The 72,089-nt window shown below is 42.5% G+C and overlaps 1 protein-coding gene across 1 annotated transcript; it reads left to right on the top strand.

The window, feature by feature from the left end:
• The first annotated feature begins 29,960 nt into the window (after positions 1 to 29,960).
• Positions 29,961 to 56,251, top strand: LOC123763684 (NFX1-type zinc finger-containing protein 1-like). Its single transcript, XM_069304365.1, has 3 exons — positions 29,961 to 29,985; positions 30,224 to 30,457; positions 49,667 to 56,251. The coding sequence occupies exons 1-3, from the start codon at positions 29,961 to 29,963 to the stop codon at positions 50,392 to 50,394; spliced, it is 987 nt and encodes a 328-aa protein (XP_069160466.1). The 3' UTR covers positions 50,395 to 56,251.
• Positions 56,252 to 72,089: the final 15,838 nt, after the last annotated feature.

Below are 72,089 nucleotides of genomic sequence, written 5' to 3'. Positions count from 1 at the left end.
GAGAAACGTTGTGTCAGTGAACATCAGGTGGTGTCAGTGGTTGTTAGGGGAGGCAAGTAGTGTCAGTGGTTGTCATTGGAAGCAGGTGGTGCCAGTGGTTGTCATGGGAAGCAGGTGGTGCCAGTGGTTGTTAGGGGACAAAAGTGGTGTCAGTTATTGTCAGGGAAAGGCAAGTGGTGTCAGTGGTTATCAGAGGAGACACGTGATGTCAGTGGTTGTCAGGGGGGAAAACAAGTGGTGTCAGTGTTTGTCATGGGAGGCAGGTTGTGTCAGTGCTTGTCAGTGATGGCTTGTGGTGTTATTAGTGGAAGTTGTCAGGGGAGTAGGTAGTGTTAGTTGTTAGGGCTGGTGTTGTGAAGGTAGGTAGTGTAAGTTGCTAGGGAAGGCAAGTGGTGTCAGTTGTTGTTGGGAGAGACAAGTGGTATTTGTGGTTGTCATGGGAGGCATGCAAGGGGGTGTCAGTATTTGTTACGGATGGTTGCTGGTGTTAGTAGTGTTAGTTGTCAGGGGAGCAGGTGGTGTCGGTTGTGAGGATTGTTGTTGGGGAGGCAGGTGGTGAGTGAAGATACATGTCCAGAACAGGGTTCATCAGGCCTAGCGCAGTAGCCTCGACCCGGTCAACCTTTGTACCTATTGTACTCACACTTGGCCCACTCATAGACTCTTTCATCTGTATGCAACATTTTGAGAGGTGCAGTGTGTGTGCAAATACTCTCATGATGACTGTAAGATTTGTGATGTAGGCAGTCAAGCCACGAGTGTCCATGTTAGTGGTTAGGTAGGGCTTAAATTTTTTTTATTTATATATACAAGAGTTCTTACATTCTTATACAGCCACTAGTACGCGTAGCGTTTCAAGCAAGTCCTTAATCCTATGTTCCCTGGAATACGACCCCGCCAAATCGTTTAATAACCAGGTACCTATTTTACTGTTGGGTTGACCGAGGCTACAGTTAAGATACGAGCCCACTACAAAGCGCTCGCGAGACGCCAGGCGAGCGTCTTACCACTACTCAACAGTGACTTACAACCATCTTTGAAGAGTTTCTTAGAGTTAAGATTTAGTGTGAGCACTTGGCAGACAGTGGTAGTGCGTTTTATGATATGTACAGGGTGCACAATATAATACAGCTGATACTCAAGAATTTCGATGAAAATATACTGAATTAACTTCTCAGGATTGTAGGCGATACGGTTTCTCCAATACTTTAATTGACAGAAAATGTTGGAATGCATCCAACGTAAAAAGTATAACACTTTAGAGATTTGATGAATAGCAGAGCTATGGGTAGTGCAAGAGCAGGGACAGCCCTCTTATATGTAATAGATGGTATTTCATTAATGTTCCAAGCTCTGGTTTTAAGTGATTGAATTATGGATATAATATCTGTCGGGCTGTCTAGTAAAAGGAGTTGAGAGTTTGGATGTAGTATAGATATGTCTGACAGATATGTAGTAACATGTGTTTGGGTCTCTAGGATTTTTCTGGCAAGGTTAGCACCAATTGATGAAAAGAGGCTAATTGAATTCAGTTGCAATATCTAAGTCTGTTGTAAATGGGTAACCATCTTTGGAGAGTTTTATCTGCTTGTTTTGTGATTTTTGTTTAGACCCTAGGATGTTAGACATGTTTTTCCATGTACTGTTCATATTTCCTTTGGTTTCTTTAAGTCTATTATAATAAAAGGAAGCTTTGGCTCTTCATATTATATTGGTAAGAATGGATGAGTATCTTTTAACTTCGTCTAGAACAATACAGAATCATTACTCTAGAAACACAGTTACAAATCTTTTAAAAGTACTTCATCTATAATTTAGTGAATAACTATATTTTCTCACAGCATTTTGAATTATGTAAATAAATCATAAACATTAAAAAATTTTCATGTGCAGGAAAAGTGTGTGAGGAAGTGCAAACACCGGAAGTGCAAGAATCTTTGTGGTGAGAAATGTTCAGTGAGCCCATGCCAGGAAAATTGTCCTGAGAAGCTAGGATGCGGTCACCCATGTGTTGGGTTCTGCGGGGAGCCTTGTCCACCACTGTGCCGTACCTGCAACACTGAACAACTTACTGAGATTTTGTTTGGCACTGAAGAAGATGAAAATGCAAGGTAAAAACAAAATGTTTTTTAGTGGTATCTGTCCTGTTAAAGTATTACCAATAAAGTGTGTTCATTTTAATCTCCTAATATGAACTCTTATAACCGCCCAAACTCTTATAATGGGCGACTTTAACCAACAGACAATAGATTGGGTAAATCTAACATTGTAAGCAGAAGGAGATCAACTTCTTGACCTAGTGCAGGACTCTTTTCTCATAAAGCATGTGATAGAGCCCGCTTGAGGAAACAACAACTTGTGATGTTTCTGGGAGGGTGAGCGGAGGGAGCTAATAGGTGATCATGACATGTAGGCAGCATGGAAAATTTTCGAAACGTTCATTACTGAACTCGTTCAAAGAAATGTGCCAAAAAGGAGAAAGAAAAGAAAGGAAACTAGATGGATGATAAATAGTAAAAAGAGATTTATTAACTAAACGGAATCTCTGGAGACGGTATAAATCCACAGTGAACATGCTTGATTGTGAGATGCATAGAATTGCATTAATTTCATCCACCCCCAGGATATCAGAATAGCCTAAAGATAAGAAAGAAAAGTAGACCAATACATAAAGGAAGATCCAAAGTCATTCTATGCCTGTATACAAAGTAAAATCAAAACAAAGGACTGTCGGACCCTTAAAAGATGAGACTAACCAAGTATATTGGATGATAAAAGAACAGCAAACACTCTGAATGAATACTGTACATCAGTGTTCACACTAGAAAGATTGGATGACATTCCATCACCCACACAAATGTTTGAAGGAAGTGAAGAACATGAATTAAGGGATATAACAGCAGAACACCACCATCCGATCAGCTTGACATCACGCATTTGCAAGCTCATGGAGAGAATCTTAAGGGAGGAAAGCATCCAACATCTCACAGAGAACAATTTTGTAAAATCAACGCGATATGGGTTTGTTAAAAATTTGATCCTGCCTTACAAACCTGTTCACATTTCTGGAAACGGTAACCGGCTACTCAGACAAAGGACTGCCGGAAGATGTTGTTTACATGGACTTTGCTAAAGCTTTAGAGGAGACTTAATGAAAGACTAACAAGGAAACTACAGGGACTGTCGGGAAAAAAACTGACATCCTTTACCAACTTTTAATACAATATGCAGTTATTATTGCTGCTGGTCTTGTACTAACAAATTATTGTACTAACAAATGTTTTGTTAGTACAAGTTCTTGTACTAACAAACATCTACCAACTTCACACTCCATAGTAAATTTTATATAGGTGACTTGATCAGTAAGTTTACCTACAAATTCGTCTGTATTTACATCAGTAGGCCATAAACACAAAATATCATCAACATATCTAAACCATGGAATGATTCCAGCGGTAATTTTTGAAACAAATTTCTTTTCGAAGAATTCCATGTACAAATTTGAAAGCAAGGACGATAAAGAATTCCCCATTGTCATTCCAAAATTCTGTAAATAATACTCATTATTAAAGGTAAATTTACCTTCTTTTATACACAGCTTAAGGAGATTGACAACAATATCAGCAGAAAGAAGTAAAACATGATTCATTAATTCATGAGTAAGGTAATCAAGAATATCATCAACCTTTGTAAACCAAGAACAGATGTCAAAACTGATTAACTTGACATCAGGAGTGACAGGAACACTATTCAATTTGTTTACTAATTCAAAAGAATTGGTCAAACCAGAAGAGGAAATTGTTCCTAATAATGGGGACAAGATTTTTGTGAGCCATTTAAAAGTTTGTGAGAAATGGATCCCACAAAATTAGCCCTGGAATTATTCCATGCTTTAGAAATGTTGATGATATCTTGTGTATAAGGCCTACTGATATAAAAATAGACGAATTTGTAGCTAAACTTAATGATCAAGTCACCTCTATAAAATTTACTATGGAGACTGAAATTGATAAATGTTTGCTTAGATATACTTATTCATAGGGAAGATTGTTCACTAAAGTTAAGAGTTTACAGAAAGCCTACGAATAATTTATCTTATGTTCATTATTTCTCAGGGTATAGATCCAATGTAAAACAATCTATTTTTCCTCTATGTATCTAAGAGCTCTTCGGGTTGTTAATCCAGAACTCTTAGCTGAAGGGTTTAGGAATATTGATTCTATTTGTCTCAAGCTTTGTTATCCGCTAAGTTTTTTGGAAGTTTGCCGTAGCAAAGCACGTTGTACATATTATAATAATATTTGCAGTGAGAAAATTCCCCCAAAGAATGTCTTATGTTTATCATATTATTCTGGGTTTGAAAATATTGTCAAGGCCTTGAAACTTTTTGATATACATGTATTGTTTAGTTACAAAAATACTGCTGGAAAACAATTAGTTAGAAACAGTCCTTGTAGTGATAATTGTGTCATTTATAAAATACCTTGTAAAGACTGTAATAGGTTCTATGTTTGGCAAACATCTAATGATTTCAAATGTAGAATTTCGCAACATAAATTCTCTGTGAGACATTTCAATTGTCTAATGCTTTGTTTGTTCATTTGTAGGAAAATTCTCACCAAATTGTGGGTGAGATATCTTCTTCTGTAACGAATACTAAAATTACTTTCAATAGAAACATAATTGAATCTGCTTTAATACAGATTTCAAAATCATGTAATTTGAACATTAGCAGAGTCCTGTATAATTTAGATTCATTTTTGATTGATCAGTTAAAGGGCAATTTGAGTAGGATCATTGATAAACATTTGTCTCACTAATACCGTGATAATATCCACTATCTTATGTTATTAATATCTACGTATGGGCCTATTGGCCTATACGATGCACCACCTATTTATACAAACCCAATCCAATTCATATATTTATCATTGTATCTCACTTAACTTCCTCTCTCCTGCCTATATATGTCCATATCTACTGACTTGTAACTCATCCTTCTGAAGATGTATTAAATACGAAAGTACTTAAGGAAATTCCAGTCTTAATCCTTCCTTTCCTTTATGGTCTGACAATGTCATATATATATATATATATATATATATATATATATATATATATATATATATATATATATATATATATATATATATATATGCAGAACAACCACATGTACTGGAAGGTAGTTGTGCTTTCTGGGTTTGAGGCCCACTGGTGGGTGTTGTCCAAAGATTGTTAATCTTCACTTGTGGTTTATGCAAGTATAGGCTTATAGCATGGACACGAGTTCTCTCACATTAACAGTGGCTTGAGGAAAAACGTATAGTAACCTCTCACTTGTCTAGTGCCCTCGGGAAGTGGAGATATTTGAGGTGTATATATATCTCGAAGTCTCTACTTCTTTTGTAGGGTCTGATGGTGTAGTGGGTTAAGGCGTACTAGTTATGGCAGCTACTGGAAGGTAGTTGTGCTTTCTGGGTTCGAGGCCCACTGGTGGGTGTTGTCCAAAGATTATATATATATATATATATATATATATATATATATATATATATATATATATATATATATATATATATGGTATGTTGACGACATTTTTACACAGGTACCTGATGTTAGACATCTGCAGGAGCTGTAGGAGGCATTTGAGCAGAATTCTGTGTTGCGTTTCACTTACGAGATGGAGAAGGATGGGAAGCTGCCCTTTCTAGATGTAACAGTCATGTAAAGGAGCGGAGTTTTCCACACTGCAGTCTACACTAAGGAAACAAACATAGGAATGTGCCTGAATGCCAACAGTGACTGACCGGACAGGTAAAAGAGGAGTGGCGGGAAACGCCAGGCGGGTGGTACCGGCTCCGACACTGCTGCTGAAAATTCGTGGTATTTCGTCTCCACTCAACGTTGCATGGCCTAACTGCTGCCTAGCACGAGTTAAGTGCATGGAGACTTAATATGCCATAACTCACAGTGAACCTCAACAGTAATCAACCAAAATTAACCATTTTTCGCCTGCCTTTCTACGACCCTGCAGCCAAGTGTTCCCTATATGCTAGGCATCCCTACTACAATTCACCAAGTATCTACCTTTAGAAACGCTACCAAGAATCTATTCGTCGAAAACATGCCCAAACATAACACCAAGCAAGGTAGGGGTGCCTCTCGCTCTGGTTCCATTACTCCTAGAGTTCTGAATGAAACACTGGCAACGTTGCAATCCCCGCCGATGTTGGTAAACACAGCATCCGCTCCCCCTCCTCACTCCCCCCCTTCAACTCACTCACTCGAATCTCTAGCTGTAGAATTCACTCAATCTATGGCTCCCTGTCCAAACTTCAAACCTCTCCGAAGTAATCCATGGCTCCAGAAACTGCACAACCTTGTGAAAATGCAATCAGAAGCTATTTCGGCCCTCCAAGCCACAGTCATCCGACAACAACATACCATAGACCGCCTCCTTGAATCGTCGACGAACAACAACCAAGAAATTCACAACATACAAACTGTTGCAAATGGTGCAATGGAACAAATGCGTAAGATTCAGGCCGAAGAAACCCACTCAGCTCAAAGTGACCTCCTTCAAAAGCTGGAAAAACAGATCAATCTCCTTCAGATTCACCAGGCGGCTTCTGAAGATGACCAAGAGCAACAACAACTTCATGACTCCCTGATAATTAGCTCTACTGATCTACCTGATGAACAACAAGGTGAGGATTGCTGTAACATAGCCAACACCCTAATTAATTCAAAGATCAGTGTCAATGTTCAAATCAAATCGGCTATTAGGTTAGATAAAAACAATCCCCGTACCATTAGGAGAATGCTCATCAAACTTGCAAATCCCTCTGTGAAGTCTGACCTCATACAATCAGCTGCTAAGCAAAAAACCAACCTCTATATAAATGAGTGTCTTACAAAGCAGCGTGGATCCCTCCTCTACAGGCTGTGCCAAATTCGCAAACAAAACCTTGGTCTTATCAAGCAGTGCTACACAAGGAATGGTACGATTTTTGCGAAGAAGGAAATTACAGGAAAAAGATATGAAATAAAATGTGACCAACAACTCCTGGCCTTCTTAAGTGATTGTGGTATATCTGAAAACCTGAACCCAACCAATGCCAGTACTTAAAATAACTCTTTCAGTGCCTGAGCCTAACCTAACTTAATCTAACTTTGTCTAAGGTGCTGTCTCTGCCTTACCTTTTACCTAATGTTCTCTCATTCATATAATTTCCTAAATAATTCATCAAGTCTCCATGCACTTATGCAAGCATCTACCTCAGTTTCATTGTAAAATTTTACTCTTAAATCTAATCTTACCCTATTCCAATTATATTTTAAATTTATTTGTATTGATCTATATCATTTATTGAAATCAATTATTGATCTCATTTTTGTTCTTTTAATTAAATTCATACTAATTATAAGTTAAAACTAAGCTTAATAAAAATTTTTATCTTTAAGATTATTTTACTTTACAATTATCATTTGTCAAATTTTTTTATACATTCATCTTGTCAGTCTCTACTGATTTTTTGTTCTCTCCACCAAACTTGTGTATCCTCCATGGCTATCTAGTGACCTTAATTCTACCTCTAATTGTTTCAATTCTTTTGTTTACTTGCATTTATTGTTGTGTTTTGCCATAATTATTCTCTAATTTAGCAGACTCAATACTTTGTAAGCTCTTATTGTATTGTTATATTATTATATTGTTGTGTTTTGCTATAATTACTTTCTATTTTACAGCAGATTTGCTTTCATCTGTTCCTGTAACTGCTCATCTTATTGTATCGTGACATTCTTATCTATATTCATATATATTATCTATCTATTGTTACTTACAGTGTACCTGAGAGCACTTGTAAGCAATCTACCTCATTTTTCATTTTTGATCAATTTGTTTTTGTATTGCTTAGTCTTGTTTATATTTTTGTTTTGTATATCTATATCTTGTGTTTTGTATAGTCCATGTTTATATGTTTTTTCTTTAATCTCATTTATTACCTAGGTTGCCTAGCCTAGCCATACTCCCTTACTCCAGTGTACCCCTGTAAGCCCCTTTTGTGGTTGTTTTGCACAGTATTGTGTACATTTTTTTTTTTCCCCCTATTTTATAGCTTATTTCTACCTTGTAATCTGCCTTTCTTTCCTTGTTTTTCCTGCATTCAGCTTTTTTTAATGCAGTCAAGTATAGACCCAGAACTTAATCTCTTATCCACTATCTATGACAATAATCACTTTAATGATCTAAATTGCAGATATTTTGCAGCACATGATGTAAACAATGTAGTAACTCATAATCACAATATCTCTGTAATCAATTTGAATGTTAGATCCCTAGGTAAACACTTCGATGATGTTAGTGCCTTGATTGAAGCTATTGACAACAAATTCTCTTTTATTATACTTACTGAAACATGGTTGAAAGAGGATACCACTCAACTCTTTAACATGCCTAACTACTCAGCAATTCACAACTGTCGTCAACTTCAGAGAGGTGGTGGCACTGCTCTTTACTACCACCAAGAACTAACATGCTTAAAAGAAATTAGAACTAGAGACTGCTATGGGGAGTATATCTTCGCCAGCTTCAGAGTCAAGTGTGCCGAGTCTGTCCTGTCTGTGGGTGCAGTTTATAGAATTCCTAACACTGATGTGTCCGAATTCAACTCAAACCTTAGAAATCTAATACTTGATAACAGACTGAACAAAAACCACCTAATTATTGCAGGGGACTTTAATATTGACCTCTGCGAGCCAGAACACCCTACTGCTGTTAGCTTCCTCAACTGTATGAACTCCTGCTTCCTCATACCCTTAATCACTAGACCTACTAGAATCACTGATAGCACTGCCATGACTCTAGATCACATCTGGACAAACATAACCTCTCCGCTTACTTCAGGTATAATCACCGATAGCACTACAGACCATTACCCCACATTTCTCTTAACTAACATTAGCAAACCACCTCTTGAGTCAAGAGAGATACGTTTTAGACTACACAATGAAACTGCTATAGACAATTTTATAACTGCTACTGATAATGTCAACTGGGAGTCCGAGTTAGGTAACATAGAGGACATCAACCTAGCAGTTCAATCTTTTCTTCAAAAAACTCTTAGCCTTTATAATACCCACTGTCATATGCTTACAAAACGAGTCACAACCAAAAGGCTTAACAATCCCTGGCTTACAAAGGGAATACTTAAATCTATTAATAAAAAACATGACCTTGAGAAGAAGTATAGGTTAGGAATTGTCTCCAAAGAATTCTCAAAGAATTACTCATTATTGCTATCTAAGATAATTAGACGAGCCAAAACTAAATACTACGAAGATAAATTTACCCAAATAAAGAGCAACATTAAACAAACTTGGAGAACAATTTCACAAATATTGGGATCAAAGAAGTCTATAATTAACAAACCAACACTCCTGTCTAATAACGATGGTCAGCTTTCAGCCTCGGATTCTGCTATTGAGTTCAATAGGTTCTTCTCTTCCATTGGTTCATCCCTTGCTAATGATATTCCATCTTCCAGTACTGACATTAAGGACTATCTTACAGGTAACTATCCACAGTCTCTGTACCTAAAGCCTATTAATTCCACTGACGTCAATGAGATAATCCTTTCCCTTAAAACCAAGTCTGGTGCCCTTGAGGAGATACCAACTTTAATCTACAAAAAAGCCTCCAGATCTTTAGCCCCTGCTATTGCTTTGCTCTTCAACAATTCACTTGAACTCCAAACCTTTCCAGATATTCTAAAAAAAGCGAGAGTAACGCCTGTCCACAAATGTGGTGATCTCACAGATGTTAACAACTACAGACCTATATCAATCCTGCCAAACTTGTCAAAAATTTTTGAAAAACTAATCTATAAGCAGCTTTACTCATATCTAGCCAAACTCAATATACTTAGCCCTTGCCAATATGGCTTCAGGCCCAAAAAAAGCACTAACGATGCACTTATTAGTATGCTTAACTCGATTCATACAGCTCTTGATCAAAATGAGTTCCCTGTTGGGTTATTTGTGGACCTGCGTAAAGCTTTCGATACTGTCAACCACCAAAACCTTCTTCTTAAATTACATCATTATGGTGTCAGAGGACACTCCCTACAATACCTCAAATCCTACCTTACTGACAGGCTCCAATGTGTTTCTGTGAATAATACAATTTCTCCCACACTACCCATTAACATTGGTGTTCCCCAGGGCAGCATACTTGGCCCTCTCCTCTTTCTCATCTACATTAATGACCTTCCAAATGCCTCCCAACACCTCAAACCAATTCTATTTGCTGATGACACAACCTTCATTTACTCCAGTCCTGATCCCCTTGCTCTAAATGCCACAGTAAATGCTGAGCTTAATAAAGTCCATCTGTGGCTAACTGCCAACAAACTCACCCTTAACATTGACAAAACTTTCTATATTCTGTTTGGCAATAAATCCTCTAATCAAATAAATCTCAAAATAAACAATACCCAAATTTGTAACAAATTAGATGGCAAATTCCTTGGCATTCTCATTGACCACAAGCTGAATTTCCAGGGACACATTCTAAACATATCAAAAAAAGTTTCAAAAACTGTGGGCATTCTTTCTAAGATCAGATATTATGTACCACGCCCTGCCCTGGTGACTCTCTATTACTCCCTTATCTATCCATATCTCAACTATGGTATTTGTGCTTGGGGCTCTACTACCCAAAATCACTTACGTCCTCTAATTACTCAACACAAAGCTGCTATTAGGACAATATCCAATTCTGGCCCCAGACATCACTCGGTACCCCTACTCAAATCTCTGAATATGTTAGACATTAAGTCACTGCACATTCTCTCATGTGTATTATACATATATAAAACGCTAAACTATAATGCCAATCCTGATCTCAAAAGCTTCATAGAAGGTTGAAACAGAACCCATGAGCACCACACCAGAAATAAATACAGTTTTGATATTCCTAGAGTACGACTAAATCAAACCAGAAATGCTCTACAAATCAAGGGGCCCAGAATGTGGAATGACCTTCCCAACCATGTTAAAGACTGTACCTCTCTCAACCAGTTTAAGTTAAAAACGAAGCTATACCTAATAAATTCCATGTAACCCACCTTACCCCCCTGTTGTCAACCCATGTATATTTTTTGTTTTTTTTTTGTTTTTCAAATCAACGCTGTTTGAATGTAATTTTCTGTAATAATTTGTAATTGTATTTGTGCTGCTTTTTCAACAATGTTCCCCCCTCTTTTACCTCTATTTTTTATATGTGCTTGTCATATTCACAGAAAATGGTACCATCCGTTTTCTATGTGCGGCGGCTGAGACGCCAGAAGGAGGAGGTAAACAAGAGAGCGTACAGGACGCCCGCCAAGCTTGGTAGCTACTAGTCATGTAATCATATTAAGTATTAAAGTCAGTAACCAAGTCATGACTTTACATCAACCCTACAACCAAGACTTCCTCAGTAACACACAAACACCACATTGGCGACGAGGATGAACTGTGAACGCAGGTATTTGTTCAGTTTCAAACACAAGGGTGAAGCATGCTGCCTGGAGGAGGAAGAGAAGCTGTGAGCGCCATACCCGATGCTGTATGCTAACCGATGCTGTGTGCTAACTAATGCTGTGTGCTAAACGATGCTGTGTGCTAACCAATGCTGTGTGCTACCCAAGCTGTGTGCTACCCAAGCTGTGCTGAAGAAACTGTGTACTGAGGAATCTGCCGACGTTGTGTACGAAACGACGATTTGATGTGTACAAAATCTGATGTTTTGGTTACGAAACGACGCTTCGTGCTACAAAATTCATCACACTGAACTGACTGCTGTACCGACTGCTGTACCGACTGCTGTACCAACTGCTGCACCAACTGCTGTACCAACTGCTGTACCAACTGCTGTACCAACTGCTGCTGTGCCAACTGCTGTGCTGCTGCTGTGAGTAGGAACAACACATGTACACAAGGGCTAGGTAAGAAGTCAGTTGCTGCTATATTGTGCACTGTTGTGAACTTTTGCATTAAAATGCTTGTGTGCTTTGCAAAATTAAAGTAATTACAGTGAATTCTTGACTAACATATTCAGTGCAGTAAGTGTTTAATATTCTGAGGAACATTTAAGTGATAAGTTACATTTATTCAGTAAAAATGGCAAATATACCTCAGTTTCCTGCATTTGATCCTGACTGTGACCAGACAAACCTGTCACAGAGGTGGGTCAAATGGCTTAAAAGGTTTGAAAATTTGTTGATAGTTTCTGACATCAAAAGTGCTGAAAGAAAGCGTGCCTTTCTACTTCATTATGCAGGTGATAGAGTTTGTGACATCTTTGACACACTGAAAGACACTGGTGGTGCCAAAGATTATGACACTGCCAAAGCCAAACTAACAGAGCATTTCAAACCAAGGCAAAATACTGCTATGGAAATTATGCATTTCAGGAGAGCAAAACAACTCTCTAATGAAACTGTGGATCAATACCACACACGTCTGCAGGGTTTAGCAGCCCATTGTGAGTTTGCTGATGTTGACAAAGAAATCAAACAGCAAATAATTGAATCATGCACATCTACACGTCTTCGTCGAAGAGCTCTAGAACTTGTTGATGATGACAGTTCTCTTACCAAGATACTGGATATGGCTCATCGAATGGAAGATGCTGCACGTGATGCTCGTGTCATGGAGTGCAGTGCCAATAACGGTTCTGCCACTGTTACTAACAGTGATGAGGTACGTAAGGTTCAGGGAGGACACCGTGATCAAAGAAGATATCATGGCAAACCTAACAGTAAATTGAGCCGAGAACCACATCACAACTGGAGTCAAGGAACAAGACTCAAACAGTCACGACGACCCACATCAGAGGGTGTCAACAATAAATGTTACAATTGTGGAGGAGACTACCCACACCAAGATAATGTTTGTCCTGCTCAAGGTAAGAAGTGCTATGAGTGTGGAAAACTAGGTCATTTTGATGCTATGTGTCGTTCCGCACTAAAGAAACTACAGTTAGTGAATAAAAGCACTGTACGAGGATCAGGTCATAGGGGTCGAGGTGGTAAACACAATATTGCACCTCATATCCAGAATGTTAATAATGTACAAGACAACATTTCATTACAACCAGTCTCAGATGACAGTGAATGTGATTATACTTATGGAGTACAAGCAATCACAGAATGGAATGATCTTCCAAACAACCCAGAGACATGTGTATACATTGCTGGTATTTGTCTCAAAGTTCTCATTGACACTGGATCAAACATTGACACCATGGCTGAGTGCCACTATGAAAAATTTAGAAAACAGTTCCCAAAGCTAGAAAAATACAATGGTAAAGCCACTGCCTATGCTTCGAAGTTAGCCTTGCCAGTGATTGGAACTTTCACTGCAGAGATTAAGTCAAAGAATGCAATGCTCATTACTACATTCCATGTTGTTAGGAATGCAAAGGAGTCTTTACTCAGTTACAAGACTTCAACCAAATTGGGGCTACTTCAGCTTTCTAATGCTGTAGCAGTGGAATCTGCAAACAATGTTGATGGTATTGTTGCTGAATTTTCTGATCGATTTAAATCCATAGGTTGTTATACTGATAGCAAAGTACATCTGCATATCAACCCAGATGTAATTCCAGTTACCCAACCACATCGCCGACAACCATTCCATACTCGCAAGAAAGTCGATGCTGAACTGGATAGGCTGATAGAACTAGATATCATTGAACCAGTAACAGGCCCAACACCATGGGTAAGCCCAATTGTCACTCCACCAAAGCCGAAGAATCCAGATGAGATACGCATTTGTGTGGACATGCGTGTTCCCAACAAGGCAATAATGCGTGAACGCCATCCTACACCCACTGTAGATGATATGATCTACCGCTTGAATGGTGCAACTGTATTTAGCAAGTTAGATTTAAACAAGGGCTATCATCAGCTTGAACTTGATGATGAGAGTCGCTTCATCACAACGTTTACGACACATCGAGGTCTGTATAGGTACAAGCGCCTGAGTTTTGGTATTAACAGTGCTGCCGAGGTATTCCAGCACATCATCAGCCAGGTATTGCAAGATATACCTAATGCTGACAACATGTCTGATGACATCATTGTTTATGGCCGTACCCAAGCTGAACACGACAAAGCTCTTCGTGCAACATTGCAACGCTTACGAGAAAAGAATTTGACGCTAAGCCGAGCAAAGTGTGAGTTCAATCAACATAAAATTGAATTCTTTGGACATGTACTTAGTGACAAAGGTCTGTCTCCAGATCCTAAGAAAGTTGCAGATATCAAGAATGCTGCACCTCCTTCAACGTCCACTGAAGTACATAGTTTTCTGGGAATGGCAAACTACTGTTCTCGCTTCATTCCAGATTTTGCTACCATTACGAAGCCTCTACGTGAGCTCCTGAAGAAAAACGCATCATGGTACTGGAGCGATATCGAGCAAAATGCATTTGATGCTGTGAAAGATGCACTAGTAGAGAATGCGACTGCTGCATACTTTGATCCATCAATGGACACTGAATTAACGGTGGATGCTAGTCCTGTTGGATTAGGTGCTGTTTTAGCCCAACACAAACCTGGTCAACCAGATTCCAGAGTAGTAATTGCCTACGCCAGCCGTTCTCTCACAGATGTTGAGCAACGATACAGTCAGACAGAGAAGGAAGCTCTTGCTCTTGTATGGGGCTGTGAACACTTCAATGTGTATCTGCTTGGTGCACCCTTCACCACGATAGTCACTGACAACAAACCGTTGGAGACCATCTTCAATAATCCAAAGTCCAAACCACCAGCTCGCATTGAGAGATGGGCTCTTCGTCTGCAACCATACAACTTTACGGTGAAATACAAGCCGGGTGCAGGCAATCCCGCTGATTACATCAGTCGACATCCTGCCAACAGTTTCACCATCACCAAGCATCAGCAAGTTGCCGAGGAATATGTACACTCTGTAACCTGTGATGCAGTCCCTAAGGCTCTTCCCAGCAAACAATTTTAGGTTGCCACAACATATCTGGAAAGTATTTGAAAGTATTGGAAACGTTTGTTTTATCGTATCAGATACGATATTGTGTGTGGACTTAAATAGGTTTCCAAAACTTATAACCAAGACATATGTATCTAACACTAATTTGAGATGTTGTGGCAACTTACACTCCTAACATGAGTCATTCATAATCCATTCATACACCAATATGAATCTCTTGTGAAAGGTTTGAGCCTTATCTGAACCCTTTTCACATCTTTGTGTTTAAAGTTAAATTTCTTGAAATTAAATTATATTATTTTATATTATATTATATTTTTATTATATTTTATTTTATAATTTATTATTATTTTTCTTATATTTTTTTATATTATATTATTGTTTTCAATTTAAATATTAAAACCAATTTAAGGGTAAAAAAATCAAATAATTTATATTTCTTTTATTATTTACTAACAAATCAGCAAAAATACAAAAACATATGACCTATATAATTATATATATAATATATATATATAAATATATAAATATATATATATATATATATAAATATATATATATATATATATATATATATATATATATATATATATATATATATATATATATATATATATATATATATATATATATATCCTAGTTCTGCATTTGTAAATGCAGAACTAGGAAAAGGGGTTTGTTCAACAGAAATTGCGAGAGGGCCTGAGACCCAAACACACACAAATGGAATCAATATATAGCAAGAGGCCAAACCCCCAAACATACAAGCGATGCAAAGATGCGAGAAACAGCAGCAGCAGTAAGGAGAGGGACTTAAGGACCATAAATAAAGTGTGAAAATAAACTCGAGTAAATTTTTTTAACTACTCTCGACAGTGAAGAAAAACAAATATTCAGACGATTTGTGTTAGAATCATTAATCTTACACTTTCGGTCATATTCAACAACACAAATACATACACACACATTCCTGTTGCTGTAGCAAGTGAAGAATTACACACACAGATCACAATAACGTGATGCATCAAATGAACAAATCCACAAGGGCCGTGACGAGGATTCGAACCTGCGTCCGGGAGCATCCCAGACACTGCCTTAATCGACTGAGCTACGACAGGGTAAAAGGGTTGAAACCAAACTTCTACTGAACTTCCTGGATCCTTTTACCCTGTTGTAGCTCAGTCGATTTAGGCAGTGTCTGGGATGCTCCCGGACGCAGGTTCAAATCCTCAAATTTCACTTTTGACAATTAAGCACCTGCTACATCCAGATTCTAGGGAGGAAAGGAAGGACGATCTTACTGGATCCCATAGCCTCTCCGAGGCACAAACCAGGCTTTTACACAACCCCCCCCCCCCCCTGCACCCGAGCTTTTTAAAATAGTAAATGCCACTATTTTTGCAAAATTATTACGAGATCTATTATTCTATAGAATAATGCATATAAATGCATATATGCATATAAATACAAAAGTAAATGTAAATAATTTTACCTTGCACCTAGATCCACCAAGCCTGTATGGCGCGCGTTTCAGTACTTCGGAAATGTAGAACTATCTTGAATCTCTAATCTGCAATGAAACAATACATATTATTGCACTTACCAAAACATGGATGAATGTAGAAAATACAGAACTATTAGCTGAATATCAAATAAATGGATTTAATCTATTTCACACAGATAGATATATTAGATATTATATTATATTCCTTTCCTCCCTAGAATCTGGATGTAGCAGGTGCTCAATTGTCAAAAGTGAAAAATTTGGTTTATTTAACATACACGCCATAGACCGGCTTGGGAAAAAAAGTTTGTAAAACCCAGGGGCCATAGACCGGCTTGGGAAAAAAAGTTCGTAAAACCCAGGGGCCATAGACCGGCTATGAAAGAAAATTTGAGAAAACCCTGGGGCCATAGAACGGCTATTTAATCCCCTGGAACGGATAATCATCTGTATCAAACCTTATTACAAGTAAAACCAGTAGGCAGTCTACTGTATTTTATCAAACTCTTATTAGAATAATAGATCTCGTAATAATTTTGCAAAAATAGTGGCATTTACTATTTTTAAAAGATTATTAGAAAAATTACAGATATGGTGCATTCGGAAGACAAAACCAATTTTTCACTTTTGACAATTGAGCACCTGCTACATCCAGATTCTAGGGAGGAAAGGAAGGACGATCTTACTGGATCCCATAGCCTCTCCGAGGCACAAACCAGGCTTTTACACAACCACCCCCCCCTGCACCCGAGCTTTTTAAAATAGTAAATGCCACTATTTTTGCAAAATTATTACGAGATCTATTATTCTATAGAATAATGCATATAAATGCATATGTGCATATAAATACAAAAGTAAATGTAAATAATTTTACCTTGCACCTAGATCCACCAAGCCTGTATGGCGCGCGTTTCAGTACTTCGGAAATCTAGAACTATCTTGAATCTCTAATCTGCAATGAAACAATACATATTATTGCACTTACCAAAACATGGATGAATGTAGAAAATACAGAACTATTAGCTGAATATCAAATAAATGGATTTAATCTATTTCACACAGATAGATATATTAGATATTATATTATATTCCTTTCCTCCCTAGAATCTGGATGTAGCAGGTGCTCAATTGTCAAAAGTGAAAAATTTGGTTTATTTAACATACACGCCATAGACCGGCTTGGGAAAAAAAGTTCGTAAAACCCAGGGGCCATAGACCAGCTTGGGAAAAAAAAGCTAGGTTAGGCTAGGTAAAAAAGAAAGGAGCTAGGTTAGACTATGTATGTTTAAATCTCTGATTTAAACAGAGCCAGTGTTCAGTCAAATAACTGAATTTATCAAATCTTATCCTTGTATAATATACAAGCTGATGTGAGATCCCTGTCTACAGGTGGACTGGAACTATTATCAACTAATCCATACATCCCACCTGTCCTTTACAGCCCACAATCTATCATTAGGAAAACCATGTGAGAAATCTTTAAGGAATTCTGATAAAGAAAGAGATCTAGGGGTGGTTCTAAATAGAAAACTATCACCTGAGGACCACATAAAGAACATTGTGTGAGGAGCCTATGCCAAGACTATAGGCTAGGCTAGGTTAGAGCCAGTGTTCAGTCAAATAACTGAATTTATCAAATCTTATCCTTGTATAATATACAAGCTGATGTGAGATCCCTGTCTACAGGTGGACTGGAACTTCTATCAACTAATCCATACATCAAACCTGTCCCTTACAGCCCACAATCTATCATTAGGAAAACCATGTGAGAAATCTTTAAGGAATTCTGATAAAGAAAGAGATCTAGGAGTGGTTCTAAATAGAAAACTATCACCTGAGGACCACATAAAGAACATTGTGTGAGGAGCCTATGCCATGCATTCCAACTTCAACAGCATGTTGTGGGGTGCCGATATTGTGTGCCATCACATGTAAACCAATCAAGCCCACAAATACGTCAACATGGACCAGCATTACACCGTCTAACATACTCTGTCAGATGTAACAACTAAATTTGTGAATTCAAGACCTAATCTATTGCATAACACAGTGTTAGTACGAGAAAAACATTACTTACATTCGAAGCCGTGTTTTAAAATGGCGCGGACCTTGGTCTACTGACGCTCCACACTGTGTGTTCGTTTGCGTATGATGAACGTGTGACAATTTACTACAACAATTATTTAATTATTCTTATTCTTTATTTTACTATTTTTAGGGTACATGAAATTTCCAAATTATTTGCACACAATAATATAATTGCATTGTCATAACCTTTATATATTACGGAAAATACGATGACATGAACGAAGTCAAAGTGAAGTTGAAGTCAAAGTCATTCGCCGAACGTATTAGTCATTTTTTTTCTCCCAAACGATAGGGGATAACAAATCCACATAGCATATAAGTGTAGAGTAAAGTCAATTTTATTCAGGAAAGTACATACATAGTTGATTTACAAACATAATGTTGGATTTATAGATAGAGCTAGTGCATACAATACCTAAAGCCAATATAGTAGGCATATAGCATTTCAGGCAACCGGGCAGTATATATGGACCCCTTACTCAAATCTCTGAATATGTTAGATATTAAGTCCCTGCACATACTCTCATGTGTATTTTATATATATAAAACGCTGCACTGTAATGTCAATCCTGACCCTAAAAGCTTCCTAGAAGGTTGTAACAGATCCCATGAGCACCACACCAGAAACAAATACCTGTAGGTGTGTACTGGTGCCTTATAGTGTGTACTCGTACCTTATGGTGGTATCAATGCGTTGGCAATAAAATTCTCTACAAGATCATATGCATAAAATGTCACCGAAGCATTTGGTATCCCACCACGAAGTAAATAAACACGAAGATGACTCGCCGTGACACCCAAACAGGAAGTAAATGTTCATACTCTTTCGTTTGTTGCCAGCCTCACAGTCATCCTACAGCGCTCATTTTGATATCACTGAACTCACAATAAAATTCCCCACCCAGACATATGCCTATCAATGTCTAATTATGGTATCGGGTGACCCGCACGAGTGTGGGAACTGGGCGAAGCATTAGCCGTGATTTCAGCAGGGACGACACTGGTGTGATGCAGGGCTTTGAATGTTTATACTGATTTCACTGTCCTGACATTATTTCTGGAGCTACGTATTTCATTTTTATAGCAATGTGTTCGCAATAGAAAGTTCTATAAGAACATGGGTAGAGTTGGCCAACACAGCGTCAAATAAATTTGCGGCGAATAAAATCTTACGCGTGTTTGTACCCGTGAGCGTCAAAAGTTTTTACTTTGCTCATGTTTTTCAAGTTTATACTTGTTTCACACCGTTTTTTTTGTATAGTGTTCGGAATAAAATTCCCTACACAGACATATGCATATCAAATACAATTCCTTGGAATTCACAGCTGTAGAGATGACGGAAAACACACAACCGGAACCCGCTCTTGACACTCCAACTCACACCCGCAACACCCACAAAAAAAGTTTCTCTTGTTTCATGTATACTTACTTTAGTTTTCGTGCTACAGTTCTCATTTAGGTATCAAAATATTCCTAAGAAAATAGACTACAATACTGAAACAATCTAAGACAATTATGTGTACTTACCAAAGCAAAGACGATTGTAGTAAAATAAGTTGAGCATTTTATCTCCACTCCACCTCCTTCAGGTACTGATTCCTGAAGTTGCTCAACAGATGTTCCTAGGTGGAGTGAAGCTGATGTAGGTGGTTATTTCTTGTCCACCCAATACACCCTTTTCCTGTGATAAGTGGTGTAATTACAAGGTATGACGCAAAGTGGAACATCGCATGTCTTGCACGCTATACCAGTTTCCTTCCTGATACCCGACTTTGAACACACTTCACACCTGCGACGTTTGGGGATTTTTACCAGCTCATGTTTCAATTTATAGTTCAGGCGAGTCTCTGCTATAACAACACGTCGCTGTTGTCTCTGGGTTGGCAATAAACTACTGTCTGAATCGTCGCTCTCACTATTGTTTTCAAACACTAATGTGGAATATGAATTATCTTCATCAGATTCAGCTTCAGCACTAGGTGTAGACGTGAAGAGAGGGCGCCTCACACCCGACGGGCCAGGTGTTGACGGGTCAGCAGCAGGATACACAGGACCAGTGTCATGATTTATGTCTGGAGCATGAACTAGATGTGGAGATGGTGTAGTTGTTGCAGGCCACTCTGCCTTGTCAAATTTCAATAAAGACCAAATAGCAACTTCATGGAACTAGAGCAGAGTTAGTTTCCTTCGATCATCTGTGTTGGCCTTGTACAATGCATGTACAATGCATTGAGTAAAGACCAAATAGCAACTTCATGGAACTAGAGCAGAGTTAGTTTCCTTCGATCATCTGTGTTGGCCTTGTACAATGCAACCACAAGTTGACATTGAATGTGAATTAACAATGAGACAAGTAAGATTTATACTAATACATTTATACTAACTCTGTTGAGCGTTGACCATTTATACATCAAATCTGTTGATGTGAGCACTTTAGTTTAGTCTGCCGTTTAAAGAAAAAAAGAGCATATCAATGGTATATCACAGAAAACGAATTTATCATAAACTCATGTATTTGTCTTATCATATTGAACTGCATTCATATTTTTAATATATAACAATATGAATATACAAATTTCTGTAAATCCCCTACCTTGTTGGAATCTGTGGAAATGAATGAGCAAATGTGCTGGCTGAAGGCGCTGAAGGAAACCACATTGGTTTCATTTTGGATACAAATGTCCATGGAGATTCAAAATGGAAACTAATTATATAGTTGAACCTGCAGAGACGAGTTTAAGAATCTGTGTTGAGAGTGATGGACACAGCCTTCACAATTATACTTCAGAGAATGTAAACATCTAAGAGTCATTAGAAATATGTGTAGAATAATAAACCCTACATTGTTTGAGTTAGGGAAAACACCATTTGTGATATATAGATACTATAGCTGTTCCTAAAGATTCACCCTTTTTTGCACCAGCAAGATAACATATAAGATTTTAAGAGTTGACGAATGTTAATATTCTTGTTTGATAAACTGTGAACTTGAGACATAGTTAATAAGAACATATTAACACAACAAAATGTTTTCAGAATCTTTAACACCACTTTCCAGCAACTTATATAATTTATATAAATTATTTTAGAGAATAATACATAAATTATATATTTAAACATGATATAGTGTTTAGTGGAATGTATAAGGAGTCAAATTGTGTTAAAAAGAGCAATTTTTAGAAAATTTGGAAAAATACTTTTTTCTGTTCAAATTATAACTAAATGGATTTTAAAGGTTTCACTCAGCCAATATATATCATTCACAATTTATTAATGAATTTTACAAAAAAACACCATAAATTTTATATTTAAACATGTAAAAACTATTTGTTTTACATTTGGAAGAAAATAATTGTAGAAAAACAATTTATAATTAAACCTTTGTGTTTGGATTTTTTGAGTAAAAGTTTCTCAAAGGCTCTCCTGCACCATTCTCAATGCAAATCATTCCCACACCTTTGGGAAGAGATAGGCGAACGTTGTGTAGATGATTTGTGTTTGCTGGGTTACTCTTGATGAAATCCGTACTGCAACCCTAGAGAACCCAACTCTGCAAGCAACAGTGGATGCATTGACTAAGAAAAAGTTTCCACGCATCCCACCCTCAGGAGTTGACCAAGATGCATTCAAAGCACTTGAACGCATCCAGACAGAATTAAGTGTTACGCAACAACGCGACACTGTGCTGCGAGGTACTCGTATCGTTATTCCAGCTGTTCTCCAGCAACGTGCTCTGAAGCTTGCACATCAAGGACACCAAGGTCTTGTTAGGACCAAACAGCTGCTACGAGAAAAGGTGTGGTTTCCTGGCATTGATCGTCAAGCAAAGGATATGCATGATGCCTGTGTCCCTTGCCAAGCTGCAGTGAATACTTCAAGACCAACACCTCTACAACCTTCACCACTACCTGCTGCACCATGGACGGAAGTATCAATGGACTTCTGCGGACCACTACCAACTGGAGAGTACTTGATGGTAGTCATTGATGATCACTCACGTTATCCAGAAGTAGAAATCATCAATTCCACATCTGCAAAGGCCGTCATCCCGAAACTCGACAAGATCTTTTCAAACTTTGGCATTCCTGAAGTTGTCAAGACAGACAATGGACTGCCATTCAATGGACAAGACTTCGTCAACTTTTCTGAGCATATTGGATTCAAACACCGCCGTGTGACGCCACTACATCCCCAAGCAAATGGAGAAGTTGAGAGATTCATGCAACCTCTCATGAAAGCGGTACGCTGTGCTCATGCCGAAGGACGATCCTGGAAACAACCTATGTATGCTTTTCTCAGGAACTACCGTGCAACACCACATGGAACACTGGGCAAGTCGCCTGGCGAACTTTTATTTGGACGTCCTATGAGAATCGCACTACCCGTCATGCCAGCCGAGGTAACGGATAAACGTCTCGCTCAGAAGGATGCACTAGCCAAGGGCAAAATGAAAATTGCTCATGATCAACGTGCAAAGGAACAGTTCATAAAGGTTGGTGACACTGTTCTCGTTAAAAAGAAAAAAGAGGGAAAGTTAGATATGCCGTATGATACAAAACCATATAAAGTGATTAGTGTAAAAGGAACTATGGTAACAGCTAGTAATAGAGATCATAGTATAACACGTAATATGGCTTATTTCAAAGTGATTCCAACTAGTGTAGAAAATGATGAAGTGCAAAGTCGTGGAAAAGAAAAAGAAAAAAATAGTTATAACCCGACAAACAATTCATCAAGGGATGTTATTGCATTTAAGGACTCTCGTCCTAAACGTCATGTTAAACGCCCTACACGATTTGATGATTAATTGTGTTCCTATGTAATGAAAAGTATTTACTTATTGTGCTAAACTAAATTTAATATTGTTTGAATAATGCAGATATCTCATTCAATATTTTGTAACTTTGTAGTACAGTTTCTTTCATGTTTGTTTAACATTGCATATGTATTTTTAACATTGAAATCCTTTGTGGAAAAGATTAAGTTGTTTAATTTCTTTGTGTGCTTAATTAATGTTAAATGTATGCAGTATCTCTTGATATGGTAATAACTTACTTTGTGTCAATAACTTTGCTTTGTGCTACAAGCATGGTAGACATCCTGTATTCATTCTTTTTAAAGAAAAGGAGGGATGTCATGTTCACAGAAAATGGTACCATCCGTTTTCTATGTGCGGCGGCTGAGACGCCAGAAGGAGGAGGTAAACAAGAGAGCGTACAGGACGCCCGCCAAGCTTGGTAGCTACTAGTCATGTAATCATATTAAGTATTAAAGTCAGTAACCAAGTCATGACTTTACATCAACCCTACAACCAAGACTTCCTCAGTAACACACAAACAGCACAGTACTCATCACATCTTTTCTTTTTACCCATTAGTTTTAAGCTGTAGTCATTAATGTTTTTCCTGCCCGAAACGCTTTGCGTAATAGTGGCTTTAGGCATTGTATGTACTAGCTCTATCTATAAAGCCAACAAACTTTGTAAATCTCTTTATGTATGTACCTTACCTAAATAAAGATTATTATTATTAATATTATAGTGTTGTTAACGCTTATGTCGACCGTGCTCTCAGCCACAGCTCAGAATGGAAGCAAGTCGACGAAGAACTCTGTAGGGTAAGGCAGGTCCTAGTCAACAATGGCTTCTCCAATGGTTTCGTGGAAGACATCATAAGAAGGATAGTGAAACGCCATGCAACCTCTGAAGAGACAACTAACACAACACCTATACTCCCTATTAGACTATTTTACAGGAACTTCTTTTCCACAGCCCATAAAACGGAGGAAAGGGTCCTGAAAGATATTGTCAGTAGAAACGTTATCCCTACAGACAAAAATCAGAAGATACAACTGACAATTTACTATAAAACCAATAAAATGGCCTTAACCCATTACACCATCAGACCCTACAAAAGAAGTAGAGACTTCGAGATATATATACACCCCAAATATCTCCACTTCCCGAGGGCACTAGACAAGTGAGAGGTTACTATGCGTTTTTCATCAAGCCACTGTTAATGTGATTTGATTGATTGATTGATTGTTGCCGCCGAAGGCGGCTAGTTTATTGTGCACCCCATACTCATCCTGTGAGCGGTAGCGCAAAAGCATTACAGAGGGCACAAAAGGTCTTTATCAGACCTCATCTTAGATTATTACATAAACAATTTCTTCAATCCTTCACACCTTATAGATACAATGTCAGCTAGTTACAGAGAAAGTGCTATTACAAGAGCTACATATTTACAGTAAGTCATCATACATTAATGGTAGGTCTTATCGTTAATACATAATAGTTTGGCCAATGGGGATATTACAGAGTCATAGGGGAGCTTCTGTTTATTATTAGTCCTCACAATACACTACTTGTTTCTGAATCTCATATGTCGTTCATCTACTGGAAGCAAAATGTGGGTACAGTGCAAGGATTTCAGGTAATTTATCCATGGTAATAAGATAGGTTGCCATATCATTCAGAGTGAGCTTAGACTTATCTCTAAAAGGCTCAATTTTACAACAATCCAAGATATAGTGTTCGAGTGTGTGTCCCTGCCTATGTCCACACACTTTACACTTTACTTCATCTAGATCCCTATACAAGCCGAACTGCCAGAGATACTTGTAGCCAAGTCTTATACGAGCTGTGACAACATCTGTTAGTCTACTGACTTTGTTACTTGCCCCATACACATGTTTTACTTCACACATTTCATTGTGATGAACAATGGACCTACTAGTTCCAGTTTGCACTGTTCTACTTTCTTTAAATCCATCTAGGAGTTCTCGTCTAATGACACTTTTAAGGGACCTATTTGATAACTCAAGATTCCATTCAATACTGTCTTTATTTACTGCAGCCTTAGCAAGGGCGTCAACTTTGTCATGTTCCTGCATGCCAATGTGAGAAGGAATCCACAACATTTTTATATTTACCCTCTTGCTAAGTATTCTTACATATCTAGGTCTAGCTTCCAAGACAAGCACGTTATTACTTGATTGCAAACTGTTTATTGCTCGTAGTGAGGATAGGGAGTCAGAAATAATTAAGCTGTCTACTTCAGTGTTGTCAATAATTTCGAGTGCTACCAGTATCGCTACCAACTCGGCCTGCATTGTGGACGCCCAGTTACTAATTCGGATATTTCTTTGAATTGTGCTGCCATCGGGCTGATGAGCAATAACAGCACTTCCTGCCCTCCCTGTAGCTGTATTGAGTGATCCGTCAGTATATATGGTCTGTGCAATGTTGTTTTCAGCTTGTATATTGTGAATGTGCTCTATGGTGCTTAATTTAGCAGCAAGCTGAGCATGAGGGTTGCTTGTGATTAGTTTCTTGGTGGGGTATGCAGGGGTCAGGATGTCAAAAGGTACTATCTGCCAGGGTGGAAGGAAGTGCTGTACTCTTTCATCTGTATATACATCGTGCAGTCCCATCATTTTAATATGAGTGGCAGTTCTTTGAATCCATTTAGACTCGCTAGTTCCATTTCGTATGTGTTCTAACAGTGCAACTGACACAATGTTGTTTTTGTTATCACGCAGCAGCTTTAGTCCCATCATAAGATTAATTTCAAATATTCTATCTCGAATGCTAAGTATATTTAATTCTTTCCGCATGTTGAGAACTTTGGTAGTTATAGGACAGCCAAGTATAATTCTGAGTGCTTCATTTTGCATTTTTTCCAGTCTATCAATACTTTTGCCATTCTGCAGGACCAAAGCTGGTGCATGATAGTCCATCAGAGACCTTATATACGCTAAATACATCATTCTTGCTATTCTAATATTAACACCATATTTAATGCGAGAGAACTCGTGTCCATGCTATAAGCCTATATTTGCATAAACCACAAGTGAAGATTAACAATTGGTTTATGCAAGTATAAGCTTATAGCATGGACACGAGTTCTCTCACATTAACAGTGGCTTGATGAAAAACGCATAGTAACCTCTCACTTGTCTAGTGCCCTCGGGAAGTGGAGATATTTGGGGTGTATATATATCTCGAAGTCTCTACTTCTTTTGTAGGGTATGATGGTGTAGTGGGTTAAGGCGTACTAGTTATGGCAGCTACTGGAAGGTAGTTGTGCTTTCTGGGTTCGAGGCCCACTGGTGGGTGTTGTCCAAAGATATATATATATATATATATATATATATATATATGCAATTGACGATCACAAAACACTGATCATTTTACATTTTATGCGGAAAATCCACAGAGAAATATGAAATGAGGTGAACGTTTCGGCTTTGTTAAAGCCTTTGTCAACACCAGACTGACTAAGGAGAAGGGAGAAGGGGGGAAGATATATAGGCCGACACCTGACCACCCCATCCCAAGGGTTGGTCAGGTGTAATTAACCAAAAACAGGTATAGCTTAGCTTAGAATGGTCAAAGAGGATTAAGTGGTCAGAGAATAAGGATGAAAGATTAAAGAAAAGCCTCATGAACACACAATATATGAATATACAATTATAATGAGACATTGTAAGCCTCTCTATCAGAGTTGTTTCTTAAACTGTTGTGCAATATTATAACTTAAAAATGGATCAAGTTTGTACATTCCAGTACTAACATTAAGAAGATTTGGACACTGATTAGAGCAGACTCAATCAAATTCCGTTCCACGAAATCCCCACAATTGGTAATGCTTTTTGCCCCATTCCAGTTAATATTGTGATCGCATAAACTCGTATGTAGATACAATGCATTAGACGTTTGGGCAGTTCTAATACTATAAGCATGTTGTGACAACCGCAATTGTAAGGACTTTCCTGTTTGTCCAAGGTACACAGAATCACAATCATTGCAGGGAATCGAATACACACAACCTGCTGTATCAGGGGAGTTTTTTATTAAATTGGATTTGATCGTACTATTAGTGAACACCAAATTTATATTAAGTTTCTTAAAAATCAGAGACAATTTTTCAAGTCCACTCGCATAAGGTACCACCAATGAGTTAATAATTTTTGGTTTCGCCTTAGGGACGTGATTATAAAACGTACGCTTGGCTTGTACAAACGAGAAATCCAAAAACCTCTTAGGATATTGTAAACTCTTCCCAATTTCATATATTTTAGCAATCTCTTCATCAAAAAACTCAGGGCTGCAAACCCTCAAAGCTCGTAGAAACATTCCTGAAAATACTGCCTGTTTAACTTTACTATGATGATTCGAATAAAAATGAACATACGACCCCACGTTGGTAGGTTTCCTATACACATTAAATTAACACAAAACATTTGTGTTCCTCACGTGTGCCCCAAAGAATGAGGTGATTTGGTAAAATGCTATGTCCAAGATTACTATCCGAGTGCCGGCGGTGGGGTGGTTCAAATAGCCTCGGCTATCACCTCATTATGTCCGGTCGTGATGGTCAAGTGGATTAAGGCGTCTTGTACATACCAGTTGCGTTGCTTCTGGGAGTATGGGTTCGAGTCACTTCTGGGGTGTGAGTTTTCAGTTATATATATATATATATATATATATATATATATATATATATATATATATATATATATATATATATATATATATATATATATATATATATATATATATATATATATATATATATATATATATATATATATATATATATATAGTGTGTGAGGGTACCACCTCTGGTGCCAATGTGGGGACCCATAACCTCGGAGAAGAAAATAAAAAGTATTCAGAGGAGACCTTGTGGTCTCTCAGTGAACACTAGTTTTATCTTCTCCTACCACCCCTATTCTTTTGTATGTACACATATATATTTGCTTTATTTGAACCTTGTTACAAAAAAGGAGTTACATATAGGTTACAAAGATGGTTATCATAGGTTGTCGAGTTCCTCCAGCTCCTCAGATGGCGGGCAGGAACCCTGGATGCTGTGCGCATTTCCCCTCTGTATCGCCACGCTGAGGCGTTGGAAAAGAAAGCTGGCAGCTCTAGGGTCCCTTGTTGTTTCAATGAGCCTAGAACCCAGTTCCTTCAAAAAACTGGTAGCACTTTTACCCCAGGCGCCGAGTGTCTCAGAAGCAATGGGGACAAAATTGTAGTGGTGATCCAGTTCTCTATACTTACGGGATTTGGCTGCTTCCCTGTGGGTGGCAGCGCCACCTGGTTGTGCAACACTGAGGTTAATGTAGGTGTTAGCCAGGGTTGATACGCACGTGTAGTCCCATACCAACTGCTTGCCATTCTTCCAGGGGTTCACTGTGATACCATCCGGGCGACCAATAAGAGCATCAGAGTTACGGGGCGTTAGGTAACGGGGTCTCTTTTAGCTGGGCATCCAGCTGTGGTGAGGCTCCTCTTGATGATGTCGTTAACTTCACTGTGCCTCGAGTGCCATCCCCCTGTGCTTTGGCAGAGTAGGCCATGGTGGCCGTACCTGTCAGCCACCACCTCGCCACAAATACACCTATATCTGGTGTGGATTGGGGCAGCAAGGCGAAGGGCCACAGCACTGATGATGCTAAGTAACTAATATATATATATATATATATATATATATATATATATATATATATATATATATATATATATATATATATATATATATATATATATATATATATATATAAATATATATATATATACATATATATATATATATATATATATATATATATATATATATATATATATAAATATATATATATACATATATATATATATAAATATATATATATATATACATATATATATATATATATATATATATATATATATATATATATATATATATATATATATATATATTCATATATATATATATATATATATATATATATATATATATATATATATATACATATATATATATATATATATATATATATATATATATATATATATATATATATATATATATATACATATATATATATATATACATATATATATATATATATATATATATATATATATATATATATATATATATATATATATATTCATATATATATATATATATATATATATATATATATATATTTATATATATATTTATATATATATATATATATATATATATATATATATATATATATATATATATATATATATATATATATATATATATATATATATATATATATATATATATGAATCTTCTCAATATTTCTTATGTTTTCCTTCACTGTCGATGGTAATTGAAAAATTAACTCTCCAAAGTTCATTTTCACTTATATATATATATGGTCTGACACCTAGAAGCATTTCACAAGACTTCTCACATTTTCGAAGACTATTTTTATGTACTTTTTTTCATGCTCTGTATTCCGTTTGGGTAAGGTGACAGGAAACAAATCAATGAAAAGACAGAACACGAGACAATGGGTATATACAGGTTATTTAACCATGGGTATACAGATTATCTGCTTGCGTATGTGATGGTTCGGGGTCTTGAAGTGGGTAGAATGTAATTATGTGTAGCACCTCGCTGATGTCGAGCCTCCTGTTATCGTTGTATCTGCCGATAATTTCTGTGTTGCTTGTTAAGATTTGAGATTTTTCTCCACTGACGTGAGTAACGTTTCAGGCATGCACTAAACGTAACAGAACAGATGGTGTAACATATTACCTAAAAGTGAACAGTTAATTTGTAAATTTTTCTTGTGTAGGTTTGTGTGGCTGTGGTCACACCATAGAGGCCGAAGGGCTGCTGGGGTGGCTCTCGCAGGAAGGAGGCGAGGTTGGCATGAAGATGTGTCCCCGTTGCAGAGAACCTATATATAATAACCGTCGTTATTATGAATACTTACTGAAGGCATACAAAGATGTAGAAGCTGTCAAACGCCTTTACTACAAAAAGAAGAATCAAGTTCAAAAGGAGGAAATTTTGAAAGAGATTCAAGGTAAAGATAGTTTTTATTCTTTGTTGCAATTAATTTGAATTAAATTTGAAGAAGGAAAATATATTAATAAATTGCTGGAGTTTTTTTTTGGTGTTAATAACATTGGTTAAATTATTTGTATAATTTGCAATACCTGAGCTTAACTGTGAGAAGCCAAGATGTGTGGGGCATGGAAAATGAGAGTGTTAAAAGAACAGTATTCATAGGTCTAAAGATTAAATAAAGGTATAAATAGGTTATTTGTTTTTGTTCAAGCTAAAAGGTGTGAATATCTATAACCACCATATATGGGTTAAGCAAATATATGTTAAGCACAATACGTATATTGTTAAGTTTATAAAAGCCAACCAAGAAATAAATGACATTGGCAATATTGTTGCTTGCTCGGTGAGTGAGACCATATAACCTAGCTACAGGTTCGTCTCTTCTGAATCATGGAGTGTTGCTGGGACACGCGGCAAGAGTCATGGTGTGTTGCGGGGACGGACGCTGCAAGAGTCATGGTGTGTTGCGGGGATGCTGTAAGAGTCATGGAGTGTTGTGGGAACGGACTCTGCAAGAGTCATGGTGTGTTGCTGGGACGGACGCTGCAAGAGTCATGGTGTGTTGCTGGGACGGACGCTGCAAGAGTTATGGTGTGTTGCGGGGACGCTGTAAGAGTTATGGTGTGTTGCGGGACGGACGCTGCAAGAGTCATGGTGTGTTGCGGGGACAGACGCTGCAAGAGTCATGGTGTGTTGTGGTGAAGGACGCTGCAAGAGTCATGGTGTGTTGGGGGGACGGACGCGGCAAGATTCACGGCGTGTTGCGGGGATGGACGCTGCAAGAATCCTGGTGTGTTGCAGGGACGGACGCTGGAAGAGTCATAGCATGTTGCGGGGACGGACGCTGCAAGAGTCATAGCATGTTGCGGGGACGGACGCTGCAAGAGTCATAGCATGTTGCAGGGACGGACGCTGCAAGAGTCATAGCATGTTGCGGGGACGGACGCTGCAAGAGTCATAGCATGTTGCGGGGACGGACGCTGCAAGAGTCATAGCATGTTGCAGGGACGGACGCTGCAAGAGTCATAGCATGTTGCGGGGACGGACGCTGCAAGAGTCATAGCATGTTGCGAGGACGGACGCTATAAGAGTCATGGTGTGTTGCGGGGACTGACGCTGCAAATACATTTCTCCCACTACCTCTTCACTGGACATGGCATCAGCCTCCTGGAATTGGGCGGCACAGTGCACCGTGTGCCCGTGTGGGTTGTGCAACTCACCTTGACAGTAGGAGAAAGTAGACTGAAGAAACCCTTTTTTTGCATTTTGAGCCAGACCAGGAATGGGAATGTGTACCTTGAATGGGGATTTGGGTATATTGGGGAATAATTTGGAATGGGAATAACGAGGAGAGTGGGAATGAGGAGGGAGTGGAAGTGGATTAGAACAGGAGGTGGCCTCTCCTGTAAAGGTTCCCACCACTGAGTGTCCCAACCTCGAGGACCAGAAGTATAATTGCCTTGTGCTGGATGTTGAGTGTACCTGTGTAGAGTCCTAGTTTTACTCATCTACATGCACTCGCGTATTTGTACTTTCATATATTGTCTTAAATCTTTGCGCTTTAGCTCTTGGATACAGCCTGTTCCAGTGAAATCCAACTATTAGAACAAATTCCTGATAGTCAAGTAAATCGTATTTTTCTCAAACAATTCATGTACGTGTCTGAGTGTACCAGTTATATCAGAAGGTTAAGTTCGTTGACTCCACTATTCCTACCAATACCAAAAACAATTCCTAGCACATCCATTCTAGTGTGTGTGGGTGTATTTGTCTGTGTGTATTTACCACCTGTACCTGCAGGAACGACCTGTTAACTCTTCGGTCCCACCTGGTCAACCGTCTGTTCTGTTATGTAGTGAATCCCGACCTCTTTTCCTCCATCATATCTGCTACATATATTTCTCTCTAACACACACACACACACATACACACATCTCCAGAATGGAACTAGTAGCAGCTGTTTAATTGCCAGGTACCTATTTCTTACAAGATGAATGTGGGGCATCAGGTGAAAGAAACTCTGCCCGTATGCTTCTGCCTCGGCCGGAAATTGAATCCAGGCACTTAGGGCTATGACCCCTAAGTGATGGAGTGCTGCCAATTCAGCCGCGAGGCCCTGTGTATGTCTGTTTGTGTTTTTGCATATTTGCGCCTGCAGGATCGAGCACTGGCTCTTGGATCCAGCCTTTCTAGCCGTTAGTTGTTTAAAGTAATGACACCTGTCCTATTTCCATGTCATATCTAGAACACCTCACCTGTTAACACCTCATCTGTTAACTATTCTGACAATGAAAAAATTCTTTCTAATGTCTCTGTCTCATTTAGTTATCATCTGTGTCCTCTTTTTCGTGTTCCACCGATACTAAATAGTTTATGTTTGCGTCCTGTCAATTTCCCTGAGAATTTTGTAGGTCTCCCTTTACTCCTCGGTCTTCCAAGGACGTGAGGTTTAGCTCTCGTAACTTTTCTTCGTTGCTCATACCTCTCAGTTCTGGGACTTGTCTGGTGGTACACCTCTGAATCTTCTCTAACATTGTCTTGTGTTTAACTAGGTATGGACTCCAGGCTGAATCCGCATACTCCTGGATTGGTCTGATATAGGTGGTATACAAGTCCTGAACGATTCCTTACATACGTTTCTAAAGACAGTTCTTAAATTAGCCAATCTAGCCAAAATGCGGTGATGATATCCTTTTGATGTTGGATTTCAGGGACAGGTTCGGTGTGATATTAACCCCCCAGATCTCTCCACTTGACTCTTGCATGATTTCACCTCCCAGATGGTATCTTTTGTTCAGCCTCCTGCTCCCTTCGAATAATTTCATTACTTTACACATTCCAGAGTTAAATTTAGTAACCATTTTCTAGACTATTCCTCCAGTTTTTTCAGGTCGTCCTGCAGTCTCTATTTTCATCTGTTTTTACTCTTCTCATAATTTTTGCATCACAAGCAAACATTGAACTGAATGAGTCTATACACTCTGGAAGATCGTTTACATATTTAAAAAACAGAATGGGTCCAAGTACCGAGCCCTGTGGGATTCCGCTTATGACATCTCGCCACTTTCATGTCTCCCCCCCCCCTCACAGTTACTTACTGTCTCCTGGTTTTTAGATACTCCCTTATCCACTGTCTCCTGTTGTTTAGATACTCCCTTATCCACTGGAGCACCTTACATTTTACTCCTGCCTGATTCTCCAACTATTGTTGTTGTTGTTTTAGATTAGCTACTCAGAACGAAATGACCATGTAGCACGGGCTATAGTGAGCCTGTAATTGAGTTCGGCTATTTGCAATAACCTTGTTACTGTGATATTTGATTCAAAGTTTTAAATGGAGGTGGGGTTTCCTCCTTTTCTCCCGTTTCTTTTCCGCTTCTGTTTTAGCGCACTGGTTTTAGTCTTGTTTTAATAACATTATCTTGGTGGCGAATATAGATGCACAGTGTTCACTAGTGTGTTCCATTCTTCAACTGATTTTCTAACCCTTGTAGTCGCTCTGGATTTTGCATCTAATGCAGATGCTCTTGTTGAATGGATGTTGAATTCGATGCACAGGGCATCAGTTGCTTCACATTCCAGTAAGTAATGTAATAGTGGCGTCTCTGCATCTGTTCTACAGTTATGACACTCTTTAACTATTGGGGTTATTACCTCCCAGCAGCACTTCTAATCAATTCTGAGTCTGTGTATAGCTTCTGCAATATCTCTGGATATTTTTTTGCCTGGCTTGAAAGAGAAGTATCCAGTGGCTTGTTCATACCACATTGCAGTGGATCAGTCCGCTACTTTGGCTCTGTGACATTCTCCAACTTTTGTAACAACCTTTTATGGGGTACTGTGTCAAAGGCTTTCTGACAGTCCAAGAAAATGAAGTTTGCCCACCCTACTCTCTCTTGCCTAATTTTTGTCGCCTGGTCATAGAATTCTATTAAGCCTGTGAGGCATGATTTACCATCCCTGAACCCATCCTGGTGGTGTGTTACAAGGCTCTTTCAATCCAAATGTTCTACAAGCCTTTTCCTTTCAATCTTCTCCATTACCTTGCATGGTGTACAAGTTAGGGAAACTGGCTTGTAGTTCAGTGCCTCTTACCTATCACCCTTTTTGTATATTGAGACTACATTAGCTGTCTTCCAGCTTTCCAGCAGGTCTCTTGTTTCCAGTGACCTGTTATACACCATAGAGAGTGGCACACTTAGTGCCTCTGCACCCTATTTTAATATCCATGAGATTCTGTCAAGCCCAACAACCTTTGTCACATTCATCTCCAACAGATTCCTTTTGACCTCGTCACCGGTGAGTTCAAATTCCTCTATGTTTGTTTGGTTTGCTGCCTCCTCTCTTAGTACAAGGGCTTCCCCATGCTCTTTTGTCAAGATCTCCTGGATTCTCTTTTTGAGTTCTCCACACACCTTCTTGTCATTCTCTGTGTATCAATTCTCCCCTTTTCTCAGTTTGATCACTTGTTTTTTCATTGTTTTTTTCCTCCTGATGTGGCTGTGGAGCAGTTTTGGTTGGGTCTTGCTCCACTAGCAATGTCATGTTCATACTGTCTCTCTGCTTCTCTCCTCACTCTGAGGTACTCATTCCTGGCCCTCTGGTATCTCTCGCTGCTCTCTGGTATTCTGTTATTCCTGTAGTTTCACCATGTTCCTGGACTCAATTGCTTCGCTGCCTTACATTCCTGATTGAACCATGGATTCTTGTGTTGCTTTTAATTTTTTCGTCTTTTGGGCTAGGATAAACCTGTCTGCAGCGTCTTGACACTGCTGGGGGACATAGTCCATCATATCTTGCAAAATATTTTCTCTGAGTTCTGTTTCCCATGGTATTCCCATTAGGAAGTTCTTCATCTCGTCATCTTTTCCTCTTTGTAATTTAGCCTTTTCCTTTCCGATCCCTTCCTTGGATAGGTTATCCCTACTTCCACCAGATACTGAAATGTCAATACGCTATGGTCACTATTTCCCATGGGGACCTCAAATTTCACTTCTCTTATTTCTGACTCATTCAAGGTGAATATAAGATCGAATCTAGTTGGGTCGTCATTGCCTTTAATTCATGTGGGTCCCTTGACATGTTGGCTCAAAGTTTTTTGTTGCCACTTCCAAGAGTTTAGCTCTCCTTGTGTCTGCACCGCCATGTGGGTCCCCAGTCTTCCAGTCTATCTTTCCATGGTTGAAGTCGCCCATTATTAAGGGTCTGGATCCATTCCTGCATGCAACTGAAGCTGCTCTCTCTCTACTATATAAATGGTTCCCATGTTGTTCCTATTGAACTCCTGTCTGGGTCTTCTGTCATTTAATGGACGGTTGTAAATGACTGCTGCTGTTATCTTAGGTCCATCCATTGGCTTAGTTCCTTTTATGTAGTCTCTGAATCCTTCACAGCCCAGAATTTCCATCCGTCAAAACTCCAGTCCTTTCTTATCAGCAGGGCCACTCCTCATCCTCTTCCTTCCCTAATTTCTTTACTTTATAGTAGTCCTGTGGAATCACTGCCTTTGTTATGATACCTGACAATTTTTGTTTCTGTGAGGCCTATTACATCTGGATTTTCTTCCTGCACACTTTCGGCCAATTCATTTGCCATATAAGTAATCCCATCGACGTTTGACAACATAACCATGAAGCTCACTTTCCTATATCCATAATCACACACTCCCCACTAGTGTAGGAAGCCATTCCATGGGCAGGGCTACTTGGGTAGATTCATTGTACTGTAAGGTAGTTACCAGTCATTTGGAAGGAGGTGGGGTGGGGTGGGGGTTTAAGAATAAAATTTTGCCTGGGCCTGTTTGGGACAGGAAGAAGTCCATGGGGTGAAAGGGGGGGGAAGGGTATGGAGTGCTCAGGATGAGGGTTCATTCTTCTGTGGAGTAATTACAAGGGGTTCGGGGGGCAGGTGTGGTGTTTTTTTTTTGAGGGCTTAGATCTTGCCTGGGCCTGCTTGGCGCACGAGGAAGATCATGGGATTGGGAGGAAGGGGGTGCTTGGGGTGAGGGGGGGGAAGGGAGGGTTTGGGTGGTATGGTGGGCTGTGTGTAGAAGGGAGGGAGGATTTGGGCTTGGAGTAAGGGGTGGGGAGTGGCTCCAATCGGGTGGCAGACTGGAAAGTGTTGCAGTCCCCTCTGGGGTACGTGAATTGCTGATTTTGGTTCCTTACTTCCCTCTCGGATTGTTGGTTTTGAGGCTAAGGTTCCATGGCTCCATTCTCTCTCCCTGTACCTTTTTCTTACATCTGCTTCTGCATTATTCCATCCCTAGTCATGTCCCTCTGAAGGAATACCTCTCTGTATTCCCCAACATATTTGTAGTGGCCAAACCAGAAAATCTTCTCTACTCATTTTCAGCCCCTTCCATTTGTATCTGTTTCAGTATCCCTGACACATCAGTTTTTCCTGTCCACTCTTCCTGTCTGGAACCTTCTTGTTCCTTAACAGAAGGAGGATGGTAGGAAAAGAAATGAATGTACATACCACTTTGCTTAGGTTTGTGGTAGACAGAGGAAGAGAAACTGAACAGAGCTGTAAACCTGAACATTAAGAACAGAAAGTTAGGAATTAGATTCTTATTCAACTTTGAAATTGATAGAAGGAGCCAGATTGTTAGGAGAGGAGAGGAAAAGCTGGAAAAGATTAGGGTCATGAGGCCATAGGGCAAAAATGTTATTGTTATAAATTTAACGAGCTGTTATGGGGGTATTGAGTATTATGGAGAAGGACCAGCAGTTAGAATCAAGATGTATCAGAGTTAGTGGCACAAATAGGCCCGGCCCCAAGGAACATAGGTTCCTGTTTATGCTTTAAGGTTTTAAAACCGATCTGTCGTCTGGGATACAATCATCTACGCCACTACAACAGGAGTAATGGATAAACCTCAAAAACTAACTTATTTATTAAACCCTCTTAACAACCCCATATACATTAAAGAACAATAACAATAAATACTTTACCACACTATCTTACTTTAAAAGCCTTGGTCCACATAGGCAGGATACAAGGTTTTACAATTAGGACAAGCTAGGGTAAAGTCTACTAGTGAAGAACTTGAAAGCTTGAGGCAGCTGGGGTAGTGAGCCCACGTGGTACCCTAACACAACACAACACTTAGGGATGCCCAAAACACTGGCTTACACTACACAATATCTACACCAATCTTCTACAAGCCTAGCCGTTAGCACTGTTACACATAAAGGTTCTTAAGTTTGTAGTTACAGGAACTTAAGGTAAGGGAAAGGGAGAAGGAGGAGGAGAATCAAGGCAGAGCCCCGAGAGGAAGGTGTTGACACCACGCCGTCTGAACAGAGAAGAAGGAGCCAGCGACCAGTCGCCGAGCTCCCGAGTTGTTGTTGTGGTTGCCGGGAAGAGCCTAATTGATTGTGCAGCTTATACACATTACAAATCTTCACCGACGTACAATACTGTTTACTTTACTCGTTCTAAGGATAGTTAATAATTACTTCACTGTTATACTTTAGAAGAGGTGGAGGGGAACACTATCAACAGTGTTCCCCTCCACCTCCTCACTACTCTCGGTAGGAGGCGATGTTAGGCTATCCGCCGTGTCCTCGGCCACGTCATCGAGTCGGGCCATGAATGTGTCCGCAAGGTCCACTTGGCTTTCACCACTCGGAAAGTTCCTCGTGTCCTCAGGATTTACCACCTTGGCAAGCACAGGGCTGCCCTTAGATTTAAGTCCCATAGACTTGGTCACCGCGCACGCAGGGTACACAACATTATCCTCTGTGGCGGGTATATCCAGGGAAACCTTAGGGGTAGGCAACATAATAGGCAGTCTGGAGTCCCCTACCTTATCCCCTGCTAAATCATTACCCAATATTATATCAACATTAGGGAAAGGTAGGTACGAAGTGACTCCGACTGTACAAACACCCTTGTAGAAATCAGATTCCAGGGTAACCTTACGGAGGGGGTACTGCTCGAGTATCACTAGTGACACCCTCGACCAGTACTACCTCTCCAGTGTCGAGAGCGTTGGCACCTTGCAAGGCACTCTCTAAAATTAAAGTCTGGGTGGCACCGGTGTCTCGGAAGATCACCACGTCTTTCCAAGAAGAACCCTCAGGCAAAAGTAGTCTCCTTTCGATAAGAATGGGGTAAGCAGGTCCAACCACTGTGGGATGGAGGTCTTACTCCGTAACCGTTCAGAAGGCCTCAAACCCAGTGTCACAACAAGAGCATTGGTTCTTGTTTCCGGGTACAGTTCCCAACAACGGCTAGTAGGGGGGTTTGCATGTTTACAGTGACCACAGACATGTCGGGGAGAAGAGATATTACTAACAGGATTGCCCTTTGGTTCACCCTTAGGTGCCATGGGGCTAGACAATTTAACAGGGTTAGTTATGTCTGAAACAGAAGGTGCATTAGTTATAGGGTTAGAATGGCTGGTCTGGACTGGCTGTGGGTATAAGTTTCGTTACTCTGTGGGATATAATTATTTCTATTGGGCCTTTTGCCCGCCAACTGGTAGTTTTCTGCCATCTTGGCCAAATCCACTATATTAGAATCTACCTCTGTCCTTCCTCTTATGTAATGAGCAACATTCTCTGGCATATTATCTATAAAATTCTCCACTAAAACTAAATTTTTAAGTGCCTCGTATGTTTCGGCTTTAGCCAAGCGAATCCATTTTTCAAACAATCTAATTTGGTCATTAGCAAATTCAGTGAGAGGATGGTTGTGAGTAGGCCTAAGGTTGCGATAAGCTTGGCGGTGAGTTTCAGGCGTAATTTCATATGCCCTCAAAATCCGTTCCCTGACTTTACTATATTCAAAACACTCGTCGTCTGGCATGTTTATAAAAATATCTTGGGCCTTACCCTTAAGTCTTCCCTGTAGGATTTTCACCCACTCTTCCTTTGGCCAGTTCATGGACATGGCCAATCTCTGAAAATGGTTGAAAAAACTTTCAGGGTCCGACTCTAAAAATTCAGGCAAGTTATGCTTTTTATCAGAATGCCTGGGGTTTGAGTCCCCAGCAGGTGATGGTACAGTGGTATCTGCTCTAATTCTTGCCACCTCATTTTTGAGCCTTTGCTCTTCAACTTTAGCATTTTGTTCTAATAATTTAGCCTCTTGTTCTGCTCCTCTAGCCTCTTGCTCTGTTAGTCTTAACTGGGCTAGTTGTAATTCTAACTCCATATTTCTACTAGCTACACTTTCAGCTGTACTGGGCTGGAATAAAATTGTATCACTTGGCAATAGTTCTTAGTCTATACAATGCTGTAAAATTTCATTCACCAAGGTCCACTTTTTATCAGTGTCGTTTAACTCGAGGCCAAATTCCTTGCCTAACAATACTAAATTAGATTTGGTGAGCTTCTTAATCTCTAACACTGAAGGGTCCTTTGCCAGTTCCTGCATTTTAGCCTCCATCACTAATTAATTTAGCTCCTAGCAAAATAAAAAAATAAAAAATAAAAATTGGAAAAAAACAAAAATTTGCACGGCCCCTGACACAAGGCCACACTCACCTCAATCGTGAAGGGATCCAGCTGGGTGTCCAGTCAGTGCAAGATGTATCCTTTGCTAGATGAGCTGGGCCCTAGGCTAACGCACAACTGTTCTGCAGAAAACAAGAATTTTTAGTTTTGGCACTCAAAAATCAAATTTTTTACAATTAAAATGTTCCTCCCGGTCAGGCCAACCACTTGTTATAAATTTAACGAGCTGTTATGGAGGGTATTGAGTATTATGGAGAAGGGCCAGCAGTTAGAATCAAGATGTAGCAGAGTTAGTGGCACAAATTGGCCCGGCCCCCAAGGAACATAGGTTCCTGTTTATGCTTTAAGGTTTTAAAACCGATCTGTCATCTGGGATACAATCATCTACGCCACTACAATAGGAGTAATGGATACACCTCAAAAACTAACTTATTTATTAAACCCGCTTAACAACCCCATATACATTAAAGAACAATAACAATAACTACTTTACCACACTATCTTACTTTAAAAGCCTTGGTCCACGTATACAGGATACAAGGTTTTACAGTTAGGACAAGCTACGGTAAAGTCTACTAGTGAAGAACTTGAAAGCTTGAGGCAGCTTGGGGTAGTGAGCTCATGTGGTACCCTAACACAACACAACACTTAGGGATGCCCAAAACACTGGCTTATACTACACAATATCTACACCAATCTCCTACAAGTCTAGCCGTTAGCACTGTTACACATAAAGGTACTTAACTTTGTAGTTACAGGAACTTAAGGTAAGGGAAAGGGAGAAGGAGGAGGAAAATCAAGGCAGAGCCCCCAGAGAAAGGTGTTGACACCACACCGTCTGAACAGAGAAGAAGGACCAAGCGACCAGTCGCCGAGCTCCCGAGTTGTTGTTGTGGTTGCCGGGAAGAGTCTAATTGTTCGTGCAGCTTATACACATTACAAATCTTCACTGATGTACAATACTGTTTATTTTACTCGTTCTAAGGATAGTTAATAATTACTTCACTGTTATACTTAATCCACAACAAGCTCAAGAGTCTGAATGCTCTGTGCGAACAAGATTCATCTTACGTCTGGCAAGGAAGATATGAACGCGCATCAACAAGCGCACCGAATAATGTAACGTAAACTATTTAGAGCTCAATTTGACCTCTGGTTTCCACTGAGGAACCCAGGGTCGTAACAGTTATCAACATAGTGGAGCCAGAGAGAGATAAGAATATAAATTGTGGGAAGAAGAACGGTTTCGAGGTATTCCATATAGAGCTTGGCAAGAACAGGGAAAAGAGGGAAATCCATAGCGACACCGAAAGTTTGAGACAAGTATTTTCCATTGAAAGAGAATGAGTTAGAGTCAACACAGAGTCTGATGAGTTCGAGCAAAACGTCAGTAGAAAGCATGAGATGAAGATGGCCCTCAGTCGCATTTTGACTAAGGAAAGAGAGAACGTCATCAAGCGGAACATTACTGAAAAGAGAGTCGACATCAAGACTAAGCATCTTACAGGAGGGCTGCAGGTGCAGCCTTTCTATGAAGTCCTGAGAGTGAGGAAGGTGGGTAGGAGAAAAAGTGCCACGGTAAGGAGTCGGAGTTTTGGTAACCCAGGAGGCAAGAGGAGAGCCTCTTGAAGAAATGATAGGGCGAAGAGGTGCATTAGGTTTATGGGTCTTAGGAAGACCATAGAAATATGGAAGAGAAGGGCAGATGACTCGGAAACGTTTATTAAGATCAAAGTCAGGAGGACAAAGACTAGAGAGCTGTCTTAATTTGCCGATGAAGGAAGTTTTAAGGCGATCCAAAGGGTTAGAAGTCAGAGGAGCATATATGCGGTTGTCAGAGAACAAGATATCAGCTTTCAGGAAGTAGTTCACACGGTCTAGGACAAACAACGGATTACCTTGTCAGAAGGCAATTCCGGAAGGCTTATCCTTCCGTCCTTGTCGGAAGGAAGGATAGCAAATGAGTTTTTGGGTATCAGGGAGGCAGGGCAAACCGAAAGCGACAAGGAAGGTGGTGATTTTTAGAAAACAAACTGTCACGAGCTGGGATAAGGGCCTCCCCTGAAGGCAGACAGATAAGAAAGAGTACTAGAGTTAGAGTTACCAAACAGGAACTAATGAGGTCAATGCTACAGCGCGGGCCAGGGGAAGTAGCAAGAGAGACTAAATTCGAGAAGTTCTTGTAGGTGCTTAGAGAGAGGGGAAGATGAAAGGTTGGTAACACAGTGAGTGAGAGTTTTAGCTCAAGGACTGTTGGAACTCAGACGTTAAAGTTTGTTGTGTAGTGTGGAGGAAGAAAGAGGAGCAGTGTGGAAGAGTGATGGAAGGAGAGGCGAGCAGTGTCTAAAGCGATGGAAAATAGGATATTTCATAGATCACTGGGAAGAGAAGAAGACAGAAAGCGTTGGTGTTGACGTGCTGTTAGAAAAGCGTCGTCAACTTGCAAGGAGGTGGAGTGAATAAGTTCTTGAAGATGTTCAGGAACAGGAGAGGAGCCTGAAGTGTTAAATTGGAGAAAGTGAGATAAGGAACGAGGGAAAACCTAGTCCTCAAGACAGTCTTCAAGAAACCTATGCTGGTTCTTGCGACGTTTGGCGGAAACAAGGGAAGACCCCAAGGCTCAAAAAGGCTGCTTGAAGAAAAGTAGAGAATCTATGAAATTAAACAGAGTAAGACGCCTAGGTGTGGCACCTATATGCAGACGGTGAGCCAAAATCACTTGGATAACTGGAAGCTGCACAACACATTTGGGTTGTATCGCTGGTGAATTAAGTCAATGACCAAGTGGGACCTTGACAAGCCTTACAGACTTCTCGTGTTCGTCAGTGTGAAAAACATTTATCATTTGACAATTTTGGATTTACCTTTGATAACATTCTCAGTTTCATTATATAATGGCTAATATTGTGCAATTTTCATTAGATTTAATTTGTCTAGATTTATATTGCAATTAAAAGATTTGTTGTCAGATCAATGTATTTTGTTTTAAATACTGGCAAATGAAGATGCCAATTGTCAGGCAATGATTATGTTTAAGTTCAATATGGTTTTCTAATTTCTTGGGACAGGAAGCTAGTTAGACTTCGCCAAACTAACACATTTCACAGCAATCTTGTTCACACACACTGCTCCTGCTTCTAATGCTGCTGGTGTCTACTTTATTTCCTGTTCGTCTTGTCCTCTCCAATACTTTTGGGGAAACTGCCGTATACTTAATGACAGATATAAGGAACACAAAAGAAGTGTTAAGTCTGCAGACACAAACAATGCTCTCTTCTGTCATGTTAGGGATTCTAATCATCCTATTGATTGATTTTCCTCCAAAATAATCTTTCCTTCCTCTATTCTACACAGACACCGTCTTGTTGAATCGGCTCTAATACGCAATGTAACCAACATGAACTTGAGTCCTGGCTTTGTTGCTGTGGACTCTTCCCTATCACAGTAAATACTCAAATGTTCTAAACTTCTAACAAACGTGACCTAACATAAGCTTACCCTTCCATTATTCTTTTTTTCTTTCTTTCTTTTTCTTTCCCTTGTTTTCTCTTTCGATGCCTTTCTTATTCCTATTACTAACCCCCTTTATTACACCTTTCCTTTCGTACATTGTTCCTTGCTTTTTCTGCCTCTAATATTTCCTTCTCCTCACCCCTCTCTTGCCTATTTATTGCCTTCGCCTCCTTACCTCATCATAATCGACTTGAGAATGGTCCAGGACGGACCACAACGTTGTCGTCGCTTCACTTTTTAGTGTGTGATTTGGTCAATATATTTCAGCCACGTTATAATAACTCCTCGTCTGTAGCCTGTTAGACTTATCGATGTTTCCCTAGGCCATCAAGAGACCTATTGCACCCCTAGGCCATCGAGAGACCTATTGCACCGCTAGGCCATCGAGAGACCTATTGCACTCTAGGCCATCGAGAGACCTATTGCACCCCTAGGCCATCGAGAGACCTATTGCACCCCTAGGCCATCGAGAGACCTATTGCACCCCTAGGCCATCGAGAGACCTATTGCACTCTAGGCCATCGATAGACCTATTGCTCCCTAGGACATCGGCAGACCTATTGCACCCCTAAGCCATCGAGAGACCTAATACACCCTATGCCATCGAGAGACTAATTGCACTCCTAGGCCATCGACAGACCTATTGCACCCTAGGCCATCGAGAGACCTATTGCACCCCTACGCCACCGAGAGTCCTATTGAACCCCTAAGCCATCGAGAGAACTATTGACAACTAGCCCATCGAGAGACCTATTCACCCCTAGGCCATCGAGAGACCTATTGCACACCAAGGCCATCGAGAGACCTATTGCACTCGTAGGCCATCGACAGACCTATTGCACCCTAGGCCACCGAGAGACCTATTGCGCCCCTAGGCCCTCGAGAGACCTATTGCACCCTTAGTCCATCGAGTGACCTATTGTACCCTAGGCCATCGAGAGACCTATTGCACCCCTAGGCCATCGACAGACTTATTACACCCTAGGCCATCAAAAGACCTATTGCACTCCTAGGCCATCGACAGACCTATTGCACCCTAGGCCATCGAGAGAACTATTGCACCCCTAGGCCACCGAGAGACCTATTGAACCCCTAATCCATCGAGAGAACTATTGACTTCTAGCCCATCGAGAGACCTATTGACCTCTAGGCTATAGAGAGACCTATTGCATCCCAAGGCCATTGAGAAACCTATTGCACCCCTGGGCCATCGACAGAACTATTGCACCCTAGGCAATCGACAGACATATTGCACTCTTAGGCCATCGACAGACCTATTGCACTGTTAGGCCATCGAGTGACCTATTACACTCCTTGGCTATCGAGAGACCTATTGAACCCCTAGGCAATCGACAGACCTATTGCACTCCTAGGCCATCGACAGACCTATTGCACTTTTAGGCCATCGAGAGACCTATTGCTCCCTAGGCCATCGACATACCTATTGCTCGCTAGGCTATCGAGAGACCTACTGCACCCTAGGCCATCGAGAGACCTATTGCACTCCTAAGCCATCGAGAAACCTATTGCACCCTATGCCATCGAGAGACCTTTTGCACTCCTAAACTATCGAGAGACCTATTGCACCCTATGCTATCGAGAGACCTATTGCACTCCTAAACTATCGAGAGACCTATTGCACCCCTAGGCCATCGACAGACCTATTGCACTCCTAGACCATCGACAGGCCTATTGCACCCTAGGCCATCGACAGACCTATTGCACTCCTAAGCCATCGAGAGACCTATTGCACCCTAGGCCATCGAGAGACCTATTCCACTCCTGGGTAATCGAGAGACCTATTGCACTCCTAGGCCAACGAGAGACCTATTGCACCCTAGGTCATCGACAGACCTATTGCTCCCTGGGCCATCGACAGACCGGTCGACAAAGGGAGCCGGTCGGCCGAGCGGACAGCACACTGGGCTTGTGATCCTGTGGTCCCGGGTTCGAGCCCGGGCGCCGGCGAGAAACAATGGGGAAAAGTTTCTTTCACCCTATGCCCCTGTTACCTAGCAGTAAAATAGGTACCTGGGTGTTAGTCAGCTGTCACGGGCTGCTTCCTGGGGGTGGAGGCCTGGTCGAGGACCGGGCTGCGGGGACACTAAAAAAAGCCCCGAAATCATCTCAAGATAGATCTCAAGATAGACCTATTGCACCCCTAAGCCATCGAGAGACCTAATACACCCTAGGTCATCGAAAGACCAATTAAACTCCTAGGCCATCGACAGACCTATTGCACTCTAGGCCATCGAGAGACCTATTGCACCCAAGGCCATCGACATACCTATTGCTCGCTAGGCCATCGAGAGACCTATTGCACCCGTACGCCACCGAGAGTCCTATTGAACCCCTAAGCCACCGAGAGAACTATTGACCACTAGCCCATCGAGAGACCTATTGACCCCTAGGCCATCGGCATACCTATTGCACACTTAGGCAATCGACAGACTTTTTGCACTCCGTGGCCATCAACAGATCTGTTGCACTCCTAGGCCATCGACATACTTGTTGCACCTTAGGCCACCGAGAGACCTATTGCACCCCTAGGCCATCGAGAGACCTATTGAACCCTTAGTCCATCGAGAGACCTATTGTACCCGAGGCCATCGACAGACTTAATGCACTCCGAGGCCTTCGAGAGACCTATTGCACTTCTAGGCCATCGAGAGACCTATTGCACCTTATGCCATCGAGAGACCTATTGCACTCCAAGCCCATCGAGAGACCTATTACACCTTAGGCCATCGACAGATCCATTGCTCTCCTAGGCCATCGATAGACCTATTGCACCCTAGGCCATTGAGAGACCTATTGCACTCCTAGGCAATCGAGAAACCTATTGAACCTTAGGCCATCTAGGGACCTATTGCACTCCTAGGCCATCGAGAGACCTATTGCACCCTAGCCCATCGATTGACCTATTGCACCACAGGCCATCGACAAACCTATTGCACTTCTAGACCATTGAGTGACCTATTGAAGCCTAGGCCATCGAGAGACCTATTGCACCCTAGGCCATGGAGAGACCTATTGCACCTCTAGGCCATCGAGAGACCTAATACACCCTAGGCCACCAAGAGACCTATTCCAATCCTAGGCCATCGACAGACCTATTGCACCCTAGGCCATCGAGAGACCTATTGCACCCCAAGGCCACCGAGAGACCTATTGAACCCCTAAGCTATCGAGAGACCTATTGACCCCTAGGCCATCGAGAGACCTATTGCACCCTTAGGCCATCGACAGACATATTGCACTCTTAGGCCATCGACAGACCTATTGCACTGTTAGGCCACCGAGAGAAATATTGCACCCTAAGCCATCAAAAGACCTATTGCACTCCTAGGCCATCGAGAGACCTATTGCACCCTAGACCATTGAGAGACCTATTGCACTCCTTGGCCATCGAGAGACCTATTGCACCCTAGGCCATCGATAGACCTATTTCTCCCTAGGCCATCGACAGACCTATTGCACCCTTAAGCCATCGAAAAACTTATTTCACTCCGAGGCAATGGACAGATCTATTGCACTCCTAGGCCTTCGAGTAACCTATTGCACTCCTAGGCTATCGAGACACCTATTGCACTCCTAGGCCATCGACTGACTTTATGCACTCCGAAGCCATCGAGTGACCTATTGCACTCCTAGGCTATCGAGTGACCTATTGCATCCTAGGCCATCAAGAGACATATTGCACTCTTAGGCCATCTACTGACTTTATGCACTCCGAGGCCATCGAGTGACCTATTGCACTCTAAGGCTATCGAGAGACCTATTGCACTCTTAGCCCATCGACAGACTTATTGCACTCCGAGGCCATCGACAGACCTATTGCACCCTAGGCCATCGAGAGACCTATTGCACCCTAGGCCATATAGAGACCTATTGCACTCCTAGGCCACCGACATACCTATTGCACCCTAGGCCATCGAGAGACCTATTGCACCCTAGGCAATCTAGGGACCTATTGCACTCCTAGGCCATCGAGAGACCTATTGTACCCTAGCCCATCGATAGACCTATTGCACCATATGTCATCGACAGACCTATTGCACTCCTAAGCCATCGAGAGACCTTTTGAACCCTAGGCCATCGAGAGACCTATTGCACTCCTAGGCAATCGAGAGACCTATTGCACCCAAGGCCATTGAAAGACCTATTGCACTCGTTGGCCATCGAGAGACCTATTGCACCCTACGCCATCGACAGACCTATTGCTCCCTAGGCCATCGACAGACCTATTGCATCCCTATGCCATCGAGAGACCTAATACACCCTAAGCCACCGACAGACCTATTGCACCCCTTGGCCATCGAGAGACCTAATACACCCTAGGCCATCGACAGACCTATTGCACTTTAGGCCATCGCGAGCCCTATTGCACCCCTTGGCCCTCCAGAGACCTTTTGACCCCTAGGCCATCGACACACCTATTGCACCCTAGGCCACCGAGAGATCTATTGCACCCTAGGCGATCGAGAGACCTATTGCACTCATTGGCCATCGACATACCTATTGCACCCTAGGTTATCGAGCGACCTATTGCACCCCTAGGATATCGACAGATCTATTGCACCTTAGGCCATCGACAGACCTATTGCACTGCTAGGTAATCGAGAGACCAATTGCACCCTTGGCCATCGAGAGACCTATTGCACCCCTAGGATATCGACAGCCCTTTGTACCCCTGGGCCATCGACAGACCTATTCCACGCCTAGGTAATCGAGAGACCAATTGCACCCTAGGCCATCGAGAGACCTATTGCACTCCTAGGCCATCGACAGACTTATTGCCCCCAAGGCCATCGACAGACCAATTGCACTCCAAGGTCATCGACAGACCTATTGCACTCCTAGGCCATCGAGAGACCAATTGCACCCTAGGCCATCGAGAGACCTATTGCACTCCTAGGCTATCGACAGACCTATTGAACCCTTGGCTATCGATAGACCTATTTCATCCTAGGCCATCGACTGATCTATTGCACCCTAGGCCATCGAGAGGCCTATTGCACCCTAAGCAATCGACAGATCTATTGCACCCTAGGCCATCGAGAGACCTATTGCACCCTAGGCTATCGAGAGACCTATTGCACTCCTAGGCCATCGACAGACCTATTGCACCCTAGGCCATCGAGAGAACTATTGCACTCTTAGGCCATCAACAGACCTATTGCTCTCCTAGGCAATCCACAGACCTATTGCACCCTAGGCCATCGACAGACGTATTGCACTCCTAGGCCATCGACAGACCTATTGCACCCTAGGCCATCGATAGACTTATTGCATTCCTAGGCCATCAACAAACCTATTGCACCCTAGGCCATCGATAGACTTATTGCATTCATAGGCCATCGACAGACCTATTGCACTCTTATGTCTTCGACAGACCTATTGCACTCCGAGGCCAACGACAGACCTATTGCACCCCTAGGCTATCGAGAGACCTATTGCACCCTAGGCAATCGAGAGACCTATTGCCGTATGGCTTCCACAGGAGTTGACATCCCAGGTAAATTTTATTGTTAAGTGAACAATGGCATCAGGTGTGAGGAAAATTTCCTATTGAAAACTATATATATGTTTATTTTCTTGATGATTTAAATAATATTATTAACCCCACCGCATATTTACACTAAGTGCTCTATATATGTACACATAAGGGATACATGCATGTAGAAAATCTGTAGGAGTTTTGAAGGAGGACTCGAACCCACATGCTTGGTATTCCAAATTCAGATTTTCTCATTCATACATCACGCTAATGCGATTTCTTTGTAATTTGAATGTGACGCACGAGTGTGAACGCCAGTACCATAGGAAAGAGTGTGGTCGGGTCGACTGTAAAACCCTGGTTGGGCTCCAGTTGGTGCCCAGAACCTGCCAGTGAATTCAGCAGAGTTTCGGGTTGGTCGACATTTATAGAATCGTGGCAGAGTCGGTTAAGGCAGGTGTCTGCGAACCACCAGAATGCGAGTTCAATTCACTCAATTGTCTCAAAATTATTTTATTTAAGATTAAACAATACATATTGTTTGATTATGTTATCACGAAAACGGGCTGTAAAATCAATGAATGAATAATCCTCTCAGCCCTGAGAGGATTATTCATATTGAAAATTAATATTAAGTTGTATATAGTCAACTGTTTTAATGCATATTTTCCATCTTTCATTACAGATATTGAAATGGATTCAGAGTTTACCATGGAATTGAAGATGTTAGAAACATCTGTTATTCAAAACTTTAGGCACCTTTGTGATTCTGAACTAAATCTTCTTCAATTCCAAGTTCAGGTCCTAAAAAAAGCAAACTCAGTGCTTAAACAAGATAATGAATATTCAAGATATATACTGGAAAAAGTCAAATTTGTTGTGCATCAAGTCTTCAGGCAGCAATTCCGCATTTCATCACAAAGAATGGAAGAAGTTACTTGTGAACTTCAGCGCCTCTCAGTTTTGCCCGCCTTCTGGAAGCTGACTGAGAAATATGCTGGGTGTCGAAATGTGGCCTTAATGAATATATACAGAGAATTATCAGGGCTGCTGAGTACGACAGTTAAGTTTGACAAAAAAAGAGAAAGTAGAGCAAGAAACCTCTTGAAAGAGAGTCAAAAATTCGTTGGTGGACTTGGAATCAGCAATGAAGAGAGATTGGAGATACTCAGTGCTATGGGGTTCAAGCAAGGCCATTGGTACAAGTGTCCGAATGGTCACATATATTGCATATCTGAATGTGGAGGAGCTATGGTACAGAGTAAATGTCCTGAATGTGATGCAACCATTGGCGGTGAAAGGCATCAACTTAGAGGTGACAATGCCGTTGCTTCAGAAATGGATGGTGCCCTTTACAGTGCATGGTCAGAACAAAATAACATGGCAAATTATGATGTTGCTGACTTTGTCTAGTTTCTAGGATGAGTTACATAAATTTGTACTTTTAATATAAATGATTTGCTCTGAGGTATATTATATTTTATGATTTGGTGTTGTTTTCAGATAATGTAGCTAAACAGTTGTGAATGTTCTGTGTGGTAATGAGACGTGATAATGGCTATGGTAGATTTATAATACAATACCTGCGATGTTACTATGTGTCGGTCTCTCTGTTGTAATCTTTTCTAAGTGTATAACAAATGAATAGTATGAAACCTGCACTGTCACTCTATTTCCTTCTGTTTCAAGCGTATATCAGACAACACGTACAATATATAACAGGTAATTTTTATTCCAAAGGTCTGACAGATGTACGGCCTGCACTGCTAATCGTCATAACATAAAAGCTATTTTATCCACCACAGCTTGTTTAACAATATGGGTCACCCCATTTTCCTTGATGCACCGGACTAGTGACAGGTGATTCAGTGATTCTGTTTAGTAAGGTTTTTTTGGGCACCGATTGCAGCCCAAGGGTTATTATGTTACTAAATGGTTAACACAGCAATCCAAACAACAAACATGTATATCAAGTGTATGTTGATTTTTTATCATATAAAATATTTACTATATGAAAGTTACAAAAGTAATATATGAAGAGAGAATATTGTAGGAAATTTGGCTCTTGTGAAACAACACCAATTTATACTAAACCCTGCCCACTCACATTTGTGTGTTTATACTCAACCCCACCCAGTCACATATATGTTTATACTCAACCCCACCCACTTTGCAGGAGGATATATGTGTTTATACTTTGCTTGAAGCAGTGGAGTGAACCAATGTATGTCGCTAGATACCTACAATTCTACTTAATTAATTTACATACCTATTTTTAAACCAGAATTTACATAATTCATATCAATATCTGAATTGATTCTATTACTGTATGTAAAATATTGCACAGATCCCATCTGCAGACTCTATCACCCCAATATCCGCCATTATATAATAATACAATGTCATCCAACTCTACACCTCATTGTGAAACAGTGGCATCTCAATGCCGTGTTACTCTAAGCTTTCCTAGACATGGACCCGAAAATAAGCTGACTAACTTCTGAGTACCTACTTACTGCTAGGTGAACAGCAGAATTAGGCGAAAGGAAATGTGCCCAATCATTTCTGTCTCGCCCGGAATTCGAACCTGGAATTCTCGATTGTGTGTCGAAAACCAACCCGACTGAACAAGCGGGACCCTCCTAAGTGGGTTAAGACGCTATATAATTAATACGCTACGTCTAGGTTAGAGTAAGAACTGAGGCAGCCAGTTCGAGGAATCAATGGGGTTGTTTCCAGACCAGTAAGGCATCTTCTGCTTCAATACCTCACAAATATGGCGCACAAAGGGACTCTGTGTCAAACATGATGGAATCTCTTCAGTAGACACTGCACAATTAGCATTAGGACGGCAAATACCGGCTTGTCAGATAATTCTCAGCTACTCAGGCAGTTATAAAATCAAGTAATAATAACTCTTTAGTTATTAAAGTCAACAAGTCTGAAGAGTAGTGTGCTTCAGGATTTAGCCAGGATGTCTAGTAATGTTGTCAATGTCTTTGTCAAAGAAGAATTCCAAGCAATCACAGGGGCTTAAATATGTAAGGAAAATTATATGTCTTGTTCACGATGACATGAGAGTTCTGGTAACGGATGTCACCTCAGTGGACCGTTGTGGTGAGACTCACTGAACTGTGTTTGTAGTCAATAGTGAATGTGTGGAGCAGAATCCTTATGACAGTGATGCTACTGCACTATAGTACGAAGGAGCACGGTCCCTAAATGTTAGATAATATCATAAAAATGTGTCTCATCCCGAATGAGGCACATTTGTATGGACAAGGAATACATAACTAGGTAAGAACAATTCAGGCCAGTACGGTGGAGTAGTAGAAAATTTATTTTAATTATTGTCTTGTTCATGGAAGGGGATTATTTTGTTATGGTAAACTTGCAGGTTCGTGTATGGTAGCTATTAAACAACGAGTTCACATCCATTCGAGGACCAGTTGATTGATGGTTCTACAGTTGGTTTGCAGGAGGATAAATCGACAGGAAAGAAGTTTAATTGATTATATGGAGGATTAATCCAGTGGGATCATGGGACATCTTTGTTTCTTTATATGAGTTCATATATATGCATATATGCAACCGAAAACTCACACACCAGAAGTGACTCGAACCCATACTGCCAGGAGCACTATGCAACTGGTGTTCGCATTTGTGTTTCTCACGTATGTCCCAAAGAATGAGCTGATTTGATAAAATACTATGCCCAAGATTACTATGATAAACATATGCTCACTGAAATGTAAGCGAACAAACACACTGAACATTCAATGAATGTAATATAAAACAAGTGATATCTCCTGGCAAAAATGAACACACAGGTATACTTTATTTCTTCAACAATCAAAATTTAACCAACTATGTCTCGCATGAAATTCAAAAAGTTCAGTCCTGGGATCACTACTTTCATCATTGTCTGTATATATCAGGAGTTTCACACCTGTTTCTCTGGAGTATACAAATTTAACTCTCCAGGGCACTACCTCATTCTGTTCATCTACATACATATGGTTCACTCTTAACTTCTCATTAGTTCTATAATTCCAAGGTACCCATTCTCTTAATGGTAAATATTTCCTATACACATTCCACTGGCCAGTACTCCTTCTTTCTAGGGTTGTCCCACTCACATGAAGTTGAAAGGATGGGGGTTGGTTTAGGGACTTTGCCTGGGGTACAGAGGTTGATCTGGGCATACCCTGGCAAGAACATCTATTTTTCCCTCTCACTGGATCTTCTTTTGAACATACAACCTCGGCCAATTGCTACTGAAAGTAGAAGATACAGGGTTAAACCACACAGACACATCTGAAGCTTCATTATTAACAACACCAACAACTCAACAAAACTCCTCAGGAGTCCTTTTACATCTGACACAACAGCCATGAACCACGAGGACAAGTGCAAGAACTACCTGTCTGAACTGATTCAGATGACCATCAGTGGTAAACACATAAGTCAGTTGCTTCATAACTTTGTCAGAACGATCAGCGAGAGAAAACAGGATTATTTCTATGCACAGTATCCAAATCACAACTCCAAGAACAAGCTCACATTCTCTAACTGTGAAATTTATTCCAACACACTCCATAATAACCAAGAAAGTAACAAAACCACTCTGAAACCTTGACAACACTTATTATGAACTTCACTGAGAAAGTGACTTCCTCCAGGTGACATCAAACAAACCAACAATAGTGTTAAGGGTCTCATCACTTTGAAGATGAAAAGCAGCTTACCTGGGAATCACCCAAGGACAACCTGTAACCCTTCACACTCATCAAACCAAATAGGCGGGATAACCTTGTCCCACTCCAACTTAAAGCACATCTTTGACCTTGAACACCAGCTCCAAAGTCTGACAAAATCCTCCAACATCATTTTGACTCTGAATGTCAAGACAACACTTGATATGAACAAACATTTTGTTAACTACTCTTGCAGTAAGATAGTGTACTAGATATAAAAGTAGAGACACTGCTCTAGAGCTCCACACAACTGTCTCAGGACAACTGGGTGTACAACTTATTGGAGTAAACTCTGTCTGTTCAACAACAGTGCTGGACAAAGATGTCCCACAGTCCATTACTACAAAGGAGAATGGCTCCTGTGGAACAACAATAGATTGCAAAAAAGCCCTAAGAACACTCTGACTCAATTTACCCAATTATAAATGCTTTCTCCCCATGGAATAAGAATAACTGGCCACAACACTCTGTAACTTAGGCCTATAATAAATGTTACCACTATTAATAGTCACACAAGATTTAACAAACTTTCCTCCCAGGACATAATCTGAAGGTGTTGGAGTACTGTCTGTTTACAATCAATAATTCTACAAAGCTGGGTCACATCCTCACAAACAACTGAAGAGGGAGACTCAAAGGTACTCCATCACTCTATCTACTTATCAGAAGCTGATCCACTAGTTGCTCTCCCACACTCTCCAACAATGTATCTACAGCACAGTCTCCTTACTACTCTCTGATATCTCTGGGTCAGTTCTACTTAACTTGCACAAAATCAAGGACTCAGAATCTGGAGCGAACGGGCAAGTAACAGGCAATTTGGCCTCCTCCCCCATCACCTTCCACTAGTCTAGGGCAAGGCGGGGCCTTTGCAACTGGTTCACTCTCGATAACTGATTCAAACTCGGGAGCGAGAGGGCAAGCCTCTGTCAACCTGGCATTCTTTCCCAAACTATTCCCTTGGTTTGGATAAAATGGAGTCGTGGCAACAACTGACTTACTCTTGACTCCTGATCAACGTTTGTAGTGAGTGGGCAAGCCACTGGTACATGGACTTTCTGTTCCAAACTGTTCATGGGGTTAGAATAAAGCGTGGTCATAGTACCAGACTTACTCTCAGCAACTAGGTTGGCCACACATGAGTCCTGAACATCCACCTCCCATTTCACCTCTGAAAGGGTACAGGTCTCTGGAATAGTTTCCTTGGTACTGACAGAATTCACCACTGAAACATTACTAGAATTGGACTCAGCACAGGTAGGATAGATAACACCATCCACTGCATCTGACTGTTTACTCAAAATAGTAAACACAGCACAGGTAAGGTAGATAACATCATCCACTACATCTGGCTGGCCTCTTAAAATAACTGATTCTGGTAACAAAATGGAATCAACAACCTTCCCAACAACATAGTTCATAGCCACATCATGACCACATCATGACATCATAACATTCACACCTAGGATGGGCAATTGTTTACTAACACCAACAGTGCACAAGCCTGGGAAAATGGTGGATCATAGTTTAATGTCTATCAGAGGTACGGTTTAATAACCTGCAATGCTGTGAAGCACTAAAGACTTCCCAATATCTCTCTTTGGAACATTAGAAAGTACTCTATCTAAAATTAAAGTTTGGAAAGCACCCGTGTCTCGTAAAAGAACCACTGGCTTCTATTTACCATTATTACACAATAATTCCCCAGTATATTTATATGGGTTATTAGTTGCTATTCACTTGGGATCTACAGTAACATGTTTATTATATCTACTCTGCACACTTCTACTAAATATGAGACCCGTAGGTCTTAACTCTGGGTGTTTCTGAAATCAGGAAGTTATGACATGACCTTTTCTCATGCAATGAAAGCAAAATCTACTGTCAGTGGTTGACCCTGCCACATTCACTAAAAACTTATTAATTACATTACTGGGGTGTTGCATCCCCGACTATGTGTTCTCAATCTTAGGCTTAGCAAGAGAAGGGCTCATGTGAGTAGCAGTTGGATTATAACTGGGTTTGCTCTGGTGAACTTTTTTATGAGCATTAAGATTTTGTCTACTATTAACATTATGGGACTGGGCTCTAAAATATACCCTTGTGAGTGACTCATGTTCATCAGTGAGCTTTGAGAGCTCATAAATGGCAGTAACATTCTTTTGCCCCCAGTTGGGTGGGTGTGCAGTAAGACTAGTAACTGTGCATCATAGATGTAAAGTGCCTTGTATAGTGACTGTTGTGAGCCTCTTGTTGAATCACTTGTGGCACAAAAGATTATTGATGTGTGTATATGTGTGGGTGATTAAAAATGTATGTGTATGTATATATGTATACGTATGTATATGTTCATGTATACATGAGTATGTGTACATGTAAATATAACATTAATAATTTTGTAACTAGCGTCAAAATATTGTTATTTGCTTAGCTAAACGAACTAGAGGGTTCAGTTCCTGAACCGATTATGTGCCTCTGTAATCCTTTACACCACCGCCCACGGGATGGGTATGGAGTGCATAATAAAGAAAGAAATTAAATTCTGCCATATATCTTACCTTGAGGTGCTTCGGGGCTTAGCGTCCCCGCGGCCCGGTCGTCGACCAGGCCTCCTGGTTGCTGGACTGATCAACCAGGCTGTTGGACGCGGCTGCTCGCAGCCTGACGTATGAGTCACAGCCTGGTTGGTCAGGTATCCTTTGGAGGTGCTTATCCAGTTCTCTCTTGAACACTGTGAGGGGTCGGCCAGTTATGCCCTTATAGGTTGATAATAAATCTGGGAGACAAGATAATTCCTCTTCAGTAATTAGAAGGTTATAAAGAGTGTCAAACTCTGTAATTGAAAGTGATTTAAGCCATCTCTCACAGAAATTCACTTTTTAACCCAGCATAATCAGCAATAGTTTGATCATGTGCCCTTTTTTAGTGTAATAACTTGTACGAACTTCGCTGCTTCTATTGTAATAACGGATGCTCTACTGATCTTGTAAGATGTTAACACTCAGGCCGTCATTCGAGGGCCTAAACAATTAATCAATATATACTGAAAACTGCATAGGCAACCTAAAGGAGTAGAACATGAAAAAGAGTGAGGCAGAGAGTGTGGGAGAGCTAGAGCGAGTGAGGGAGAGCCAGAGGGAGTGAGGGAAAGCGAGAGCGAGGGGGAGGGAGAGAGAGAGAGGGAGAGAGAGAGAGAGAGAGAGAGAGAGAGAGAGAGAGAGAGAGAGAGAGAGAGAGAGAGAGAGAGAGAGAGAGAGAGAGAGAGAGAGAGAGAGAGAGAGAGAGAGAGAGAGAGAGATAGAGAGAGAGAGAGAGAGAGAGAGAGAGAGAGAGAGAGAGAGAGAGAGAGAGAGAGAGAGAGAGAGAGAGAGAGAGAGAGAGAGAGAGAGAGAGAGAGAGAGAGAGAGAGAGAGAGAGAGAGAGAGCTAGGGAGAGAGAGCGAGAGCGAGTGAGGGAGAGTGAGAGTAAGTGAGGGAGAGAGTGAGTGAGAGTGAGTGAGGGAGAGCGATAGCAAGTGAGGGAGAGCGAGATAGAAGTATTAGTTTGCTACAGCCTTCGTATGAGTTACCAAGTAAAGCTGCCACCACCCTCAGTTACGGGACAGGGAACCGGAGTGAGATTCGTTGGACTTGTAAATTGTATAACCCTACCAGGACAGGTGTAAGGGACAATTGAATGGTAAAAGGATCCTGGTCTGTCACTCGAATAATCCTGACCACTTGGGGAACTATAAAGTACACAGGAATAAGGCGGGACACACCCAATACTAACACCTCAACAAGGGACGGACGGGGAAAGAGTACTGAATAATTAAGGACACTAGGTCACAAGGGCAAAGGTGATGGTGTGTCCCAGTACCACTAAGACAAGGAACCATTAATACACACTGGATTGACACTTGATAACATATGCCTTTACTTGAAGCAATTTAATAGACACTTTCCTAAGTATATTTCGTAACAGAGGAAAGAATAAATGGATGATATGGTGCTTGAATTCAAGAGAGCCGTACTTACTCAAATGATATTAAACAAATTTCCTGGAGATCATGTTCTCTGTGTGTGTCCCCCCCACACCTTCCTCCTGACCTTCGCTCACTCTACTGTCCTCTTTCCATGATCTGCTCCCCAGCTGAACATGAGGGCGCGTGTTTGATGTTTGGGGGGGGGGGTAATCCCTGTAGATTATCATAACGGCATCAACTCTGACCACCTCATGACTCAGTAACCGTTGACCTGTCTCCCTGGTTTACTTCTACAGAGGTGTAACTTTTCCATTGTCTGGCACTGCCTATCTGGCGCCGGGCCTGTGGCTTGGTCATGCTGTATGATGTTCATGTTGTTCTACTATGTACAGCTCTCCTGATACATATCCCTCATTGTCCTGGTTTAAGAAAAACCTTGGGCGAGGAACTCGAACATGGTTTTTCTTATCCCAGACCACAAAGGACCTAGCAAATGCCTCAAAAAAAATAACTATCCTCTCTAAATATATACAACTCACAGTTATTTGAGAATTATTTATAAAAAAAAACTCTTAACAATAACAGTTACCATGGTAACTCAAAATCTCGGCTGACCATACAAGCCATGGTAGCCCAGTAATCCTCTCAGATGACATAATGAAAAAAAAACTCACACAATTCAAGATAAACAAAAAAATTTATATTGAAACCATTTTTCCACTGGTTCCTTACTTCACCAGAGTCTACACTAAAATTTTCTTTCATAATTTATCTTTTCTCTGTTATAGTTAACTCCAAGTTTTCTTAACTGTAGAAACATATACTCTATATAAATATAACGAACAGTCTTAATTTCCAACAAAGCCGTTGTCATGATATTTGTTGACTCGCCCATTGCTGTATTCTCGCTATAGTTCAACGATGCGTCGTGTTCTTCACCAACGATGTTCTTCAGATGATGTCAGTTGCTGTGAGAAGATATCCATTTCCCTCCTGACTAGAGTCTTCCACTGATCTAGTCCACAATCCACAGTACATCCGCGCTGCTGTTCCATCCTTCCGGGTTGTCGATGAGGTGATGACAACGGTGTTGACAGTGCAACCTGTCCTCTTAAAAATAACGTCGCTTTTGGCCATATGCCCGTATGGCCGAAAGTGGACGTAATTTGAAAATTAAAAAAAAAATGAAAATAAATTTGGGATTTTTTTTTCAACAACAGTAAGTTAAGGGTCTTCTGGTAGGTTAGGTGGGCAGGAAATTCTCATAAAGTTTCTAATTTAGATGAAAAATGTTAATTGAAAGTTTCCTCTCCTAACCTTTCCGAGTAAGCCGGACGACTCAAACAGAAAACGGGACAGTTCGTCACTTTTGTGAGTCGATTTCATATCAAGTTAGGTCCACTTTTGGCCATAGCGCACATACGAGCGAAACGTGACGTAATTTTTAAGAGGACGGGTTGGACAGCGATGACTGACTTGTGGTTCGGTCACAGGGGGAACTCTGGTGTACACTATACCTGAGTTCTATCATCTTGTAAGATGTGGTCACCTGCTGTACGTCTGCTGGCGATGTTCTCTCTGCTGCATAAATATTGTTTTCCTGGTAGTACTGAGACGTAGACATCAGACGAGGTCTTGCTTGATGAGTGAACAGCCCCAGCTCGTTGAGGCGGAGTGGGCGTGGCAGCAGAACCATCGGGTCCCGGCTCCAGCTCTTGGGTCCCATCCACTTACAGGTGTTTCTTCTGCTACGTCGTACTAGGCCTTAATGACTTTCTCATTATCCCATCATGCACATGACTGTAGGCCCAAGATGCAAATCGTGCATCCACGACGGCGTATCGTGCGTACTCAAGAGGGAACGTTTTGTTCTTACGTATCCACCAAGTTTCAAATTTTTTGCTCGATGTAGTAGGAATCTCAGGAGTGGGCAAGACCTTGTGAATTGTGCAATCCCGCAAACGTTGCCCAATCCAATCCACGGTTTTTGACTGTTCACTTCAGGTCACCTGTGTTCTTTATAGCAAGGCAGTTGTCCTCATTAATGTCTCGTCTGATATGTTGAATCAGTCCTCCTGAAGGCAGCTATCATTGGCAATTCCATAACCTCATTAGGCGATGATTTGTCGGCTGTGATTTTAGTCCGTTGCAGCCCCCTACCGTGACAGGTACCACTAAAAAGGGGGGAGAGAGGGATGGAGGGGGGGGATGGTGTTGTAGCGTTACCCTTCTTGTTCCTCGGGAACTAAACCTGGTTTCCACCAGAGAATAGCAGTGATATGCTACGCTGGCCTCAATTGTCGAGAAGGGATATAGGCGACAGTGTGGTAATATGAGCAGACCTGGGAAAAGAAACATTCATAAACTCATGTCAGGTGGAGACCTTCATCTGCCCTGGAGGTTTTAAGAAGGATAACTTCCCCAGGGTAGGTAAAGGTACGTCACTCTTTACGTACGGCACATACAATGTAATTATTTGCCTCTACCTACTAACTCAGATGACACTTTAACACAGTTACTACGCGCTCAAATGCTCGCGGGATCTGGTGACCAGGCCTAACTTGGCTACTAATTAAGGATGACAGGTTATCATCCTCTGATTGAGCATCAGGAATAACCATTCCCTCAACTCTCTCGGGGACCTGAGATTACTGAAGGTAATTCCAGTTCTTCTCTTGCCACATAAAGTTTCAATTTATTTATGTGGATGGTTCTTTCAGCCTAATCATCAAATATACCCTTCATTATGAAATTTATTGGGCCTAGTTTCTTAATGACGTTATAAGAGCCTCGCCATCTAGCTGGTAACTTCCTACTCTGACTAGCGGGTGCTGGCTCATTTAACCCGTATCATGAGGCTTCCCTCCTTCACTCTTAATGGTTGTACCTGCTTATCATAATAATGGGCATACCGAATTCTTGCTTTCTTTGATCCTTCAGCTGCTGTCCTCCATGCATTCTTCGTCTTCGTGAGGACTTCTGAAGGGTAATTCTCTCCATAACTAATAGTCTATCTGTTAAGCAGACCTTACGCAAAATTACACGAGTGTCCAGTGAACAGCAGGAGTGGTTGAGTATTTATTGGCTGGTGCACTGCAGTATTTAATGCAAATTGAAGAAAAGGCAACTGTTTATTCCAAGTGGCCAGATCATTCTCTGCTAAAATGGCAAGCATATCCTTCACCGTTCTATTGGTTCGTTCCAACAGGCCCTTCGTTTGGGGATGGTATGCTGTTGTTAGCACTGTTGTTGTTTCTAAGAGTTTACATACTTCCTAAAATAACGTATCAATAAACTCTTGTCCCCTGTCAGATACTAGAACTTTAGGTTATCTTGAGGTTATCTTGAGATGATTTCGGGGCTTTAGTGTCCCCGCGGCCCGGTCCTCGACCAGGCCTCCACCCCCAGGAAGCAGCCCGTGACAGCTGACTAACTCCCAGGTACCTATTTACTGCTAGGTAACAGGGGCATTCAGGGTGAAAGAAACTTGGCCCATTTGTTTCTGCCTCGTGCGGGAATCGAACCCGCGCCACAGAATTACGAGTCCTGCGCGCTATCCACCAGGCTACGAGGCCCCCTAGGTGATCCAAACACAGTAACAAACCTAGTTAGAAATGCATCTGCCACTGTTTGGGGGTCTTTCTTGGGAAGGGCTATCAGAGTGGTATACCTGGACAGATGGTCCACTAGAACTAACGCATATCTGTTGCCTGAGTTGCTGCTGCATAAATCAGTTAAATCAGCCCCCACCCGATCCAAGAGTTCGGCTATTTCGGAGAACTCCTGGAGTGGGGCTTGTACTTTGGGAGTACCTTTGCGTCTTTAACAGTTCGTGCACGATCTCACATACATAATTACATGTGATAATAACCCTGGGAAATAAATTAATGACTTAGCCTTTGTGTATGTTTTGTATACTCGGGTGGCCTGCAATCTTTGACCCATGCGCAAGTTTTAATGCTGAAGTGTTTACTGCGTCAGGGATAACTAGTTAAAACAACGCCCTGTCTCTCTGAGCATTTACATGGTACAACACTCCACCTTTGAGTGCAAAGTCCTTTAAAGAGGTACTTTTTTTTCTCGAAGGATATTTCCCACCTTTCAGATGTTCAATGATTTCCCTCCATCGCTGTTCCTTCATCTGAAGTTTTCTCATTTTATCGCTCGCAATTGTTTCAATGTTTACATTCATATTGATGGTGGCAATGTTCCTACTTAACGCATCCGGAACAACATGAGAGTGACCAGGCTTATATAGTATCTGAAACGAGTGTGACGACAGTTCGTGACCCCGCCTTGTCGTTTTCGAGCAAACTGTCTTTTTCTTAAAATGTGAGTCAATGCTCGATGATCTGTATAAATTATGATGTGACGCTGGAACAAATAAGGTTCAAAATACCTAACACTTTCTACTACAGCTAAAGCTTCCTTGTCAGTCGCTGAGTACCTTACTTTCGGTCATTTCACTTTCATACTAAAATAAGCTACCAGGTGCGGGTTGTTCTTAGTCACTCTGAATTAAACAACCACCTATAGCAATGCCGCTAGCATCAGTGTGGACTTCCCAATCTTTCTCAAAATCAGGAATTGCTAAACCTGGAGTAGTACTCAATTGTGATTTTAACTTCTCATAGTTACTATCTGTGCTTACCTGAAAAAAAACAGAAACGTAAATTTCTGAGCCACCAGAAATTTTGTACACTTTTGAGCGTTCAATTTGAACCCTGTGGAGATTCCTGGCTGCGCCACCAGAGGGTGCAGACGTCGAGCTCTGGCTGTCAGTGGTCGTTTGCCGTTGCTGAGTGGCGGTTGCTGTGGGGGGGTGTGGAGCTCCCGCTGGTCGGGGCCCCACCTGCCAGTATGGACGGGGCTGGTACTAGCCGTATCAGAAGACTAGACACAGTGCGGCTGGATTTTTCTGCTGATGTGGGTTGGCCCGTTGTAGAAGTTGCCCTCCTCGACTTCCTCCGTGTTGACGTCCCCGAGCTCCTGGGCCTAGAGAAGTTGTCGCCCGCCCGTGTTGCGGTGTCGTTCGCCAAGTCAACTGTATAACGGGAGTTTGTGGCCCGCTGGAATGGCCGCACGCTTCCTCTTCCGGATTCGGCTGTGTCTGTAGAGATCTCGGATCCCTGGGGGCCCTTGACGTTTGTGAGTATTCACGGCGTGCCGGTGACCTTCCCCGAGGCGGCCCTCATGGCCTTGTTTACGCGGTTTGGGTCGGTGGTGAAGCACCAGTTCAACACTTTGAGTGCGGGCCGACTGAAGGGGGTCCGGCTGGGTTCACGCACGCTTGTCATGCGGCTCACAAGCCCTATACCGTCCAGGGTCTCATATCGTGGGCTGTCTCTGAGGACCTTCTATCAGGGGCAGACCCGGCTGTGTTTCCGGTGTGGTGCTGAGGGCCACGTCGCGGCCGGTTCTGACGCTCCTCATACAGATGCCCCTTCAGTTTTCCTAGAGGATGATTTTCCTCGCTTATCTGTGCGTGTGGACTCCCCGGCGGATTCTCACTCTGTGCTCGTGCCTGGTGTGGATCTTGCGGCGGTTCCGGATGTCGATGCGTCTGGACCGGATGTGTCTGCCCCGCCGGTGAGCTCGGGGGACCTAGGGGCGCCTGTTTCGGACCTTCATCGTTCGATGACTGTGGACGTGCATCCGCATCCGGTGACCTTGGGGGATGCTGTAGGGGTGGTGCCTGAGTCTCCTGCTGAAGGCCGTGTGCTTCCCGGGGCTGACGGTGCGGTGGTATGGTCGCCATCCCTGGATACCTCACGTGTGCTGACGTCTTCCCTTCCGCCTGTTGTGTCTCTTCCTTCTCCGACTCCGGTCTCCGTTCCTAGTGGTGGCTTTTTGCCCCGCGTTGTTGAGGCTGCTGTTCTGCGGGAACGTGCTGCCCCGATTTTGGGGCCGCCTGTCGATGGTTCTTCTGGGTCACCGCTTGTTGGGGGTGACAGCTCCGACGATCAGCAGCCTCTGTTTAAGCGCCGTCGCTCGGCTCGGGGTTCGTCACCTCGCCGGTCGTGGGCAGAGGAGCGGGATGAAATGGAGGATGATGATGTGGCCGACGCTGTGTTGCCTCCTGTGGTGCCTTCTGAGTTGGATGCTGTGCCTCCTGCTGGTGACTCCCCTCAGTGGGCTGTTGCCCCTGGTAAGAGCGACCTTGTGGTGGTGTTGATGAAGGATGTGAAGCGGGGGGCCTCTGCTCCTGTTCCGGTTGGTGGGGGCTCTAGGGCCCTTGCGGAGCCACCCTCCGCGGGTCTCGGTGCGGTTTCTGACACCGAACGGTGTGCACGCCCTAGTGGGCGGGCCGGTGTGCGGCCTGCGGTGCAGTCGGATGTGCTTCCCAGTGTGTGCCCGTGTGCCCAGCGTCCTCAGGGGAAACCTGTCCCTTTTGTACTCTCGACCGGAGAGGTGCTCGACGGATCTACAGTAACTGCGACTTTTCAGTTTGATGACTTGATGCGTCTTGTTCCCTGATGCCCTTCTACCATCTGGGTTCCACGAGAGCAGTGTTTTGTCTCGGGAGTGCCGAATTCAATGCCTCGGCCTACTGCGACTCCTGGGTGTCCGATTTCTGACAGTCTCCAACTTGTTTGGGAGGCTTATTGTTTACGGTTTCCTGCTCGGGAGTACCCGGAGAAGTATGAGTGATTGGTTTATTGGTGTGTTTGGTTTCTGTCTGTATTGTGCATGATGTTTCCCCGGTGCCTGCGTGCACAGGTGGGTGTCCTTGTCTGTGCGTGTGGGTGGTGTGGGTATTGTTCATGCCCCTGCATGGCTTGTTTTCTTGTGTGTTTTGTGCTATGCGCTTGGTGTGTGTGTTTGTGTTGTGTTTTATGTTATTTATGTGATATTTATTTGTAACATTCTGTTTGTTTGTGTGTGTGGGTGTGTAACCTCCAGTGCCCGTTTCGGGGTTTTCTCATTGTGCCTTAATTTGTTGCTTGGTTCTTGTATGTTTCGTTTGCATCCGTGTTTTTGCACTTTGCTATGTTTGTCCTGTATGTATGTATGATTTGTTTTCTATTGTCTGGTTTATATATTGTGTATTTCTTTTATAAAAATTTACTTTTGTATATGTATGCGTGTCTGGTGTATTCTGTGTATGGTTGTTGTGTCTTTCCATGTCCGTATGCGTCCATTTGTTGTATGTCCATTATTATGTTTAATTTTGTATTCGGTCTTATGTCCCTGGGGTTTCTAGGGTCTTGTACTGCAATGTTCTTTTATGCCTGTGTTTCTACTTATGTTTCGTTGTTCTGTTCTTGTTCTTCTGTTCATGTCTTGTATATTGTGCTATACTTTGTAAAGTATAGCACAATATACACAAAAGTATAGTATAGCACAATGTATAAAGTAAACAAACTTTACTAGTAGTACTTTACAAAAGTAAAGTATAGCACAATGTATAAAGTATATTAAAAAAAAAAAAAAAAAAAAAAAAAAATTGAACCCTGCTTTGTTTAACAGCGACAAGGTCTCTGTTAAATCATGGAGGTGTTCATCAAAAGTTCTAGGGTATACTACAACATCATCAAGGTACGTCAATGATTGTTTACCTAGAAATGGACTTAGAATATAATTAATTGCTCTCTGGAAAGAAGAAGGGGCTGTCTTTAGTCCAAATGGCATTCGCCTGTAATGGTAAGTCCTAACACCATACGTTTTTTTCTCTGTCATGCTTCACAACTGGTATGGCCTAATATGCTGACTTGGCATCAAGTGTCGAGAAGTATTTAGCTGTGCCAAACTGATCTATGATTTCTTGAATGAGAGGCAGAGGATAAGCGTCTGCTGTTGTCACTTCATTCACTTAAGTTAATCTACGCAAAACCTGTAACTACCATCAGGTTTGCGTACTAGCACTACTGGGAAAATCCATGGTGATGGGCTTTCTTCTATAATGCCCTGTCTCACCATCTTTTTGCCCTCATCTCTAATAAGTTGTTTTCCTGTTCTGGGAGTCCCCATTGACGTGTCTGGACCGGTGGATTGTCCCCGGTTGGATTTGTGTGTTCAACTTCAGGCAGGCGGGTTGCACCTGAGCTGCTGTGCGGTGTAGACGTGTCGCTTGACCACTCCGGCAGTTTGGGGTAGTTGCCGTTTTCGCCGGCAGGGGGTGCGGTGTCTCTACCCTCCCTGCTGTTCCTGGTGGTGTGGACGTGGCGTGTTTACGATGGGCATCCATCTTCCAGCTATCGTGCAGGTGAACTCCATTGGTTTGGAGTTTACTGGCCGTGCAGGTTACTCGCTTGTGGACTTGGTCTTGGGTGACATGCTCAGGGTCCCGGTCCAGGACGTCTACGGTGTTGAGCTGGTCACTGCTCGCCGTGTAATCATCAAGTTTGTGGGTGAGGCGGTGTACCGTAATTTTCTCCGGAGATGCGAGGGTCGTACGTTGCAACTGCAGGACGGCAACGGGTCTTTGGCCATTTCGAACCGAAGTGGTGCTGTGACATATGTAAGTGTCCATGGCGCCCCCATGGAGTTTCTTGAGACTCTCCTCCGGCGTTTCTTCCAGAGGTACGGCTCTGTCGTCAGTGTGCGGTTGAACTCGCTATCGTCTGGAACGTATTCGGGTGTGAAGACCAACATTCGGGCCCTCGGGATGCGACTGAGGTCGGACATTCCGTCATCTGTCCGGCTGTTAGGGTACTATGTGCGGATGTTTTATGCCTGGCAGCCCCGTACTTGTTTCTGGTGTGGCTTGTTGGGGCATCAGGCTGCCAGGTGTACTGCTGATCCGGTCGCTCCCGTGAATTTGTTCCGTGAAGAGGATTTCCCGCTGCTCCCTCTGGAGGCGGACTCCGGGGGTGAGAAGGTGAGCATCCCGTTCACTGCTGAGGATCCCCCAGCGTCGCCCGATGTTCCCCTGGATGTCGCCGGCCCTCCTCCGGATGTTGCGGTGCCGTCGGATGTTACTTCTGCTCCTGTCTCTGGCCCTGCTGTTCCCGTGGGCCTTCCTGGTACTCCCTGTGGGGTGTCGCCGTCTGCTCCCTCGTCTTCGGCTACTGAACCTGGCCCTGCCTCTTCACCTCTGGTCCCTACTGTGCTGGGTGCTAGAGTGGCTGCGGAGCCTCCTGCTGTGTGTGGTCTGGTTCCCCCTGTGGTAGAGGCTGCTGCCGTTCTGCGTCGGGCGTCGGTTCGTCCGGCTAGTGGTGCCCGTGCTTCTGGATCCACTTCCGGCTCTGACGATATTCGGCCGGAGCCCAAACGTTCCAGGCGTTCGTCTACTGCCTGGGGCGATGTTGGGGACTTCAGTGACTGTGGGTCTTCAGGTGTTGATGGCGTGGATCATGATGCGTCGTTGTCTCTGCGGGTGGTGGTGGCGGAGGTTCATGTGCCTACTGGTGCTGATGCCCGTGTCTCGGGTGTGCCTTCTGTTCCTACCCCGCCAGGGGGATCTCTGCAGTGGGGTGTGGTGACTTCCGCTGTCAGGGATGGTGCGGATGCTGGTGCTGGGCGGAGCCTGGTAGTGATTTTACGAAAGGATGCGAGCCGTCCTGGTTCCCTGCTGTCGTCTGGTGGTGTGCCCGTGGCCGCTGGCCCCCTCCTGTGGGGTGGCGACTTGGGGACCTGGAGGTCGTGGTTGCCAAGGCCATGCAGTCTGAATGGCCGGAGGACTTTTCTGGTGAGCAGGTTCCCGGTGTATGGAGTAGGGTGGCGGTTACTCGCCTTCGGGGTAACACCGTTTGGGTTCCCTGTTTGTGGGTGTTTGCCCCCTCCCCATCCGGCCCGTTGGCGTCGTGAGGGGGCTTGGTGGACGGCTGCCGGAGTGTGATGCTCCGTTGGGCAGTCCTCTGTCCTTTTCTGGCCTTGCACTCCTGCTGCTGTCTTCTCCAATTGTGCCGGATCGCTTTTCCTTTTCCTTATGTTTTGTTTTTCTCCCCCCCTCTTCTCCTATCTGCTTGTCGTTTCCTGCCGACCTTTTGCTTGTTTTGGATTATTTCTTTGGACTTCTTCTATTTTGACGCCCGGGTGCTTGAGGAGGCATACTCTTGCACCCGTAGAACTGTAGTACCCAACGTCTCGAGCGAGGGGAACCTTTTATTGTCAATCCCCCTTTCGTCGCTGAACCCGATCTCGACAGACTGACGGTTCTTAAGGTGGCATTTGTGGGGCGTATACTCACGACGCACCCCTAGGGGCGCCCCGGCATGATCGGCGATAGCTTCCTGTTGGGTGTCCTGCCTCTAATTGTGGCTCCATGGTGGGTATGGGGGCACATTCGTGGATGAATTTGTCACTTTTCGTCTCTATGTCGTTGAATGTTTCCGTTGTACCCTCTCAGGCTCGTGGGGTGGGCGACCAAGCCCCCGAGACGGCCTGTATTGGAAGACCAGGCTCTGTAGCTCCCGCTGCGTTGGGCCCCGACCTTGCTCCTCCTTTGACCATCCTGACTTCTTCCCCCAGCTCCCCTCCCTCCTCTGTGGTTGGGTCGAGCCTCCAGCCCCCGGTGGTGACCACTTCGTCCTCTGGTGTGGCTAAGTCTTTCGTTGTGACTACTGCGCCTTTTGACCCCTCTCTCTCTAGGGGTTCTCAACGCCGTTCGCGCCCCAACCGCACTCGCTCGATTCCTTCCCGTGCTGATGCGTATCAGGCCTTGTTTGGTCCTGCTTCATGGGCCAAATACTTTGATCTCCTCCCTCTTGATTCTGCGCCTCCTGACGATTTCTCCCTCCATCGGCATCTTGTAGATTCCGTGGATGCGTCTGTTACTTTCAACCCCACTCGTCTCGGTACACGTGTCGTTGCTGATCCTTCTCAGGATGCGGCTTCCCGCTTGGCTGCCTTATCTTGCCTTGGCGAGATCCCTGTTCGGGTCTCCAAGAACGTTCAGATGAATGCCAGTGTTGGCACTATTCTCCTCCCACCCCATGTTGCAACCGGTGTTCGGAATCTGCAGGATTGCCACGATGATATTCGGCATATCCTTGAAGCCCAAGGCCATTCTGTCCTCCAGGTTGACTCGTTTACTCGTCCCCCTCGTGGTCGTCGCCGTCAACCCCTTCGCGTTGTGAAGATCACCTTTGATGGTAGGACCCTTCCATCCTCTGTCATTCTTGCTGGTGCTAGGTGCTCTGTCCAGGAGTATATTCCTTCTCCTCGACTTTGTAACAAGTGCTGGAGGTTTGGGCATGGTGCCCTCCGCTGCTTTGGGACTGTCTCTCTCTGTCCTTTGTGTGGGAGTGAAGGTCACTCTTAAGTCGGTGTGCACTTCTCCCCAAGCTCGCTGCCTCAACTGCGGTGAGGCCCATCCTACCTTCTTCCGTGCCTGTGTCCATTACAAGCTTGAAGCGGCCGTCCTTAACCTGAAGCACCGGGAGCGTTTATCTTTTCCTGAGGCGAGGCGCCAGGTTCGCCGGCTCCTGCCTTATACTAACATCTCTTATGCTCGCGTGTTGCGCTCTTCCTCTCCTCGTCCTTTCCCCCTTCCTCAGACTCTCAACCGTTTCCGGGCCTTGGACCCTGATACGCCCACTGCCCCCTCCTCTGTTCCTTTGAGTTCTCTCCCGAGGGGTCCCCCTCCTGGTCCTCTGTCTGGGGTTCCCCTTCTTTCAACCCGGTCTGTCATGTCTCCTGTGTCTTCTTCCTCGTCCCCCTCCGATCCTCCTTCCCATCCTCTTCCTCCATCTATCCGCTCTCCCCACCGCCTGTCGGTGCGGGCGGATGTCCATCGCTCTCCTAACGGCCGTCGTGTGTGCTCTCGTTCGGCTTCTCCTGTTGAGACACTGGAATCCGTTGCCCGGTACGTAGTTGCTGGGACACCGGTCTCTTTAAGTCAGAAGCATAAGCCTGGCTCCTCTCCTTCCTCTTCTCCGGCGGGTAAGAAGGCTTCGCTTTCTTCCTCAGCTCCTACTTCTGGCTCCGTTGCTCCTTCCCCTCCCGTTTCAGTGATTGCGCCCCCTGTTCCTGCTATGGAGGTTTCTTTGGCCCCTGCTTCCCTTTCGGTTGCTTCTCTTGCTGGGGTGCGCTCCCCTCTTTCTACTCCCCCTCTTCCTGCTGCTGTCCTTGACTGCTCCTCTCCGTTGTCTCCTCCTCTTCCTCCTCCGGACATGATCTGTTCTCCCGTTTCCTTCCCTCCGTCTTTGCTCAGTTTACCCATGCCCCCTAACCCTGACTTTGCTGACCCTGATATTCTTGAACGCACTCTGTTGCTCTTTCGCCTTTGTTTCTTCCTTGTTCTCTGTTTTTGTCCTTTCTCTTCTCGTCGTTGTCGATTCTTCAATGAAACGTTCGAGGTTATTACGCCAATTTCCTCGAACTCCAACTTCTGATTTCGCGGTTTTCGCCCCTTTGTGTCTGTCTCCAGGAGCCAATGCTTGGTGCTCGTCCTGGTCGTTTTCGTGGCTATTCTTTTCTCTCCCCCCCCCCCCCCAGCCATTGCTGGGGCTTCTAATTCTTCTGCTGTCTTGATTCGTGCTGATGTTCCCTTTGTTCCTTTACTTTTTCCTTTGCCTCTCCATTGTTCTGCTGCTCGTATCTTTGTGGGGAAATGGTACACAGTTTGTTCCATTTATCTCCCCCCGAGTGTCCCGCTCTCTCTTCCTGATTTGAAACACCTCCTAGACTCCTTGCCAGAGCCTGTGCTCCTGCTGGGTGACTTCAATTGTCGTCATTCTCTTTGGGGTGACGTTCTGACAAATACCCGGGGTCGCCTCCTTGAGCCGTTTCTCCTCTCTTCTTCCCTGTCTCTTCTGAATTCTGGTTAGCCCACTCATTTTAACTCTCGGACTCGCACCCTTTCTTGTCTTGATCTTTCTCTCTGCTCTTCTTCTCTTTACTTAGATTTCACGTGGCAGGTTCTTGATGACCTCCATGGAAGTGATCATTTCCCCATCCTTGTTTCCTTTTTCTCTTTTCGCCCTTCCCTCTCTTTCCCTAGGTGGCAGTTTGCTAAGGCAGACTGGACCCTATTTACCCTCAGTGCTGCTCTCTCTGACCTCTCCCTTCTGCCTCTCTCTCGCGCTCTCCTCCTTTTTCATGACACTGTCTTCAACGCTGCCCTCGGCTCTATTCCTCGCTCTTCCTCTCGGGGTCCACGGAAGTGCGTTCCCTGGTGGAATGCGGACTGTGCTCGGGCTGTCCGCTGTAAGCGTGCAGCCTGGAAGAGGCACCGCCGTAGGCAGACGACCGATTCTTTTCTTTTCTTTCGGAAAGCGAGTGCGGTGGCCCGTAGGGCCATCCGTATGGCTAAACGTGAATGTTGGGCATCTTATGTCTCAACAATTACGTCCGAAACCCCTCTGGCCCAGATCTGGAAGCGTATCCGCAAGATAGCGGGTAAGTTCGTTCCCGATGTTTCACCGGTCCTTCACCTCCATGATACTCTTGTGGTGGACCCGTTGCAGGTCGCTTCCGAACTGGGTTCCCACTTTTCTTCTGTTAGCTCTGGTCTTCATCTTCCCCAATCTTTCCTTCTTTGTAAACCTGTCCTTGAGTCTCGTGCTTTAGATTTCTGCACTCATCTTCAGCTTCCCTATAATGATCCCTTCTCTCTCTCTGAACTTCGTTCTGCCCTGGCCCTCTGCGGTTCTACGGCGGCGGGCTCCGATGGTATTCATTATGAGATGCTTCGCCATCTCCTTCCGAGCACGTCTCAGTATTTACTGAGTCTGTATAATCGGATCTGGGAGTCATCGTCAGTCCCTGAGGACTGGCTCGATGCCGTTGTCCTCCCTGTTCGCAAACCGGGGTCTCTGGGTACTTCCCCTAAGGACTTTCGCCCTATTGCTTTCACAAGTTGTGTCTGCAAACTCTTTGAACGTATGGTTAACGTTCGTCTGATGTGGTTCCTGGAACACCATCACCTCCTCTCCCCTTCTCAATTTGGTTTCCGCAAGTGCCGCAGCACGACAGATGTCCTGGTGAGCTTGGAGGTCTATATTCGTACTGCTTTTGCTGCGAAGACCTCCGTTGTTGCCGTCCTTTTTGACCTGGAAAAGGCTTACAACTCCACTTGGCGTTATCATATCCTATCTCAGCTTCATTCTTTTGGCCTTCGTGGTCATCTCCCTCTCTTTCTCCGCAGCTTCCTCTCTCGTCGTTCCTTTCGGGTGCGCCTTGGTACCGCTCTCTCTCCCTCTTTTCAGCAATACGAAGGTGTGCCCCAGGGTAGTGTTCTGAGCACTACTCTTTTTCTGGTTGCCCTCAATGGTCTTCTTTCCTCTCTTCCTTCTGGTGTCTTCTCCGCTCTCTATGTCGATGATCTTACTCTTTGTTGTCAGGGTGATGATTCGCCTCTCCTTCAACGCCGGCTTCAACTTGCAATTGATGCCGTGTCGTCTTGGGCCACAGATCATGGCTTCAAGTTCTCTACTTCTAAGACTTGTGCCATGACTTTTACGCGGAAACGGGTTGTTCTTCGTCCCTCTTTGTCACTTTAT

This window comes from Procambarus clarkii, chromosome 52, assembly GCF_040958095.1.
Source record: "Procambarus clarkii isolate CNS0578487 chromosome 52, FALCON_Pclarkii_2.0, whole genome shotgun sequence".
NCBI classification, from domain to species: Eukaryota; Metazoa; Arthropoda; class Malacostraca; order Decapoda; family Cambaridae; genus Procambarus; species Procambarus clarkii.
Note: the sequence above shows the minus strand (reverse complement) of the source record. Positions and strands in the feature narration are given on the sequence as shown.

Coding starts and splice junctions, on each gene's coding strand:
- LOC123763684 (XM_069304365.1), top strand. CDS start 29,961: ATGGGTATACAGATTATCTGCTTGC. Junction 29,986..30,223: donor TATACAGATTATCTGCTTGC/GTATGTGATGGT, acceptor TTTCTTGTGTAG/GTTTGTGTGGCTGTGGTCAC. Junction 30,458..49,666: donor AATTTTGAAAGAGATTCAAG/GTAAAGATAGTT, acceptor CTTTCATTACAG/ATATTGAAATGGATTCAGAG.